This window comes from Dermochelys coriacea, chromosome 8, assembly GCF_009764565.3.
Source record: "Dermochelys coriacea isolate rDerCor1 chromosome 8, rDerCor1.pri.v4, whole genome shotgun sequence".
Lineage (NCBI taxonomy): Eukaryota > Metazoa > Chordata > Testudines > Dermochelyidae > Dermochelys > Dermochelys coriacea.
Genome location: NC_050075.1, coordinates 35,294,272 through 35,355,219, shown reverse-complemented (window position 1 = coordinate 35,355,219; position 60,948 = coordinate 35,294,272). Strand labels below are relative to the sequence as shown.

The 60,948-nt window shown below is 44.8% G+C and overlaps 3 protein-coding genes across 17 annotated transcripts in view; 1 reads left to right on the top strand and 2 right to left on the bottom strand.

Annotated features, from left to right (window-relative positions):
- Positions 1–212: 212 nt before the first annotated feature.
- SLC23A1 (solute carrier family 23 member 1) lies at positions 213–26,549 on the top strand. Its single transcript, XM_038413104.2, is given in 21 exon segments — positions 213–3,755; positions 5,754–5,843; positions 9,687–9,788; positions 10,465–10,622; positions 10,763–10,851; positions 12,019–12,086; positions 14,108–14,173; positions 14,175–14,198; positions 14,200–14,291; positions 16,049–16,169; positions 16,868–16,924; positions 16,926–17,025; positions 17,922–18,069; positions 18,831–18,846; positions 18,848–18,880; positions 18,882–18,938; positions 21,037–21,166; positions 22,498–22,641; positions 23,341–23,436; positions 24,734–24,975; positions 25,717–26,549. Coding segments are annotated over 21 exon segments (1,914 nt in total). The 5' UTR covers positions 213–3,719; the 3' UTR covers positions 25,762–26,549.
- A 1,592-nt stretch (positions 26,550–28,141) lies between these two features.
- On the bottom strand, positions 28,142–45,753 carry PAIP2 (poly(A) binding protein interacting protein 2). 4 transcript variants are annotated; one of them, XM_038413105.2, is made up of 5 exons: positions 45,596–45,746; positions 43,409–43,516; positions 38,689–38,848; positions 32,467–32,646; positions 28,142–29,222 (listed from the first exon to the last, which is right to left on the bottom strand). In XM_038413105.2, exons 2-5 carry the CDS (start codon positions 43,417–43,419, stop codon positions 29,166–29,168), a joined length of 408 nt encoding a protein of 135 aa, XP_038269033.1. In that variant the 5' UTR covers positions 43,420–43,516; positions 45,596–45,746; the 3' UTR covers positions 28,142–29,165. The 4 variants fall into 4 exon arrangements, with proteins under 4 accessions (XP_038269033.1, XP_038269034.1, XP_043346439.1 ...); XM_038413106.2 differs by having other exon boundaries at positions 43,409–43,493; positions 45,596–45,740; XM_043490504.1 differs by having other exon boundaries at positions 43,409–43,585; positions 45,596–45,739.
- Positions 45,754–58,970: 13,217 nt separating this feature from the next.
- Positions 58,971–60,948, bottom strand: part of MATR3 (matrin 3) — a 45,362-nt gene continuing 43,384 nt past the window's right edge. For all 12 annotated transcript variants that reach the window (XM_038412177.2, XM_043490500.1, XM_043490496.1 and 9 more), the window contains one exon: positions 58,971–60,029. In XM_038412177.2, coding sequence (XP_038268105.1) covers positions 59,979–60,029 — 51 coding nt within the window. In that variant the 3' untranslated portion in view covers positions 58,971–59,978. The remainder of the gene's footprint in view (positions 60,030–60,948) is intronic.

Here is a 60,948-nt window from a genome sequence, read left to right as displayed (position 1 = left end):
GCTTGGCTTTTAATGTGGCCACCAAAAATTAGAGATGGAGAAGACATTTTGGGTCATCAAGTCAATCCCTGCCAGCATAGGATTGTACTTTGGGGCTTATCTATACATGGTCTTTGTATCACTATAACTCCAAGCCTCTAGTGTGGATGCAGTTCTACTGCTGCTTATAGTTACAGCAGTACAAAATCTGGTGTAGACCAGCCCTTATAGGGTCATTCTCCAGTGTGTTGCTCAGGCCAGTTCCCCACCATTCAAGCACTGGGCCTTGCAGTGCTTCCCATGGGGTTTCTCTCATTCCAGATGGGATTCCCAGATGAGCAGCCCATCCCATCTTTGTCCCAGATCCCACATTTGCCATCCTTCTGGATGCATCAACAACTAGGTTTCCTCTTTGTGATGGCAGTTAACAGTGACTAATTCCACTCTGTGTGTGATGGGGTGTCCACACCACGCACGGCAGAGCAGGCTGCACCTTCGGGAGAGCACAGGATTGAAAGGTTGATTGATGATGGAGCCCAGCTGAGAAGGAACAGGTAGGCTGGTATAAAGCCAGGAAGTTCACAGCAGAAAGGGGCTTCAGGGGAAGTAGTCCGCAATCACCCCCTGGGAGAAGGGAGTTTGGGCTGGTAAACCTGGAGGAGTCAGAAGATGTAGGAAGGAGTCCAGGGCAATAGCAGCAGGGTCTGGGAGAAAGCAGACCATAATTGCTAGACATAGGGTCCCTGGACTGGATCCTGGAGTAGAGGGTGGGCCCGGGTTGGAAGTGGTTCAGACTGGACAGTGGAGCAGAAGACTGTCTGGGAGTGTTGTCCAATAGGACTTTGAAACCGCAGAATGGGAGAACTGTAATGACCTGGCCTGAGGGCCAAGCCATGAAGAGAGAGCCTCCTGAGTCACAAAGAGAGAGGGAGGGAGGTGGCAAGGTGTGTGAATGAGTGGCAGCAGTGGGTGTTGGACCCAGAAGGAGCTGGTCCTCAGAGAAGCCAGGAAGAGGTGCACTAGTAGTGAGTGGACCCTGTGACACCTTGCCCTTTCCCATAGTCCTGGCCCCTGTCATCAGCTGGGACGTGGAAAACATTAGTTCTCCCATCCATCAGCAAACATTCTTTAGCATCTAATGTTCAAGTTAATGCTTAATTTCATAGCAACCTTTGTAACTAATAGGCTACTAGAGAGAATCAGTGTGAATCATGGATAGACACGGGTACAGAGACTTTATTCCAACAGCAGCACAAGCCTGGGGCTGCTGACACCTTCCCACCAGCCTCCTGCCATCCTCGAGCTTTAGATGGTGAAAGGCACTGGATGGACAGCCCTGGTGACCAATGACTCTGGGTCTTCACAGCATGGACAGTGGCAGCACAAGCATCTTCCATATTCCCAGCCATTGTGCCTCACCCCTGGCCTGGAGAAAGGAGAGTTTGGTCTGCATGGCCCATTCAGTTCTTAGCCTATCTTCTGTAGTGGTTAGCCACTGGGAACTGGATCAGCACCACCAAATAGCAGAATGATGGTGCCGACTTTCAGCTGCTGAAATCCAGGAACAGATTAGAACCAGCATTATTAGGCCATGTCTTTAAGGGTGTGTCACTCTGGGAGAAGTGTGTGGCCATAGCTCCCTGAGAAATGGGCTGTGCCCCTTTTCTGTGGGCCCAGGCATGTAAGCTGAGGGCCTGGTGCTGAACATAAACTGGGGTGAATCTCTGCTAACGATTCCCACCCATCCCGAAAGAGTTTTGTCGGGAACGCTATTTCAAGAGAGAGATGCTTTTATGGGAAGGAAGAAGCTGTGGTGTTGTGAGATACGGGCCAGGTCTACACTAGAAATGTTTGCCTAGCCAATGATGTTGTGGGCGGGGCCTAATTTTTACCACATTTCTGCATGGTCCAAGCCAAGACACTGGGAACAGAACCCAGGTCCAGAGCTGACTTGCCCCAAAGTTTGGGGCTGTCCTCTGACCGATGGTGTATCTGTTTGTAAAACAGCTGTGGTGTCTGCAGACCTGAAATGCCCATGTTGAGCCTGTCAGTATAATGTCTAGTCCTGAGACAAGCATGACCCCAAATGGAGTATGCGTTTGGAACTACTCAAGGTTGTAGCTTTGCCTATGCAATGCACTGTTCTGTTTGCTCCTTGGGGGTCCCCCTGGGGAAGCCAACTCTATGTAGCTGCCTCTTGAGTCGGGGAGGGTGTCTGAGATCTATGAGACCTATGGGGAAATGTTCCACCTCTTGTTGTTGGGTGATCTGGGACTTGGGATCACTGCGTTGTGTTCCCAGCTCTGCATCGCCTTGGACAAGTCAGCAAAGAGCCTGCCACGCAATCCTTGCTTCATAAAAAAGGAGTGAAAGGCTCAGCCCTATTCGCCAGGCCTTAGTTTCCCTGTCTATAAAAGGAGGGTGTAAGTTGATGTCTGTAGCACGCTGAGGACCCTGGGAGGGAAGCACAAAGTGCTGTTATTTAAGGAGCAGTAAATGCCTCCCATACTTACTAAGGAGGACTGCAGCCTGCTGGTCCCACATCTGCCATCCCACAAAGATCCCACTGTCCAGAATATGGCACACGCACCACTAAACATTTGGAGCAATAACACAGCTCTGATCTCATCAGCATGGACCTCCTGCCAAGTTAGCAGCTGGGGTAGAGGAAAGTAATCAGTGTCTGTAATAACCTCAGCCAGTCCCCACTGGCTCAAGGTGAAAGGCAGCTGGAGCAATAGCCTAAGAATAGGTCCGTCTAAGGCCATTTGTGCCTTCTTTGTTCTCATGGCATGACACTGACATATCTCTGCACTCTCCTCTCCCACACAGATACCCTGGAGCAGCGGCTCTTTGCCCGCTGCTGTCGCTTGGCTCTGAGAAGCAGCAATGCCCATGAGCTTTGCCTGCCTACTTTAAAGACATTCCCCCACCTCCAATCACTGGCTCTAAAGGCATGAAGGTTTTGTGGGCACCAAGATCCAGACTTGAACACAGTCATTTTCTAGGGTCTAAAATATCCAGGTACCTTTTGTTATTTCTTTTTCTGCCTATCCAGATTCCATCCTCTGTAACAGGAAGTGCCATGGAACAACCTCTTATCCAGAAATGGCCAGTGCAGAGTTCAGCATGTGTCTGAGGTTTAGGGCTGTTCTGACTGGATTTGGAAAAGTCTGCTGGGCCCGAACCAAAACCCCAGATCCAAACACCCACTGCTTTGTGGAACGTTGCATCTGGGGGGGATCTACTTCCAAACCAGAACCACCTGCCCAATGAATGTACACCACACACAGATCTAAGAGCCTCTGACTGGGGGCGCTCCAGTGGGCTGACACATCAGAGAGTACAAGAGCAGGCGCAGATACATTGGCTCAGCAGGATGGTGCTTCCTATCAGACTTGATGAGCTAATTAGTGCAATCTGTAATTCAGTCCATTTATGAACTAGTCAGTTATACTGTAACTCAGCTCTCTAATGTTTTCACAAAAGAACTGTGAAAAACCGATACATTTAGGAAAGGCAGATCATTCCCCTGTGATGCCAAGCATAATTAATGGAGTTAATATATTATCTTTAAAAACACAGCTCTCATTTCTTTCACAATCAGCAGCCAATAGCTGTGGTTATAGATTGACTCCATGAACAATGTCGGGTGTATTGACTAAAGTCCTCCCCACGACCATAAAAAAGCGTCACTCTACAAAGTCCCCTTGGAAATCCCAGTGGCACTCTGCAGGAGAATGGGGAACAGTTCGGAAGATTTGTCTCAAACCAAGGTGAACATGTTGTTTGCTGTTACCGTATTTTCACTCCCTCCCCTTCCTTCTCCCCAAATGCATCCATTTCCTTTCTTACCAGTCTTTGAGGTAACTATCTGAGAATTGGGTGGCAAACTATCTGTGTTGGTTGTTAGAAGGGAGGGGAGCAGCGATCACAGGTTCTTTCTTAGACTTGTGTCTGAAGGTAAAGGCAACTTATCATTTAATCATTTTTGGAAGCCAGATTTCACAAAGGGCTTCCCTTTGGACTGACTGATTAAACATATCCATCTATCTTAGAAGCGAAGTGGAAGCAACTCGGCCCCCAGTGAGGGGTGACTCCGCTGTGCCACTCAGGAATGGAGCACTTGACATCAAACAATGACTTAATAGTCAGAATGAATGAGGTTCAAGTGATGTCCTTTTGTCGCTGCTGGTTCCCCTCCTTGGCTCTGCCTCACCCTGGGCAGCTCTCCCCTTTGACATGGCCCAGGGAACCCTGGCAGATCCACTATGCGTTCACGGACTCAGCTAAAGACTTGTGAGGTTCTAAGAATCAGGCTGGGACTGGAGGTCAGGCAGACACTTCAGTCAGGCCCCAGGAGAGAAGAGAGGCCAGAATCCGGGCCCCAGAGGGTAAAGAACACAGACAGAGAAATGGGATCCAAGAAACTGAGGAATCTTGGGGGTTTTGTTAGGTAAATTTGCAAAGAACTTGGCTTTATTTTGTACAGGCTACTGTAATACAGGGACTGATCTGTTTTCTGCTGAGCGCATGCAGCTGCCACTGAAGATACTGGGTGTGAAGTGCACTGAGCACCCCACAGCAGGCTCAGCCCTTTGCAGGATTGGGCCCATACTGTGGAGGATTTGGTGTGACTCCTTTACAATGCAATGTAGCATGTATTCAAGATCCAGCTTCCCCGGGGCGGGGGAGGGGAGAGCAGGGAGGGTGTTAAACAGTAGTGTATTCTATAGCAATGATCCAAACTCTGTCAGCATTACTAGTGAAGGGAGAGTGAGCTGAGCCCCAGGAACTCCTGGCTGCTAATCCCAGCACTGACACCAATGGACTGGGTGACCTTGAGCAAGTCACTTACTCTCTCTGCCTTGGATTTCCCATCTATAAAATGAGGGTGATAGGTCACTACTGTCTCTTGGGGGTGCTCTGAGGTTTAACTAGTGTTCTGTAAAGGTCTTTGAATGTGCTACACAAGTGGTGACAATGCTGTTAAAGCCATTCACTTATTTTAAGAAGGGATATTATGTAGCTATGTAACTGCCATTTGATTTCTCTGTACTGTACCTTTGTGTTTTAAGGCCTGGCCTACACACCGACTGATCTAGCTATTACAGTTAGGGAGTTTGATTTTTCACTGATATAGTCATACTGGTACCAGTGGATGCAATTATACCAGTATAAAGGTGTTTCATACCAGTATCGCTAATTCCCCTTCCCGTATAGGGGTTGCTCTATTGGTATAAGCACATTTATACTGGTTTAGCTGCGTCCATATTGGGGGTTTGTACCACTTTAACTATACCACTCTGATAACATGTTAAATCCATATAGTTAAAGCTGAACAACTTAGATAAAGTCTAATCTGCTCAGCTTCAAGGCCAGCAGCCGTTGTGTGAGCAGTGCTGCTGCAGCATGTCACAGAGGAGACACACACACGGCGCTCTCACTGAGCTGCTCCATTTGTTTCGTCTCACATTGCTGCTCCCTGTAATGTCAATAAAAGCCACTCAGACTGGATGGTGGTGGCTGCTCTTTGCATGGGGAACAAAGACGAATTCTTCACTCTCAGAGCTATGGTACATCTCTCTGGGTTCCCAAAACAGACAAGCTGCTTTTAGCAACAGCCACCAGCATGATGGAGACAGTGGCATCCTTCCAAACCGCGCTGCCTCTTCTGCGCTGCGATCTTTTATTTTCCTGGTGATGGTGCTTCCACCAGCAGTTTCTCTAAGCAGTGACTTCCTCTGTCTTCCATGCCCCTTGGGGAAATGCAGAATGGAAATGCAGCTTCCACTTGGCACGAGGGGACCCCCGAAATCATCACCGAGAATTCGTATGGGAAGGAGCTGGAGAGCGAGGACAAGGTGAGACCAGCGCTCTGCCTAGGATGCCAGGCAGCTGAGACTGTAGCTTGCCACTAGCTTTAGCTGAGGGATGGGTCCATTGTTAGGTGAGGGGCTCAGATGAGCTCTGAGCGAGGGGCAGCATATGGCTGCGCTGCCCTAGGGGCAGACCAAGGATCAGGCTGGGACTTGAGGAATCACAAACTGCCCCCTTTGGCTCCATGCAAGAGGTGAACTGTGCCAGCCTTTTACCTGGTGCACATTACTGCAGGCTCAGCTGGCATGCTGTGGGGCTGCCGCCGAGGCTCCATCCACTGCCTTCCTGCCAGCCCTTCTTCACCCAGCTGGGTGCAAGGATGGGCAGTGGCCCCACAGTTGCTGCCAGCTGCGATACAGGTAGCTACCACAGGAGAGAAAGGGAGCACGGTGGGCGCATTGAGCTTGTCACAGTCTGCCCCTAAAAAAGTGACATTCCTTGTCTTTAAAGCTCATTGTGGGCTCATTCCACCCTATCCCCTTGTCCCTCTGTTGCCCCACGCCCCTGCTCATGTAGCAGTTGGCCTGTCTCAGCACCTCACCACTGGCTTGGTGCAAGAGCCTTCTCCTCTGCAGCCATTGGTGTCTGCAGCAGCCCTCCTGACTCTCTGGGTATTTTCCAAGCTCCCTGGAGAGACATCCCTTCCCCTCTGAAACACAAACATAGGGGCCATTGTGGAATGTGGCAGAGTTACAGCAGGTCTTTTTTTTTTCTTTTTGTTGATCAGTGACGTTCCCAAAGTCAGGGATGTTTTGAAAAGGGATGGAGTGAAAAAAGGGAGGGGAGGAAATAACCCCCGTGAGTGGTGTTCTATTTCACTCATTGGCAAAATGGGGAGGGGGGAAAGGAGGGGAACAACAATGACCCTTTCATGTCTAAAGAAACTTCACTTTTTGAAAACTGAATCGACACACCAAGCATTCACTTGATTTTTCCTGAGAAATTTTCCTATGAAAACTGAACAAAAGAGTTCAAAGGGAAATTTTTCATTTGAAATTTTTTGGAGGGAAGGACAGGTATTTTGACCAGCTGTAATTCCAAGAGTCTAAAATCACTGGGGCTGGTAACACTAGCAGGAGGATTGGGGATAAAGCACTGGGTCTGGACAGTGAAGCCAGAGGCTTGGTGGTAGCAGAGGATCTTTTCTCTGGGTCTTGGCAACTGTTTCTGGGCCTTCAGAGGAGTACATTCATAGATTCCAAGGCCTGAGGGGACCATTCTGATCAGCTAGTCTGACCTCCTATATAACCCAGGCTGGAGAACCCAGGCAGTGAGGCTCGCATCTAGACCATCATTCCTGACTGAGCTGTAGCATCTCAGTTAGAAAGATATCCAGTCTTGACTGACGGACATCAAGTGATTCAGAATCCACCACATCCCTAGATCAAGTGTGCCAATGGTTAATTACCCTCACTGTGAAAAATTGGCACCTTGTTGCTAGATGCATTTGTCTAGTGTCAGCTTCCAACTATGAGATCTTGTTATGCCTTGTTCTGCCCTCTGCTGTCAGAAATCTCTTCTTCATGCAGGTACTTATAGACCATGATCAACTCACCTCTTATTCTTTTCTTGGACAAACTAAATAGACTGAGCTTCTTTAATCTCTCGCTATAAGGGACGCTTGGCAGATGCCACATATTCTTGTAGCTCTGTTCTGCACCCTTTCCAATTTCTCCACATCTTGTTTGACATGTGGCCAGCAGAACTGGACCCAGTATCCAGGCCATGTGCAGAGGTAATAGCACCTCCTTATTCCTACTCGATATGGCCCTGCTCACACATCCAAGCATCACGTTCACCCTTTTAGCTACAGAATCACACTAGGAGCTCCAGTTCTGTTGCCCCCAAAGTCCTCTGCAGCATCACTGCTTTCCAGGATCCTGTCCGTCCTCCTAAGCATGACCCACATTCTTTGTCCATTGCATTTGGCTGTACCAAAAGGCATGTTGGTCAAATGAGCCCAGCTTACCAAGTGATGTGTAAGTGACCTGTCCATCTTGCCACCAATTTGTGTGTCCGTTGCCCATCTTACTAGGACAATTTTCTCCTTCCAGAGCTCTGAGAAGGATAGTGAATAGGGTTGGGCTGAGAACAGATCCCTGCGGGACCTCACTAGCAACAGGGAATGCTGCAGGGGTTTGGGGATAGCTGGCAGCTCCCTTCTTGGGCAAAAAACCTCAAGCAGGAAGGCCCTTACCAATGAGCTGGTGGGATAAGAGGAGAGCAGTTCTTCCCTGTGGATTGCACCACTCTGTACCATATCCTCATGCACAGCATTCCTCGGGAGAGGAGACACCCCCAGAGAGGCCTTTGCCCCTTGCATGTGAAATTCAGACGCCAAGCATGCACTTTGCCCAGGAAACCCTAGGACTTTTGGAAACAGCAGGCAAAGGGCCAACAGCTGTAGAACTCCCGGGTAGCACATGGGGTAACACAGGGTCAGAGCCAGGCCCAGCTGACTGAGTTTTGGGGCCCTATGCACTCTGGAAATTGGGAGTGGGCCCACCACTTTCCTTAAACTAGAACTCTGCTCCAGCTGTCTGTGCACACTTATCCTGGCAGCCCCCACACATCCCAGCAGCCCTGACCTACTTCCTGCTCACCCAACATCCGCCCACTTGCCCCCAGCCCCTCACCCACTGCCCCAGGGACCTTCCTGGCCACCAGCACCCCCTTCCCCCATCTCAGCACCCTGCTCCCATCCCAAGCTAGGGCAGCTCCCCCTGATCGCAGCCACCCTCGCCCACCCACCCTCACCCAGCCCTGCGCTGCTTAGGTTTGACCTGGCAGCTCCCCTGTCATGATTGGAGAGCATGGTGCTGTGAACTGGCGCACGGGGTTACAGCACCACTGCAGCTTGGATTGGGGTTGTTTCCTGTGGGTGGAGGCTCCCTTGAGATGGGGGCCCTGTGCAAGTGCACCCAATGCATGCTGGGTAATCCCGGCCTGCTTTGAGCACTGGCCCTAGGAACGTGTGGCTAATGGAAACAGCAGCGCAGTGGAACCAGAGGCTTCAGGGACCCGGAGACACCAGCTCTGGGTCTGAGTGATGACACCCAGAACCTCAGGGGCCTGTTTGGAGCCGGCCCCAGGGGGGCTGTGCGCAAGTGGGCAGGGAACTGAATGCTTTGTCCCCCCTGTGCAGGAGCGAGCCAGAATTCCACTGGAGAATGCAGCCCCGTCTCCCTGCTAGCCCTTCGCTGTCTGAAGTGGGCACGAGAGGTGGGGCAGGGTGGTACTAAGTTCCCTTCCTTCCCTGCTGTGGGCCTGGAGTGGGGAACACACTGCACTGGTGGCAGCACTATTGCTCCAGTGTGGGCTCCCTATGAGGAGCCAGCCAGGTTCTTGCCTGTGGGCTCCAGCTGCAATGTGGCCCTTCAGCAGGCTCTCAGGAGAGAGTGGGTGAGTATGTTACTCCAAGGCAGCCGGGGCATAGTCTCAAATCTCCCTACACTGGGGCGATTGCTTCAGAGACCAAGTCATGGGGGAGCAAGGAAACCTACTCACATTTGATTTCTGTCAAGCGTCTCAGCCTAGCTGCCAGCCTCTGCTCTCTGCCCCTGCTGGTGCTCAGAGTAGCAGCCGTGTTAGTCTGTATTCGCAAAAAGAAAAGGAGTACTTATGGCACCTTAGAGACTAACAAATTTATTTGAGCATAAGCTTTTGTGAGCTACAGCTCACTTCATCGGATGCATTTCCAATGCATCCGGTGAAGTGAGCTGTAGCTCACGAAAGCTTATGCTCAAATAAATTTGTTAGTCTCTAAGGTGCCACAAGTACTCCTTTTCTTCCTGTTGGTGCTGAAATTGTCCTTTCTCCATTTCCAGCACCAAGCCACAGACACAGGGAGGGAGCAGAAAGAATTCGACATGATCTATAAAATTGAAGACGTGCCCCCATGGTACCTCTGCATCCTGCTTGGCTTTCAGGTAAGGAAGCAGAGAGCAGAGGGCTATGCCCCACTCTCTTGCTCCCAGTGCTGTTATGGTCATGACATACACACAGAGAAGTTAGGAAAGTCTGTGGTTTTTAATCTTTCTGGAAGGGTGCAACGTAACACCACTTTATGTCTTAAAATAAAATCCCTTACCAACACAAAGAAACAAAACCAGAGAGAGAAAAAGCAGGCTGCTCCCTAAAACAATTATTACTCATTGTCTGATGCAAACAATTATTACTCATTGTCTGATGCGACAGTGGCTCACATACTTCCCTACAGAGTTCTCTAGACTGCAAGCAGGACCAGGTGAGGGTGGGGTGGGCGAGGGGAGCGAGCGGAGCAGGGTGGCTGTGATCAGGGGGAGCTGCCCTAGCTTGGGATGGGAGCAGGGTGCTGAACATCTAAAGTGATCGCTCTACAATTTTAATTCAGTTTTCCCTATACCACATGCCCTTATACGTGACTCTGAGTTTCAGTCTCATTAGCAGTGGCAAGAGCAAACCCCGACATTCAGAAGTCCAGCACAAGTCGCACATAGCACATTGGGACTTAAGTGTACCACAACCTTGTGCAGAGGCGAACTTCATTCTCCCTGGAAATGGAGATGGGTTATCAGATCTTCCCGACAGCCTTAACCAAGGACTCCTTTCCCTTCCCCTCTCCAGCACTACCTGACCTGTTTCAGCGGGACGATTGCCGTCCCCTTTCTCCTGGCAGAGTCCCTGTGTGTGGGAAAGGACCAATACACAGTCAGCCAGCTCATTGGCACCATCTTCACCTGCGTCGGGATCACCACACTGATCCAGACCACACTGGGGATCCGGTAAGTTGTACTCTATGGCAATTGTTCTCCACGCTTTCTTCTGGCTGTTGCTCCCTGTTGAACCATTGCACGGGAAGCTTTGAAGGCGAGGCAGAACGGTAGGCGATTGCAAATGAGGCTTTTCCTTCTTACTCATGCAGACTCCCCCTGTTTCAAGCAAGCGCACTCGCCTTTCTGGTTCCTGCCAAGTCCATCCTGGCCCTGGAGAAATGGAAATGTCCCCCAGAAGGTAACTGAAGCTTCATTTACAACCAGGTCATGCAATAAAGACCATGAGTCACTTAACGGCCCCACCAAGTACAGCCCTTACAGCTTAGGGTATAACAGGGTTCAAGGCCAGAAGAGGCCACCAGATCTCCACTAGCCTGAAGGGGCCACCACTAGCCTGACCTCCTGCATATCAGGCCAACAACCCAATCCGGGACCTGCACACTAATCCCAACAACCAAAAGGGGACCACGCCCATAGGAGACAGCACTAGGATGAGCACGAACTGGGGGGGGCCGAGGTACACCAGTGCCCGAGGCAGTAGCAGGGAACTGATTAAGTGAGAAATACCCAGAGGATCTTGGCAAGCGACCTGCCCCCCACGCCACAGAGAAAGGTGAACCCCCCAAGGTCACTGCCAATCTGAGCTGGGAGAAAATTTCTGCCTTACCCCATATATTCCTGTGAGCAGGAACAGCCAGCCAAGCACCTGAAAGAGAGAACGCTCAGGGCCAGTACCGAGTCATGTTCCACCCTGCCAAGTGTTATGGCTGAAGCACAGCTATCAAGAGGTAGTATAGTCTAATGGGTAAGGCACTGGGGCAGGAGGCCGTGGCTCTGTTCCCAGTTCCCTGCTGGGTGACTTGGAGCCAGTCCCTTCCTCTCTCTCTCTGCCTTTGTTTTCCCTCCCACACTGGTCTATTTACGGCACGTCTACACAGCAAATGAAGGTGTGATTGCAGCACCATTAGGCATGCCAGGGTTAGCCTTAATCCAGCTGGCATGGCTAATGTTGATTGTGATGGCGCAGGCTTCGGCACAGGCTAGCCACCCCAGTACCAGCCCACCAGAGATCCTGGGTACGTACCTGGGCTGCTGGTCCATGCTGCTGCGTCTCCACTGCTATTGTTGCCCATGCTGGGTAGATTAAAGCTTGCCCAGATATGCTACCAGTGTTACAATCCTACCTTTACCTGCAGGGTAGATGTACCCTTTGCCAGTCGGCTCTTTGGGGCAGGAATTGGTCTTTGCTCCGTGGGCACACGGTGCCAGCACAACGGGGTCTCTAGATTCCAAGGGAGATGCACCAGTGTAAACAGAACTAGTGCAGCAGTGAATCATGCCCTAGGCGGCAGGGCCTGGAGCGCTGTTATCCCCGTGCATCTAACAGCCTCGTTTTGTGTCTTAGAGGAGATCTACGGCAATTGGACGTTACCTCTGAACACATCTCACGTGTGGCACCCAAGGATGAGAGAAGTAAGCTGTGCTCTGTGACTACATCGCCGGGGCGTACATGGCTCAGGGGACCTGGGGATGAGTCTCACCAGGACACGGGAAAGAAGACTCCCCCAGACAAATACCCAGCTTGCTTATGTCTCGGCCACATTAGGGCCATGCACCTTGGTGTTTATGGCCTCGTCGGTGGGGTAGCATGAGCGTGGATTGTTCAGCAGCACTGCAGCCTCTGCTCCCGGGTGAGATTCACCCCTGTGCAGGCGGCCAGTACAAAGTGCAGGTGCCACTTCTGTCCCTGGTAAGCTACTGCAATTTCCTCCTGCTTCTGCAGTCATGTCCAGCCAAGGCGCACAAGCAAAAGGGCCCTCCAGGTGACTCTGGGTGCACTGACTGGTCAATGGGAAATACCTTCAAACACATCTCAGGTCAGTGCTCAGACATGCCAGCAGCACCATAGCTGTGAATGGCGCTGGTGTCTGTCTCAGTGCAGAACAATGGAGAGGAAGCATTGCCTCTTAGTTAGGACACTGGGGTAGGATGTGAGAGACCTGTGCAGAATTCCCTGCTCTGCCCTGTACTTCCTGTGTGACACTGGGTAAGTCACTTAGTCTGTCTGCCTCCTTTCTCAGCTGTGCAATGGGGCTAGCGCTGCCCTACCATACGGGGTGTGGGACGATAAATACCTTAAAGATAGTGCGGTGCTTTAAGATCGGCTGCTGGAAAGGGCTATGTAAGAGCCAGGTATTGTTATTAACAAGGTCTATGCTGATAGATGGAGAGATATCTAAATGACACCATCCTCCCTGAGCCTGGGAAGCTCCCATGTGCAAAAAAACCCAGTTTGGAATGGGACAGAATCTTACAGGCTCCAGGGCATAAGCCAGCCTCTAACTATTGAGAGCTAGGAGGAATCTTTCCCTCGGGGCTAGTTAGCCCCTAACAGCCCACTGCAGGGCTCCCTGCAGCTTCCTATGGAGAAGCTGGTGCTGGCCCCAGCTGGAGGCAGGATCCTGGATTAGATAGATCCCCGGTCTGATCCATTGTGGCATTTCCTGTGTCCAACGAAAGGTGGTCACCAGACAGCACCTCCTGCTGGGAAGTAGGCTGAGACCCAGAAAATGCAAATCACTGCTGGGCTGCCTGGATAGAGAGTTTCAGGAGAGTGGAGAGTTTCAGGGTTTTATAACGTATAAAGTGCAGTTATTCTCCAGTGGCTTAATCTTCTAACCAAACAAGAGGACTTACTTTACAGCAGCTACAAGAGTTCTGGCTCTCACCCAGCACTCAAACAGGAGAGGCCTGGCCTGTGGCCTCCCAGACATCATCTGACTGGACTGACTGTGGCTCCCGGGCTTATTCACTAGTCAGCTTCAGTTTACCCAGACGCATTTATGTGGTTTTAGTCATTTGCTCTTCTTTGAACCAGGATGCAGCCATTTAGAATTGCTCTTGCATGATACTGGCGTGTCCCCTTATGCTGTTCAACCCAACCTTCTCTAACTGGTGAAGAGCATGGGCTGGACGGACGGACGGACGGACGGACGGACAGGCGGGCGGATGGACGGACGGATGGATGGACGGACGGACGGATGGACGGACGGATGGTTGGATGGACGGATGGATGGACGGACGGACGGGCGGACGGACCGATGGATGGATGGATGGATGGATGGATGGATATATATATAATGACGGGATGGATGCATATTCCCATTACCATCCCTGTCCAAGGTTCTTCCATGCTTTAATCCTTCCCCTTCCCCCATGATGAAGCCTTCCCCCGCACAACAGCTAAACCCTTGTAGCTGATGGCCACAGTGCTCCCTGCCCACGTGGGGCAGAATGTGCTACCTCCACAGCCCCAGCGATGGGGGGCTGGGCTCAGCACGCAAGGTCAGAGCCATGCCAATGCCACTAGGCCTCCCGGCTCTCCCCTATCTCTGGCACCTGCACAGGCAGAGGAACCTGGCAGCCTGTGACAGCTCTGAGCTGACCACATCTCCACACCTCACATGCTTTTCCCCCCCCTTTTTGCGCCATAGATCCAAGGGGCGATCATCGTGTCCAGCCTGGTGGAAGTGGTGATCGGGCTTGTGGGGCTGCCAGGAGGCGCTGCTCAGCTACATTGGACCTCCTCACCGTCACTCCACCGTCTCCCCTGATAGGACTGTCAGTCTTCCAAGCTGCGGGGGATCGCGCAGGATCTCACTGGGGCATTGCAGCACTGTACGCTCCTCGCTTATCATACAGAGACCAGCCACAGGGCTCACAGAGTGACATGCTGCTAGTACTTAGTGTCACACCCTCATGGGTATGCATATCTGGAGGAAAAATCTGGCCCCTTAAGCTCCAAGTTACCCCAAGCTCAGGGTTAAATTCCATCCTCAGACACATTTGCTGATTGCAGTGGGGTTTGCCCTATAGACCCGATCCTGCTCTAATTGAAGCCAATGGGAGTTTTGCCTACATTTGCACATTTCATATGGAAAACGTGCAGTGCTGCTCCATGTAACTTACAGCAATTGGTTTTTCATAATCAAGATCACTTGATAATGAGTATTCAAGCCAAAAAGGGGGCAAAGGTTGAGAGGGGAAGAATAGATGACATTAGTCATTGCTTTGCTGAGTTTTCAATAGGATGCAAGGTTCAAATCTGTCTGATAATTGATTCTGTCTGTGTGTCTGTCTATCCTAGAAGCATATAGGGCACCAAACACCACCATATCAGAGCTGACTGAAAATACCATGAAAGTTCAACCTGTGTTTTTGTCCCAAATTAGGATGAAATGTTGAAATATCAAATTTTTGGCAAAGCAGAATGTTCTGAAAAATTGAATTTTCGTTGGGGAGCAAAAAGTTGGAAAAATTTCTATTGGAAATGTCCAAATATTGTTCAGATCAGTTCTACATTAAGCTGTGTGTGCCTGAGCTGCACAGTACCTCATGGGAGTTATACTTCAGATGCCTCATGCCTCCATTCACCTCTATGGGCCAGGGTCCCTAGCCAGACTACATTTCCCATAATGCAACAGGGGCATGGGACTCTCAAGATGCACTGTGGCAGTTCAGCATGAAGGGAAACTGTGATGCATTATGGGAGATGCGTCCAGTCAGGGAGTCTGGCCAATAGAAGAAAAATGGGGGCACAAGGCACCCAAATTACAACTCCCATGAGGCTCTAACCACAAGCTCAGACAAACACAGGTACCATCATCTGTCCCAAAACAAAACATTTGATTCAGTTTGACAAACCAAAATGTTTTGATTCAGCTGGACCTGACCCAAAGCAAAACATTTTTTTTTGATTTTCCAAGTAGAAAATCAAAAAAATTCCATAAAATTGAAAATTTTCCCTGGAAAAATCTTGATTTTGCAGCCACTGCAGGAAAAAAACATTTTGACAGAAAATTCCTGAGCAACTCCACTCAGCACCCAATACATCCTGCTGTTGTAGCCCAGCTAGTGAACAGTGGATTAGCTTACTCCAGTCAACTAAACATATGTAAGGCAAACACCTCATCAGGATTATCTTTCACCATTTACTTGTGACACGTTCTCAGAAAACATCAGCAACTCTGAACTTAGCAGACACAAAATGATGAATGAGAAAATTGGCCACTGGCACCTGCAGGCATGTTTGCCACAACAGCATGGATTGTGTATTCTTCTCATACACCAGATTTGTTCTCCTTCCCATATCTACATAGCCTAATGACACTGGCTTGCATGGACTGGCCTGTAACTGTTTAAAAGCACTTACGTTCAAATACACTATTGTTAATATTATTTATGGTAGTGCCCAGGAGCACCAGTCATGGACCAAGATCCTGTTGCACTAGGTGCTGTACAAATGCAGAACAAAAAGATGGGCCCTTGCCCAGAAAGCGTACTATCTCTGGACAATAGTCCAATTCGGCCCTCAGGGAGTTCCCCTTCTGCATTTCCTAGGGATGTCCTAATGACTCTTTTTCTCTTTTCAATAGATCCATTTTTCTGATTGTTTTATTTGCCCAGTACCTGCGAAATGCGACCTTTCGGCTGCCTGGGTACAAATGGGGGAAAGGCTGTATTGTGTTCAGGCTACAGATCTTCAAAATGTTCCCGGTATGGACAGTCCTGTCCTCTGCTAATTATCAGTAACGGGTGAAAACTCCCACAGCTCAGCGGTCTGGGTCAGATACATACTAGGGGGTCTCAGGCCTGTGACGGAAACTTCTATGAACGATCTAGTGCTGCTGGGGCTTCGGCATCGGGCTAACAATCACTAGCACTTACAGCTGGGCTGGAAAACCAGAAAGCATGGCGGTGGCTATGGCATTTTCGCACTAACCGTGGCTGGGCCAGAACCCAGGAAAGCGAAATACTTGCAAATGTGAAAATAAACGGGGGAAAGACTGGAGTTAACTGAACTTTTCCAGACCTCAAAATACTGTCCTGGATGGGTGCGTGTGCTGGTGTCCACCACTGGCCCTCGTAGAGTATGGACTGGTACTATTCCACTATGTAGCAGGGTCCTGCTACAGCTAGGGGCTGAGAGAGCTTCTTCAACAGGGGCTGAATTGTTGGGGTTGGATGTTCTAATTTCAAGCCCTGCTGTTTCCGTGCTGGTGTCAGCAGTCCATAGCACAGGATCTCTGTGAAACCATAGAGGTCCTGGAGTTGTTAGCACAGGTTGTGGGTTTTGATTCCATGGTGGGCAATTCTTGCTGTATTTGGAGCAGTTCTCCCACCTGGCTTCCGGGGGTGTTGCTGCTCCATGTGCCTGGACAGTTATGTTACATGGGCCTCTGTTTTCATCCCAGATCATCCTGGCCATCATGGTGGTGTGGCTGTTGTGCTATATTTTAACACTGACGGAACGTTTTCCCACGTGATACTGAGGCATATGGCTACAAGGCCAGGTACAGATGCCAGGGGAAAATCATGTCAATTGCACCCTGGTTCCGGCTACCATATCCTTGTGAGTGAACGTGAGATTCTCTCGTGACTGGCTCTGTCCAATCACGAGGGATCAGGGACAGTGTGTGCAGAAGTGTATGCACGTTTCCATGCAGTGCACAAAGTCTGGTTTGCCTGCCATTAGTGCCATACCAGCCCAGCTTGCAGGACATTTTTGCACACTTCCCCAGGCAAGGCAAGGAGCTGGGGCACCTTGCCCCTGCTCAGTATCTTCCACTGATCCTCAGGATTTTCCCCCCTCGCTCTGCTCCCTGTGCTGGAGCTTGGACTGGGGGGAGTGAGATGACCCTTTCCCCTAATCAGATACTCAGCAGAAGCTGCTGTCAGGAAAAGATCACCCTCTATCACCTCCCCTGGTGCACAGCACCATGCTGAGCCATTGGGGTCCATACTGATTCACAGGGAGAGGAGGCCACTGGTAATGCCCACAGCTGAGTGGGTGGCCCAGGAACAGAGGAGAGATGCTAAGGCTGGCTGGGTGTGGCCTAAACTGGCATCCTCCTGCACAGGCACTGCCCCCATGGCTGGCAATACCACCGTAGCAGAGAAGAAGGCAGAGCAGTTCTCAAGTAGCAACCTGCAGCAGCAAAAGCTTATCTCCAGTGTGTGTGTGTTCGGGGAGGGCTCTAGGGGCTTGCAGCTTTTCCCACCCCCACTGCCCCACAGCTGGGTTTGGGCTGCCCGGGTCACCTGTGCAAAGCACAAGTCTATGGTGGGCTTTGTCAGAAGGATAATGGGCTGGGCAGCCTTTGCCAGCACACCCTGTGTCTGGCCCTCTGAGCTGGGCAGGGTGTGGTCCAGAACCCATGCTAGTGCGGCTCCTGAGCGGGCATGGCCATGTTCAGGGCTGGGGATGCCCGGGCTAGCTCTTCCCTTGCTCTGCTTTGCCCGATGCAGGTCAGTGGGGCTTGCCCACCGTGACGGCAGCAGCTGTGTTAGGGATGTTCAGCGCTACCCTGGCTGGCATTATCGAGTCCATCGGGGATTACTACGCCTGCGCCAGGCTGGCAGGGGCTCCAGCACCACCCATCCACGCTATTAATAGGTACGGTACAAGCAGCTCACCCATCTCTCTAAATCACACACGGGTTTGTGCGGGGGTTTGCACCACAGCAGGATGATTCCTACTGGGCAGCAGTGGGTGGGAGCCAGGAAACCTGAGTTCTAGGCTCACATGTGCGAGCCAAGTTTTCAAGTGCCAGCGTTTGGCCCCTCAGTAACTTGGCCTGACTTTCTAAGGGGGCTGCGCACCTGAAGCTCCCATGAGGTCAGCTGAGCTGCAGTTTCAGCACCTTGGAAATATAGGTGCCGAAACATGGCTGTTGGTGCTACCATTTGGCACCTAAATTTGACACTGTAACAGGCTTCCGTTTGGCACTCGTAACCTGGCTGAGCTCTGCCTCCCCAGGTGGTAACTGGGACAACACTCCCCACCTCCCATGTTTGTCGAGCATTTAGAACATGCCACATGCTGTGCAAGTGTCCTGTGTGTGAGTGTGAACCTTGCCCATGCTTTGTGCCAGGGACGGTTTACAACGAGGCTGGGGCATGCCCCACCCACGGTGCTACTCCCCACCGCAGGGGAATTGCTAGCCACTCGTGGCAGGCTATGTGTGCCGCACTCTTTCCCATCACATGGGAGCAGAAGCTGCTGACTGGAAAGCACTGCCCTGTCTGAAATCTTGTCCAGGGGCATTGGCCACTGTCGGAAGACAAGATACTTGGTTAGATGGATCTTTGGTCTGACCCAGTATGGCCATTCTTATGTTCTTATGAAATCTCTTGGATTGGCTTCTCTGTTTACAGAGGCATTTTTACAGATGGGGATCTCCTGTATCATAGCTGGGCTGCTGGGAAACGGGCAACGGCTCCACATCCTCGAGTCCCAACATCGGCGTCTTGGGCATCACAAAGGTACCAGCCAGTGAGCTTCTTTGGACGCCTTCCCTCTGTGCTGAGTTAGGTGGGATCGCTGCAAAGCTCTCGGCACCTGGACAGATCAGCCGGTGCCCAGCACAGCTACCTGCCTCTCACCTGGGCTGCAGAGAATATCAGCATCTTCCACTAGCATCCTGGTTATTTTGTGGGTGCAACAGAGGGTGCAGGGTTCAGGCTATAAAACCCTTCATGGATCCGTAGACACCATGGCACACATTTTTTCCTTACAAAATAGCCCCTCTACGATGCTATTCCTAAGCCATAAAGAGGGCTTAAATGGCCCGTGCAATACTCTGCTCTTGAGGCTGGTGGGGGTTCTACAGCCAGCACAGAGCTGGCATAATAGCTCTCTCCAAGCCCCTGGTGTGTGATGGACTGGGGAAGCAAGAGATCAGGAAGAGGCATACAGCACATGGAAGCTGACACAACTTAGAGCAGTACTAGGGCTGCTCTAAATTGCACCCAAAGCCCAGCATGACACTGAATGAGGAAGGTGCTGTGGTGACTTAATGCCATTTTGTGTGCCCAGTGTAGAACCGAAGGAGCAGAAACTCTGGCCTATTCTTGCTCATAGTGCACCAGCCTGGCAGCTCCGCTCAGCTGAAAGTTGGTAGCTGCCATTTGCTGGGTCTGGGGCAGGTGGTGGAGCATTCTCAGCAGCCAAACTTCCATTCTCAGATTCACACTCCATCTGGGCCTGAGTCCCAGGTCAGTACAGGGTTTATCTAGTTTCTGATGCTGGCCCTGAGGCCCTTCCTGGTCACTGTGTTTATATAAGGTGTGTCTGCAATAGCCCCTCTATGACACTGCTGTGGCAAGGAGAGGGCAGCCTCTTCTGCCCCTGAGTCCTTGGACCTGCCTGGTTTCACTTGCCTCGCAGTCAGATTTCACTTTCTGTTCCTGGCCACCTGTCAGTAATTCTAGCTATCTGTGGTGCTTCTCTGCCCCTCTTGTGTCTGAGTGCCTCCCACTCCCTGCATTTATCCTCACAACCCCGCTGCGAGGTGTGGGGGGGCAGATCCCAGAGCTCGGACTGCAGCCTAAGGCCGGAAATCAACAGTGAAATGAAATAGCCCCACGGTAGCGAGCATGAGTCAGCTGGCCTGGGCCAGCTGTGAGGTTTGAATTGCCGTATAGACGTACCCGAAGTGCCTTGCCCAGGAGCGTGGCAGGGTTAAGACTGGAGGGAATATGCTGTAGAAAGGCTCAGGCTTGCTGGTGTTTCTCACCCAATGCAGGGTAGAGCGCGCACCACTGAGATTAACTAATAGTGCTTAGCCCATAGCGAAAGCTCTGGCTCACCAGTCTCTCCCCATGAAACAGAACATCCCCCCCCTCTTTAATTTCTAAAGTCTGATGCAGCTTGGCGAACTAAGCAGGAGGTCTGGGGTCTCAGCCATTGCATGAGCTTGCACAAATCTCACTATATCTCAGTTTCCCCATCTCACGGTCACCCAGAAATCAGTACCAGAGTCTGGGTATATTGTCAGTGCCGTGTGTTTGTTTAGACTGTCTCACTCAGTCCTTGAGCAGAGGAGGTCACAGACAGCACCCAGAAAAACCACATTCAGGGCTCTCAGAGAGCAACCCCACTGCTGCAAAAATTCCCACTATGTTAGAGAGAGTAAGGCACGAGTAACTCCTGTCCTGCTTGCAACAGCTCCCCCAAAAGAAACTACATCACAAACCTAGCAACAACACAGCAGGTCTTCACAGACTGTGCCCTTGTTTGCGTGCTAAGAAAAGGAATTGTAAAACTCTGGGTATGTCTACACAGCAAAAAACCCCGCAGGTGTGATCTCAGAATCTATAGACTCAGGCTTGCAGTGCTCCCACTACAGCGCTAAAAACAGCCGTGTAGACATTCCCACTTAGTCTGGAGCTTGGGCTCTGAAACTGTGTAGATGTACCCTACACAGAGGCATCTGGTGTCTCCCACCATAACAATACTTTCCTCCTTTGGGAAGTGCTTTGAGATCTCTGGATGAACAGAGCTGTATAATAGCTACGTATTATTAAGCCTGGAATGACTCTAGCAAGTTTGCTTCACCTTGAGGCTGGTTTTCCTCTATAGGTGGGAAGCAGAAGAGTGGTGCAATATGGAGCTGGCATCATGCTTGTTTTGGGAACCATCGGCAAGTTCACGGCTCTGTTTGCCTCACTTCCTGACCCTATCCTCGGAGGGATGTTCTGTACATTATTCGGTAACGTACCTATAAAGATATGTTTATAAATGTAATCAGCAGGGTGTCAAGGCAAAATTAACATTAAATTGCCGTGCTCTTTCCTACCAATTGTTTCCTAATATATTCATTTAAATTTGATTTGCCTAAAAGTGACTTACAGAGCTTGCGCCAGGCTGAGATTTGCAACGCTGCCTAAGAGAGTTGGCTGCCCAGTGCCCATCAACATTGGCTTTGAAGCTCTCCACTTAAACTGCTTGCTTTCCTTTCAGAATCAGTTACAGGGAACAATCTCAAGATGCAAAAGAACTGAAGCTCCATAGCATCACTGGGGATAGGGGAGGTAGCAGTGGGATGCACAGCTACTGCCTGTATTCTAGGGTTCAAGTTTTCCTCCAAACCTAAGAGACTACCATTAGTGCGAGCTATACTTTTGTCTCCTGACCCTAAGTGGTGAAGCTGCCAATGCATAGCAGCCTTAGGTCTTCTCCATATTTAAAGTCAAATCAGTGTAACTTTAAATTGGTTTCAGAAGTGATTTAGTTAAACTGGTGCAGAATACAGTGTGACCACAGTTAATTCAATTTCAGGCTAGTTTATATTGATTTAGCTTAACTTGATAATGAATCAATTTAAGCTAAATTGATATAAACCAGATTTAAATCAAATTAAGAGCGTCCACACAGGTGTTTGCACTGGTCTGATTTTATCAGATTCAGATCGCTCTTTCAGGCTTGATCTACTCTTCAAAGTTAAATCAACATAGCATAGTCAGAGGTCTGAAAAAAATCACACCCCTTATTGACATAGCTGTGTCAGCCTAACCCCCGTGTAGACGCAGCTATGTCAACTGAAGCAACCCCTTCTGTCAATGTAGGCTGTGTCTACGCGATGGGTTAATGCCAGCATAGTTATTGTGATGTAACTATGCCAGTATAAAGAAAAGGAGTACTTGTGGCACCTTAGAGACTAACAAATTTATTAGAGCATAAGCTTTCGTGAGCTACAGCTCACTTCACGCTGCATCCGATGAAGTGAGCTGTAGCTCACGAAAGCTTATGCTCTAATAAATTTGTTAGTCTCTAAGGTGCCACAAGTACTCCTTTTCTTTTTGCGAATACAGACTAACACAGCTGCTACTCTGAAATATGCCAGTATAGTCTCTCTACCATTAGACATACCCTTAGTTAAACTGGTACAAATTTCAGAATAGAGATGGCTTTAGTGGTACCTAATTTTTTGCCTCTCAGTCCCAATGGCTCAGCAGGTGGCCACCTCTGCCTTGTCCAGAATGCATACAGACCCTCTGTGTCTGTAACAAGGCTGCATTTTCTCTGTTTGCACATTTGCAGGAATGATCACAGCTGTTGGCCTTTCCAACCTGCAGTTCGTTGACATGAACTCCTCCCGCAATCTTTTCATTCTGGGATTCGCAATGTTTTTTGGGCTGACATTGCCAAACTACTTGGATTCACGCCCCAATGCCATTAACACAGGTATGCTCTCTGGATGAAAGCCTCAAAACATGCTTTATATCCCCTCTTAGTACTGCAGTGAATGGAGGACTCTACTGAACTCTTGGCATCTAGTAAGATAGGAATGTGGGTCTCTTGGGCACTATGCTAATACGTGGTATAAATGATTATCAATATTGCAATTCTTAATTATGATGGAATGACATTAGGAATTTTATGTAGCTTCCATAGGAATGTGGGGGGCTTTAGGGCATTTGTCATGCTCCAAATGAGATCTAAACCCTAGTTAGCTTGCTTTTGTTTGCAGCTGTTGGTCTCTTCTCCCTTTTGATATGTGCCTATAGCTACTCTCAGCATTTCAACATAGAAGTGTGCTTTGTAAACTAGATTTTTAGGAACTCTAATAAAACAAAATGGACAAGGGGATTCAAGATAACACATACACTGAGTCAGTGGGCCTAAGATATTCATATAAGCAGAGTGACAAGGGAAGGCAGGTAGATAAAATAGATGTCTTAGAATATCAATTTAATCTAATTGGGGCCCACAAATGCCTTTGTCATAAAGTTATTGCATGGCATCACTGATGTTTATTGGTAGAAAACAGCCAGTCCTCCTTAAATACACACTCTAGTCTTATTTTTCTTTTTCAGACAGAAGATAGTAGCATCTAACCTAGTGCTCCGTGTTAATCGGTATAACATTCTGCATGTTTTGTAGGTGTTCCTGAAGTCGATCAAATATTAACAGTGCTATTAACAACGGAAATGTTTGTTGGGGGTGGCATTGCCTTCATATTGGACAACACCATTCCAGGTACAGCCATTGCAAGCTTTCACAACAAGGCTTTATAATGCATAAGGTGCTGTCAGCGGCTTGACTCACTTTGTGCATGTCCGGTTGTACATTGTTTTAGTTATGATTTCAGTCCTGGCTAGAGAAGCTGATCTATATTAATTGCTGTTGGAGAACTATCTTCTGGCAGAATCAGTGATTCAGGGTTGTAGCTGGAGGTAGAGCAGGATTTATATGCAATAAGAGACTCTCTCTTTGAATAGAGTTAGAACAGTGATACTCAGACCTCAGTGGTTCAGGAGCCAAATCAGTAATCAACGTTACACAAAAGAGTCACAGTTGTGTGAATTCATTGTTGCATTTACTAGTTTTTATATACACACACACACACACACACACACATATATATATATATAAATAAATAAATAAAATGCTCACAGCAAAATGACTCACCAAGTATTCAACAATTGGTTAAATACATAGTAAAAGCATCCTGATTGGTTAACAACATAGATCGGTTATTAATTAAATCACAGTGTTTTAATATCATAGGCAGGAGACACATTAAAGAGCCACTGGTGACTCATGAGCCTCAGTCTGAGTATCACTGGCCCAGCACATAGGGCCCTGTCTTGATTGGGTTCACCAAGTGCTAAATAATAGGAAAAGAAAAGCTTTGAGAGAGGAATCTATCGAGTAATTAATTCCATATAATGATGGGTAAAACTGGTCAGTCCTTCCTGTATATCCCATCTCATTCCATGACAACAAAGGGTCACTCAGTGAAGTTAAAGTATGAAGACATATTTTATGTAGCACATACTCAACCTGTGGAACTCACTGCTGCAGAAAAACACTGGATCAAACACAATGGCAGTTTGTTTTTAAAAAGGGTGGGATAATTTTACAAACACTAGCAAGATAGGTAGCACTACAAGCTTGATCCTGCCATGTTACCTGTATGCAGAGGTCTCACTGGATCTCAGGATCATTTTAATTGAATCTCCCATCCACTGATAGAGAGGTAATGCAATCTTATGCTTTCAGGTATAAAAGATAGGGGTGTTCCCTCCCCCCCAGTAGAGCATTGAATAACTGGCCAGGTGCATTTTTCTGTCTTTTTGGAAGCATCAGGCCCTGGCCATTTCAGAAGGCAGGATACCAGCCTAGTCAATGGTCTGAGCTGCTGTGGAACAATCCTTTCTCCCGACAACTGTTTGTGCAGAACTTGAACCACATCCAGTGAAGGTTACTTTGAATGAATAAGCTATTTAGTTATTTTGCTATCCTTACACTCAGGATCTCTCACTCTCCCCAGGGACACAGGAGGAGCGTGGCCTGGTTCAGTGGAAGGCCGGAGCACATGCAGACAGAACCACAGCTGCAAATTTGAAAAGCTATGATTTTCCATTTGGAATGAGCGTGGTAAAAAGGATTCAGTGGTTGACATATGTGCCAGTATGCCCTGTTTTCAAGGGATTTAATTCAAGAATGAAAAGGAATTGTGACACAATGGAAAATGCACAAGAGAACACAGACAACCTGTTCATATGTACTAAGGTCTGAAAGACTCCTGTAATGTGACAGGCACAAGTTGTTCAGTGCCAGTTAGGTACAATGTACCACAGTTCTAGTTTGTAGGTTACTGAAGGAAGGCCAGGGCAGAGAGCTGTGTCAAACTGAAGAGGGGAGAACAAGGGGATCAGTTCGTACGGGTTCCCGCATAGTTCTGATTCATGTCCCTGTGGAGTTCACAAAGGGCAACACACCCTAGTTTGAGTTATCTTTACACTGTGCTGTACATTTGGTCTAAGCATGTGAGACAGTTGGGGCCTGCTTACTCTCGAAATAGCACAAACTTTCAGTATTGTACATGTGGCTAGTGTGTGTCATTCTAACAAACCCAAAAGCTCAAAGCAGCTCAGCCAAAACAGAAGAGTTGTGGCTAGACTAACTTCAAACCAACTTTTGAATAGTTTCCAACTGTAACCCCAAACTGGTTTTAGATTTGTTCAAAACTTGGCTCAGATTCACTAGAATGTTTATGAATCTAGGCAAAACTAGCCCAAGTTTTACACAGCTCAACTCGTCATCCTGTGTAATAAACTGCTATCCGGACACTCTGGGCTAAATTCATTTCTGGTGTAACTCCATAAACTTCAGCAGAATTATACCAGGGATTAATTCTGGATCAGCATGGCCACCATGGCACACTTAATATGGAGACTATGGCGCTTTTTTGGGGATAATGTATTCGATACATTAATATTTCAAATCATTTGTTTCTGTTTTCATTGACAGTGGAGAGAACTGCCCCTTATTTGCTTAACTAGTCCTGCAGCATAACCCTGGAAAAGTTTATGTTGGATAGCTCTGCTACCCGACCATCTTTCCTATTGCCTGTTACACTGAGTGTAAAACTACCTTGGCCTTTGCCACACTGATATTTAATGGACAATTAATAGTTAAGATTTTTGCCAGGCGGGTGTTAGAATTCTTGATCTGTCATGCATGGAGTCCCATTAACACCTACCTGAATCCCTGATCCAATGGGCTGAGGTTCAGAACCTTTTGTTAGCACAGGCTCTGATGGATAGCATCCATGTAGCGATGACCTCCGTACTCAGCAGTTCATGACCAGAGTAAGCAGCGTTTTTCCATCTTGTGAAGAAAGTTCTGCTAGACAAATGATGCACCAACAACAGCTGAGCAACTACCTAACTTTCAATAGTTTGCATAAGTATTATTAGATCTTAAATAACTTAATTATGCCCAAAGATGAACAGACAAGCTCATTTTCTGAGCTGCCTTGGCTCTGCAGGGCTAAGAGAAGTAAACATGAGAAAATTGACTCTGAACACAGGATCATATCAGTTGAATATTGCCCTTGTGCCCAGTCACTTTCCAGAATTGCCTAGTAGGAAATTTCTGCAAGAAATCACTACCAAGTCATACCTGTGAACGCATGTCCCTAGGAAATGGAATGCACAAGCACTGCAGCTTGACTGGACTGAATATGGGTATGTTTAACGCAAAGGTGATCCCTCCCTGGACCCTGATGAATTGCCCTGTTAACACCAAAATGCAGCTTGTGACTGGATATGCAAGTGTCCCTGAGCTCCCTTGCTGATGAGTGATAGGATCTAAAAGGGGAGGGCCTCTATGTGACTGACTAGCAACGCTCCCAGAGAACACCCACTGCCATTTTGAATATCATTAATAAACTTCTCATACTACATGCTTTGTTAGCTCTTTTCTGTTGTCTAAGTCATTTTAAAGATTCTTGGTTGCATCACTACTCTACCACTAGTAGGCTCCTACATATAGTGTATGCAAGAGAAATCATTTAGCAGCCACATACATCCATAGCATCACATCTCAGAATTTAATCAAGTTGACTCACCGAAAATTTGGAGACCCTTTCAAAGACAACTAAGGCTGGAGGAGGAAGTGGTGTTGGCAATGCAGGAGCACTGTTCTGGGGTGAAATTCACCCTACTCCCCAGCTCCGGGGGGGGAACCCTAGTGGTGTGGCATTTTTTTTTTTTTTTTTTTTTTTAACTTGACACATTTCATGTTCACTGATATTAGGCTCTAAACACTATTCTGCAAAGGAAATGTAAGAAAGGAAGTGATGGATCAAGGTTTTTGTTGCATCCCTTAAGAAGTCAGCTACTGACCTGATGAGAAGTATATTAGAAAGGGGAATGATGATTTAGGAGGGGACAGGGCTAGTAAATGGAGACAGATGTCATAAGATGTTGGAGAGGCCAGTGGGTGCAGTTTGAGGTTAGGTGGTCTAGTTTGGTAGAATCTGTAAATATCTTGAAAGTGGGCATGGCCTCCAATAGTGTGGATTTATACTAGATTGTCAAATTAATCTCATTTCCCCCCCTAATCTCCAGAGATTCCTCTAGGTGGTGATTTCTCATTCTAAAATGTAGAAAATATTAAAGTTGCTGATCAGTACTAGAAATGGGTGCTTAGATTACCAAATACCAGTGTGTGAATAAATTATTCAACATGCCTACAATCAGAAGAGGAAGCAATCCAATAGATTTGAATGGAAACAATGCTTCTAAAATAAAATGCTGGCATTGTCAAGAGTACATACAAGTAGAAGGACAAAGGATTTGGGTTCATCTCAAAGAAAGTCAGTTCAGCATTAAGTGCACCATTAAAGCTAGCTGGGTGGAAATTAGGATCCATCTCTATTCTGCCAACACTTTGAAGCTACCCACTATACCCATAATGATGATTTAAGTCCCTTTCCAGTGTCTTCCAATAGCTTTTCATCAGCAGCTGCATTCAGGTGCAATTTGTCTGCGACACCCAAAGTGTGGCAGGACTCAGATTGTACCATAAAAGCTTCTGAAAGCTTCTGACAGTTTTAGCCATTGTCCCTCAAATGGTGTCATCAGCTGGGCACTGTCTACACTAGGGTTTGAATACTGCAAGCAATGATGGAGTTGAACTGCCATTAGTAGTAGTGAGAAATGTACCTAAGGGAAGATGGTCAAGAAAATGCTAGTATGCAGAAAGGAGAAGTAAACCAGATACCAACTTCAAGTCATTACTTTGGTCTAACTTGTTACAAGGAGCACCATTCATTAAAACCTAAAGCACTATTCTTGCTGGGGTAGTGTAGAATTATCCCCCTCATTTCCTCACACTATCAAATGTGAGTGTCTGAGTAGGGTGCATATTAAGAGAGACAATCACCAAATCATTTCTACTATTATTTATTTTTTTAAATATTTTTGAAAAAATATAATTTTTTTACAATATTTTCAACTTAAACACTATTCACACTGAACACGTATGGCAGCTTAACCTACCCAAATATGAAGTTTAAGAAGCCAAAACTGTTCTAGCTTTATTAAAAGAAAAAAGTTGTTGTGCTGTAGACTATTGTGTAGTGATGATTAAACAAAGCAAGGGAAAAGCACCACTCAAATCACTAATGCTAAAGTTTTCTTGGTTAAATCCAGCTATATTAAGGTTGTATGCTAAAAGTTACATAGACAGTGTGCTATGTATCCAAGTTCTTGGAAGAAATTGTGATGAAACTCATATCTCCATAAATGTAATTAGGAAGTGAAACAAACATTTGTAACATGATATACTGTAAATACAGGAAATTTCTTCCAACTGCTTATTTGTTAGTTCAGTAGCTGAGATCTAGGACTCTGTACAGGTCTGTAAAAGTCTGGTATGATAGTTCATTTACACTTCTCAAAAAGAAGAGCATGAAGTAAAGTTTTTCTTGATAAGGAAAAAAACTAACATTAGTAAAAATACTGAAACGGAAAGTTAGCTAATTTGCATAATGATCTGATAACCTTGCTTTTATTTTTAAGTTAAGGCATTATCAGGTGCAAATTAACACCAGTTGACATGTTTTAGTAACAGACCATCCTTAGTTAAATCCTGTTAAAAAGACAGAGTCTGCAAGAGGTTTTCATAAATTTGGTACTTCGTCTCAACTTGACTGGTGCTTCTTACCTCACTGTCTCCTTCACAGAAAGCCAGGGTCCAATTATGTTTTCATTAAACTTTTGACAGCTTTTTACTTAATAACAGTCTCAGCACTTTTATTAAGCATGCAAGACTAACAAAACTTTGGCAATGCATAAGTGTAACACAGTGACGAGAAGAGAGAGCTTTTACAATTAAATCTTCTAATACTGGCTTCACAGTGTGGAAATTGTGCTACATCCACCAAAAGAGGGCCCAGTCTACTCATATATTTAGTACTTCACCCCAGGAACAAACTCCTTTGCATTTGGATTCAGATTACTCTTGACCTGGGGAGAAAGAGACAACCAAATCATGGTATTACTTATATCTCACTTTTCCTGACCAAAGAAAGCATTGTTCAAAGCCATAGTTTACAAGTTTAAAGTGACAGACAATTTAACATGAGTTCTTGAATACACTAAATCCAGTGCAAAGAGGTTTAGAACCCTTCACCTGCTCATCACGGCTATTAATTCACTATTAATATCTTAAAAAAGAACAACAATAACAAACCCAAACAGCAGCAGCACCTAGAGGCTTCAATTAAATCAGAGTCCCATTGTGTTAGTACTTATTTGTATGGTGCCTACGGAGAAAGTCCCTTCCCTGAAAAGCTGTAAGTTAAAGCCTGTAGTCTCCCTAAAACACCCAAAGCACCAGAGTTTTAATTCAGTCAAATTGACTCTGGACAAGTGTCACATGGTCTTTAACCTTATACATTTGTTTGTAGACACATTCAGTTATGTAACATAAGCAAACAAAGACTTGATGTTAGATTTAAATAATTTTAAGCCATTGACTGACTGGTTTTTCCTTCAAAGAAGAGTTATGTTGAAATATAATATTAATGTGCTTATTTTATAATTAGCCACCCTATAGCATTTCCAGAGAACTCAGGAATGTAATAACTTCTATGTGGGCAATAAGCAACACCAAGAGAAACTTCATTTTACACAATTTCCATGTATTGCTTAACAAAGGAAGAGAACTGGGATAGCTGGAAACATGAATTTATTTAAACTCTTAATTGGTTTACACATTAGTTTTGTCATCAGCACCTTGGTTACCACTTTATATTTTAGGCCAGTTGTATGTTTTGCTATCTTGAGTCATTGGGCTGAAAGATACATTGGCCTAGAAGTTACATCAATTAATTTTATTTTTTCAAGGCTTATTGTGAAGTATCGATATTTAATTAGAAACTTCAAGTCCACAAAACATTTCAGCAATACAGTTTAGTGTGTGGTTGATCACTAGCATTAGTGTCAGGCTAGCAACAACTCTCTCTCTGTCGGATTTCTAGAGAAGTCCAACATTACTGAATGTACCCTGTGTACCTCTATCATGGGTCAATAGCCAACTCCAAGCAGCTGTGCACTGAATATCAGGGACACTAGGCAGCTATAGTAAATGTCAGCGTGGTATGTCTCAGCACTGCCATGTAGGTCCCTTGCTTTTGGAAATGTCAGTTATAACATTTTATATTAGTTGCTCTTGCAAGTTAACTGTTCTGAGCTAACAGGTACTTTCTGAAGTTTGCTTGGGTACTTTTAGTTCATTTCAACATCTTTGTAAATTTAAGAACAGTTTCTATTTTAGGAACCTAGACATTAAAATACTTCCAAATACTTGTCGTTAGGATATAGATATTCAAGCCTGTCTGTAAAGGCCTACACTTTAAGAATTTAGGTGCATCATCACTTAGCTAGTTATAGAGGTATAAAAGAAAATCAGAATCACTGTCTGCCAGTGTAAGGGCCTTCTCTTACTGTAAAAAGAAAAGGAGTACTTGTGGCACCTTAGAGACTAACAAATTTATTAGAGCATAAGCTTTCGTGAGCTACAGCTCACTTCATCGGATGTATTTTCAAGCTTATGCTCTAATAAATTTGTCTCTAAGGTGCCACAAGTACTCCTTTTCTTTTTGCGAATACAGACTAACACGGCTGCTACTCAAACTTCTCTTACTGTGACAGTCTGAGGCCCTGTTCTTAGGCTAAGGCCTTTGGCTAAGCAACAGAGGCAGCCAGAAGTTGGGAAGCGACCGGTCACATCCTCACATTCCACAATAGTCACATTGCAATAAGGTGCTATTAGTCTGTTAGGCATTATCAGGACAGGATTGTATTCCTATCACCTCCAGAGAAAGGGAAGTGCCTAGAAGATGTAAAAGGAAACTTAGTTTGATAGCATCCTGTCTGGCAAGAACTTACTTATCAATAGCTAGGATGTGAAATTCTCATTTCTTTATTGTTCTATCACTATAGTCCCCATTTCCCTATTGTTTGTCTGTATAATCTCTGTCTGGTTCTGTGATTGTTTCTGTCTGCTGTATAATTAATTTTTTGCTGGGTGTAAACTAATTAAGGTGGTGGGATATAATTGGTTAAATAATCATGTTACAATATGTTAGGATTGGTTAAGGTATAGCTAAGCAGAAGTCAAGTTTTACTATATAGTCTGCAGTCAATCAGGAAGTAAGGGGGAGAAATGGGAACAGGAAATGGGGGTGAGAAATTGGAATCATATTTAGCTAAGGGCAGGAATGGGAACAGGGACACAGGTAAGGCTCTGTGGTGTCAGAGCTGGGAAGGGGGACACTAAGGAAGGAAACAGGAATCATGCTTGCTGGAAGTTCACCCCAATAAACATCAAATTGTTTGCACCTTTGGACTTCGGGTATTGTTGCTCTCTGTTCATGAGAGAAGGACCAGGGAAGTAAGTGGGTGAAGGAGTAAGCCCCCTAACACTTGTAAAGGAGAGTTAGCAAGATTTACACTAGGTTTTTGCAGAAGGTTTAGTTTTCCTGGCACAGATAATCACTCCTAAGTACAAGTAAAAAGATCATCTCCACCTATTTTAAAGTTTTGGCCTGACAAATCAATAATTAATGATACTGGCTACAGTCAATACAAATTTAGGTAATCTCTTTCAAAATGTTCTACCAATATATCTCAAGCTAGATCTGGACTGTATTATTTCAGTCCTAAGGCTCTATTTCCAACATGCCAAATTCTGTGATAGTTAACATGATGTCTGGATGTATATCAGACTTTGTCTGCAACAAGAGCTGTTGAATTAAGCCATTGCTGTTGGATTACATGCTATACAGTCAGTATGTTCGACCTTTTGCCTTTCATTTAGTAATGATTTCTGCCAAGCAGCGTATACACCCACACTCCACTAGTATTTGTGGCATGAACTGCGCAAAACACCTATGCAATTCTATGGACAATCCCACAGAACTTCAGCCACCATCACATTCCATACCATTTTTGGTATAACAGTACTGTATCTAATAATTTAGTATTTCCCCCTACATGTGCATATCAGCTTAAAGAGATTTCTGGATTATGTATGGGATCTGAGCTGGAGAGCCATTATATTACTGATAATTGGCTGTTGCTGTTTGTTGTTTTTATTAGCCACTTTAATGACCTATCAAGGCACGTAGAGTCTTTTGGAAGGTGATTTTTCTTTTAAATTTCAAATACAAAAAGTTATGTAAGAACAAGCGGACAGGAAACATACCACCAGATCCTCCAGTGATGAGCTGTCACTGATAACGAGGTCATTAAACTGGTCCTGGATTTGATCCATTGTTTGTGGGAGGTCTCGAGCAGGAATAAACCACTCATGTTCTTCCTCCTCTTCCAGCATTTCCTGGAAACAACGCTCAATAAATTCTTCTTCCCATAACTCCTCTTCAATCTAAAGTTAGAAAGGGGAAAAGAGTGTTCTGGGGGGTAAGTGTCTCTATGGCAGTGGTTCTCAACCCTCGACCCAATCAGCACACAGCTGCAGTCCATGTGACAGCCTCATGGCCACACCGGTAGAATATGTATTGTGTGGACACAGCCCACAACAGAGACAGCTGCATATGCAGCCCACAATGGTAAATGGAGCAGTGGTTCTCAACCTATCATATCTGCAGTTAACTCAGCACCCAGGTGTGAGCAGCCACACTGCAAAGCCCTGCTTGAATTACCATGCGCTCACTGGTTCTGTGCCCATGTGTGTATGTAACTAGGATTTCTGGGGGACACACAAGAACACAAAAACAACCCCAGTGGGTAATACCAATGATCCATCTAACCCAGTATCCTGTCTTTCAACAGTGGCCAATGCCAGGTGCTTCAGAGGGAATGAACAGAACAGGTAATCATTGAGCAACCCATCCCATCATCAACTCTCAGCTTCTGGCAGTCAGAGGCTACAGACATCCAGAGTCTGGGGTTGCATCCCTGCCCATCTTGGCTAACAGCCATTGATGGACCCATCCTCCATGAACTCATCTAGTTCTTTTTTTGAATTGAGTTATAGTTTTTGGCCTTTACAACATCCCCTGGCAACGAGTTCCACACACTGACTGCGCACTGTGTGAAGTAATACTTCCTTTTGTTTGTTTTAATCCTGCTACCTATTAATTTCATTGGCTGATCCCTGGTTCTTGTGCTATATAAAAGAGTAAACAATACCTCCTCACTTTCTCCACCCAGTCAAGATTTTATAGACCTCGGTCATATCCCCCACAGTGGTCTCTTTTCCAAGCTGAAAAGTCCCAGTCTTTTTAATTTCTCCTCACAGGGAAGCTGTTCCATACCATTAGTTTTTTGCGAATACAGACTAACACGGCTGCTACTCTGAAACATACCATTAGTTGTTTTTCTTGCCCTTTTCTGTACCTTCTTCTATTCTAATAGATCTTTTTCTGATGGGGTGACCAGACTGGCGCATACTATTCAAGGTGTGGGCACATACCATGGATTTATAGAGTGACACTATGCTATTTTCTGTCTTATTAGCTATTCCTTTCCTAATGGTTCCTAACATCGAGCTTTTTTGACTAACACTGCATATTGAGCAGATGTTTTCAGAAAACTATCAACAATGTCTCTTTCTTTAATGGTAACAGCTAATTTAGATCCCATCATTTTGTACATATAGTTGGGATTACATTTCCCAATGTGCATTACTTTGAATTTATCAACATTTAATTCATCTGCCATTGTTACTCCTGAGGGAATTCTGCTCCAAAAAACTAAAAGTTCTGCACACAATATTTGTCAAAACAACACTATGTAATCACGCCAGTTTCAATTATTTTGCTAATTTATTTCAAAACACCTGTCAGCAAGTATGTCGGTAACAATACAGACAAAAAATTTCCCCAGGAGCAGAAAGTTAAAGAAATCCCTATGACAATCCAGTTCCTGTTTTTTTGCCCTCTCCCACCCGAGACACTCACTGCCAGACACTCACTCCCCTCTCCCCCAGAGCCCAGCTGTGCCCCCGCCCCGGCCCAGACACTCACACCCCCTTCGCCCTTGAAGCCAGCTGTGGACCCCCTCCCTGGCCCAGACACTCACACATCCTACCCCCAGAGCCCAGCTACATGCTCCCATTCCCCCCAGCCCAGACACTCAGACCCTACCCTCCTAGAGTCCAGGGATTCAGAGGGAGAAACAGCCTGATGCTAGGTCCCAGAGCTTGCTCAGCATTTCCTGTGTGTTGCTGCCTCCTTACTTCAGGGTGTGTGGGCAACTGCAACTGCTGGAAACCCTCCAGTTCCCTCTCCCTCAACACAGCCTTGTCTTCTATTTGTGAGCTGGGCTCTGCCGGGTCCAGCAGCCCCTAGTGGTGGCCAACATCTCTGCAGCCTATTTCTATGGGGAAAAATGGAAATTCTGCAAGCCCAACATTAATTTCTGCAAAATTGTGCAGTGGTGCAGAACTTACCCAAGAGTACACTGTGTTGCCCAGTCACCCAGTTTTGTAAGATCCCTTTGTAACTCCTAGCAGTCTGCTTTGGACTTATCTTGAGTAATTTTGTGCCATCTGCAAATCTTGCCACCTATTTACCCCTTTTTCCAGATCATTTATGAATATGTTGAACAGCACTGGTCCCAGTACAGATCCCTGGGGGACACCTTTATATACATCTCACCATTCTGAAAACGGACCATTTATTTTTACCATTTCCGGTCTTTTAACCAGTTACTGATCCAGGATAGGACCTTTCCTCTTATCCCTTGACTGCTTAAAATATCGCATGGTTCTCTGTACTGCAGTAAGCTAAGCCACTCTGATTCTTTCCCAGTGAATTGTGGGAGAACATGTCTACTTGTCTGTCCTTCTGAGTATGCAAGAGGAATTGTGGGAAGACAATGGAGGGCTATCAGCACTCAAATAGTTTAGCCTGTGTCCTCACTGCACGATAAGAAGGTTACCAGCCTGATTGAAAGAAGAATCCAGGCTATAACCAACCCACAACTCCAACCAGGCCAGCTAGCCTGTGTTGAAAACACCATTGAAATTCACTTGAGCGAGGGGGTGTGTGTGTGTGTGTGTGTGTGTGTGTGTGTGTGTGTGTGTGTGTGTGTGTGTGTGTGTGTGTGTGTGTGTGTGTGTGTGTGTTGTGTGTGTGTGTGTGTGTGTGTGTGTGTGTGTGTGTAGAAAGGGGTTAGGGGAAGCACCTAAGTAAGAGCGTGAGTGAATACTGTAAAGACGACATAATTAAGGCTAAGATGATGTCACGGAAGCTGTGCCCTACGGTGAAATCCGTGAGAGTGGGAGCCCTGCAGCTGACCAGCCACAGTTGACAATGGGGGACCCCACAGCAGCCCAGCCCAGCCTCCGCAGGCAGCAGGGGACCCCCCTGCAGCTGCCCATCAGCTGCAAGGGGAGGGACACCCCCCGCAACTGACTGGCTGCCGCCATCAGCAGCAACACCTGAGCTGCCCAGCTTCGCTACTGGAAGGGACCTCCTGCAGCTCTCCTGCCACTGCAGGGGGACGCCACCACAGTCACTGGGGTCCCTGCAGCTCCCAGCCGCTAGGGGGTGGGTGGATGCAGGACCCTCCTCCCTCCCCATTTTGTCAGGGACGTTTTTAATAAAAGTCATGGTTTCTGTGATTATTTGTTTATTGCCCATGACCTGTCTCTGACTTTTACTAAAAATATCCATGACAAAATCATAGCCTTAGACATAATCCTTAACAAAAGTATTGCTGACAAACTTTGGAGAGAGTTCTATCTGACAGCAGCATCACTGTGCTGCAGGACCCAGACAGAATAAAAAGCAGCAAAATGAAGATGGGCACCCCATGTCTGCCAGGCATAGCCAAGGAACAAAGGTGACCCAGGGAACAGATTAAGATTAGAAAATGTGTTCAGAGGAAGCTTCAACAAGTCTTTCTCCACTCTTACCGTTTACTCCAACAGATTTGGCTCATGCACTCAAAAGTTAGGAAATGCCAGAATTAAGGTTCCTTGGGCAACCTTAATGCATATTCACAAGGGGGCTGAATTATGACTCAACCTTCAGTTACATGAACGCATTTTCACACAGCCCTCTGCCTCATTCAGTGCTCATGGAAAGAGGCAACTGCTCATTATTTCTTTTTTATCCCCATCGTCCACTGCGTGGACCTTCCCTATTTACAGAATTAGTTCAGACCCTGCAATGAACAATGCAATATTCATTTCATCAGTCGTTTCGAGGATGCTTTTCAGCAGGGCTGAACTACACTGACAAGTTAGGTTGACCCAGCTATGTTGCTCAGGGGTGTGAAAAATCCCTGGTGTGGACAGCACTATGTCAACAGAAGAATTCTTCCGTCGACCTAGCTACTGCCTCTCGGGGACATGGATTAACTACAGCCTCAGAACCCCTCCAGTCACCATAGAGGCTGTCTACACTGAAGCGCTGCAGCTGTGCAGCTCTACCATTTTAAGTGTAGACACTGCCTTAGTCCCTCCCACAATAAGTTTATCTGCACATCTTCCCTGTAAGATAACAGCTCCATTTTACAGGTAGAAAAACTCAGAAAAGAAGAAAAGGAGTACTTGTGGCACCTTAGAGACTAACAAATTTGCATGCACTAATAAATTTGTTAGTCTCTAAGGTGCCACAAGTACTCCTTTTCTTTTTGCGAATACAGACTAACACGGCTGCTACTCTGAAACTTGTCAGAAAAGAAGGTTTGCCTAAGGCAACACAGAGTCAGTGGCAGAGCCAGGAGTAGAACACATGATCTCCGTACTCCATCCTGTGCTAATTCTCCAGGTCACACTGCGGTATCACAAGAAGTACTTGGCACCCACAGCTCCCATGGACTTCAGTTGCAAGTATTCAATACTTCAAGAGCAAGGCCCCAGGTATCTCAAGGTGGGCACCTCAACACAATTAACAGTCACTTGCCAAAATTTTGGTTTAAGCAAGTCACTCAGCATCACACTGAATGTCTGTAGCAAAGGCAAGAACAGAACAGAACTCTGGCATTCGCCTGCCTCAACTACATGACTGTTCTCCCTCCTATAGTCCCCTGCCTGGTTTTCTATACACTTTTCAACTTCTAGAGAAAAGATGGCAGGGATCCCACAAATGGCTTCATTCACTACACAATCCTGGTTCATTCTGAGCATTAACCATCCTACACACTGAATAAAGCACAAGGGGTCCCAAGAAAAAAAATTGTCTAATTACATATCATTATAATGCATATGCACAAAGGGCAGAATTTACACTGCACAAGCAACCTAAATTCTAGTGTTTCCTGACTTTGTAACCTAAATAGCATTTTTTTGATAGTTTCTGTATTGTATTTCCTAGGTTTTTCCTAAAGGAAAACGGTGAAATCAATTTCTGTTATATGCAATTGCAACAACTGCCCCATCAGTAGGGTTTAAATCCTGAACCCTCAGCACTGCAGTACAGACTGCTAACATTTAAACTATAGGACTAGCTACCCCCTCATGGGTAGGGGAGGGTGGCAGTGCTATGGAGGCCATATATTGAGTGAGAAAGGGAGTGGTTGGGGGAAGCCTCTCTCTCCCCATCCCAGGAGACGAGCAACTGAGCCCATGAGCCAAATCTGGAGGGGCACAGAGGTTTGTTTTGGAGGATTCTGGCATAGCTGCCAGAGCTCCCTCAAAGCAGCTTCAGATTCCCATTGCTGGTTTTGAGTAAGGATGTTCATATTTAATTATTTTGGCAGCACAATATTGCTAACAGTGCAAGTGAGAAGAAAATGGAGATTTTCATAAGTTTGTAACACAACTAACGAATGAAATTTCATGGTGCAGAGAAAGAAGTACTTTTCTAAATCCAAAGACTTCAAAGAATTTCAGAGGCCTGCTGTAAACAGGTGTAAATCCTTCAAGAAAGAGGTCAAAAATCTTTTATAAAGGAAAGCATTAGGCACTTAAATATAGGGGTCACTACCAACTCCACCTCGAATACTATCTTGCCTCAAGATTCCCATGACCAAGTAGGGTTCTGCAGGTGGATTTATAAAGGCCAATGGTGTACTTGTAGGCATGTTTTTCCCCGGTTATATCTTAAAAGCACAGTAACCTGGCCTCATGAGATTAACCCCCCTCCACAAAGGGTCTCATGGGAAGTCTTCGAACCCACAGTTCTTCCCTATAAGTTACACTGTGGAAGACAGCTTTACACACAGCATATTTTCATGTAATTCTGTGCTATTAAATAAAACTGTACTTCTACAGTGTTTTTCATCCAGTCATCAAAAGATGGGCAGTTACTTATTTTACTGGTGAAGAAATCGAATCACTGATCAAAACTTTCCTACAGTAACATCAGCAATCCAGTGGCAGAATCAAGACTAGAGCCCAGGTCTACAGACTCCTAGTCTCTACTCCAGTCACTAGACCATGCTGTCTTCCCTGTGAGCTGGAAACACAAGTGGAATACACCACAAAAGATCTGAAAACCGTAAAGCAACTTACCTGTCTGTTAAACTCCTCTTCGTTTTCCATCCACATATACTCAGCGAATGGATTGTCATCTTCATGAGAGTGACCATTAATAATCACATCTTCGTTGATGATGCTTGGGCTAGTACTGCTGCGACTTGGATCTTTCATGGTTGAGCCTTTGAGTTGAAGCCTAAAAGTAATTGCAGTAATCCAGTAACCATTAGTAAACACCGGACCTGTATTTACAGACTCCAGTCACCAACAGAAAAATCAAGCGTAGTTGTGGAGCTTATAAATGACCACCACCCCACAGAGAGTTACAACTTCTGCTAGCTAAGCAAAAGTCACATAATGGCAAAACGGAGAGAACCCTAACAGAAGTTCAATTTACATTTTAAACTCTGCTCTGTGTACATTCAAGAAGTTTTCCTTGTAATTACCTCAATAAGCCCCATCAAAACACTAAGAGGCCTGCTGGTCTACACCTAAAGCTTAGGTCAACCTAGCTACGTCACTCAGGGGTGAGAAGAGTTCAGAGATGAATTCAGGTACGTTAAGCCAACCTAAGCCCCGGTGTAGATACCCTACGTCAATGGAAGAATTAGTCCTTTGACTTAGCTACCACCTCTCATGGGGATGGATTTACTAGTGACAGAAAAACTCTTTGTCACTGTCGTAAGCATTTACACTAGAGTGGAGTAGCTGCAGCACTTGCCAACACACACACACGCACACACCCCCACCCACCACCTTTGAAAGCAAAGGTTTTTTTGTAGATATGAGCAAAATGATTGGGAAAGTGTTCAAAAGTGAGTTTTCAACATATCTGTACCTTTATAACCCCTTTTCTGAATTAAACTCCCCAGGAAGACATTATCCCTACTACTACAGATGAGGTAACTAACGTTTCAGGGGACTGAATTCTTTTGAGGAGACTGGGGCAAGGTGGAGGTGGTCTAAAAAGTAAGACTTTTAACAGGAAATCATTTCAACCTCAACTACAGAACACCACGCATGCATGGATAGACTTTCAGATGGCCATTACACTGCTCAGACACCCTGGGAAAGTTCAGAGAGACTGCTGTCTCTGTATTTTAATTTGGTTCTCCCATACACAGCCACTTTGGGCTTGTTTACACTTGAAATGCTATAGCAGCACAACTGCACCACTGTAGCGCTTCAGCATAGAAACTACCTACACTGATGGGAAGGGTTCTACTGTCAGAACAGGTAATCTCCAGGAGAGGTGGTATTGTAGCCATCTACGCTGGAGGTTACGTTGCCTTAACTATGCTGCTCAGGGGTGTGTGGATTTTTTCACCCCCTTCAAGTGATGTAGTTAAGCAATCTTAATTTTCCTAGTGTAGACCAGGCCTTTGATGGGACAATTCTATAGTTACCCCATTAACAAAAACCCACTGCCTGAGGAATTTCATGTAAGAGATCATATTCAGGATAAACTGGAAGACAAGACAAGCCTGTCATAGATCCCAAATCACTCAGTATATTTGCATAAATTCTAGAGTCAATTTCTCCTTTTGAGGTCAGGATTCTGCATTAGCCCTGCAGTACACTAGGAAGTCATGATAGCATGCAGAGTTTTTGAGTTCAGGACTCTGGGAGGTATACAATATGTGAAAAAATTCAAATCTTTGTTATAAAACTGCATTTGTAATTTAAACCTAGACTTATGACAAATCCCACAATTTTAGTCTTTGCCAGTTTACAAGGTGTAGGTTCAAAAGTATTCAGTATCATAACCCTTTTACAAGACTGGCAGGCCATGAAGATCAAACAGAAACATATCACTTCTGAATCTATTTGAGTTGTAAACAGAAGAGTAGTTATTCAGACCTTCATTTTCAGTTTATTTTGTTTAAGATTTCCCTGGAATTTCAGTGTTTATTACAAAAATTAAAAATGGGTGAAAAGTGGCACAAAAACTAATTATTATTCTGGCTAAATATTGGGATTAACATTCAGGGATGAGAGGACAGAAAAAAGCAAAGTGAAAAGTAAGAGTACTGAAAATAAAAGCAGTTTAATGCTGTGGTTTATTCTGAACTGTACATTAAGAGTACATACACATCTTTCACTACAGTGCGTTGCTCTGACAGCCAAGCATTTACACTTAGACTCAATTAATAACACATCTACCTAATGTAATGTAAAATCAGTAAAAACTGAATAGCTTTTGTAAGACACAAACAAAACTTACAAATTTTAAAAAAAATGGTAAAAACTGAAAATGAAGAAGCTGATAGCCCAAACTAAAAGGCCAATGTTTTGGTCTATGCTGCATTTAAACCTAGACATTCTTTTACTAGTCTTAGGAAATTTGACTATTTTGACCCCAAGACACCATGCTTACTTTTTGAATCTAATCACCTCATGCATGTCATGGTGTTTTTCTCGCCATTTACTATAATTAAGGGAGCTGTGTTCACATACAGAGTTCCTTCTTGGCAGCCCAATTTCTCCTCCTACTGGATGTTGTAGTGAGATCATTGATACTACGACATCACAATCATTTGTGTGAGATATTAGTTCAAAACAAGATTATGACTTTGCAGATCTCTTTATTGAGATAATGTAAAAGTGGATCAAGCAGAAGGTGAACAAAATCACCTTTATCAAATCAGCTGAGGATAAAGAGAGATAAGGTCAAAGTAAGTTTTTGAGTAAGTAATTTGCTTATCGAAAGATGAGAGTCTTAAAAACCACCAACGTACACCTTGGTACGCTTACTACATTAACCATATTAACTATTAGGGGTTAGAAATGCTGATCCATATTCTATCTTTGGATAGATATGCCACAGATTGCTTCAGAGAAATTGATTCTTGGATTATGAGAGTTCTAGGCCAAAGCTTCACCTTGTCTAAATATTAACAAGACATTGAACAAAGATCTTCTTTATGCCTTTCTGAAATCAACCTAGTATTGTATAGTGTTGATGAGGAAGATTAGCAGCTCCCACTCCAGTTTGTTCCATTATGGACTTTATAATCCAAAACAAAGGAAAACAAAGTCAGTTTAACTCAACAGAAAATGCAACAAAATGAGATCAGAAATGAGATTACTGCCTGGTTAGCAATTCGCAGTATAAAGAACTTAGCGGATTCTTTTTCTGGAGTTTTACTGAAACACTTTTGTAGTCATATATTAAACTGAAGAGCATTAAAACCAACATGACAATTCATATGCTTGTTTACATTTGTACTTTTTAAAAATGACTTCATTTACAGTATTTTGCTCTTCACTCTTCGCAGTTTACATTTAGAAGTTTACAAAATTAAAAAGCTTTCTACAATTTATGTCATCTTTCCCTTCTATGGCAAGTTCTTCCCCACCCCCTTAGTTTGGAATCAACTTTGATATTAACATTACATGTGACTTTTTGCACACCAGCGTAATTACCCAGATTTTTTCCAGGAATTAGCATATAGATATAATCTATCCTGTTTTATTAAAATCCATTCAAAGTATGAAGAAAGATCTATCTAGTCATTTATAGTCCCTCAATATAGCTAAGCACCTCCCAAATATGTATGGTTTTATCCTCCAGAGCCTTATGAGGAAGAGAAAAGTGTTTTTACAAGTAGGAACTGAGGCACAAAATGATTTGCCCAAGGTCACACGGAAACTGAATTCAGATTTCTTAAATCCCATGCTAGTGGCCTAACCCAGAAAGATAATTCTGTGTACTTCAATTTTCTGCAGCTCTTACTGAATAAAACAAAATCATTTTTAATGCAACATGCAGTATATCTTCACTTCTCCAAAGCATGATCAGTTAATCTTCATAACTGATCACATTCATTAGGCAGACAAATTAAAATAGTCTTGATAGTTTCTGTAGCTCTAGAAGTATGATGTGGTTGCACATGTAATTTGACTGGCTCAGTAAAGCAGTGGATAAAGGAGGGCAGGCTGACAATCTAGACTTTCAAAAAGCCTGTGGAAAAAAAAAATCTCACTAGAGGCTACTAAAGGAACCAAGGAGTCACGAAGTTAGAGGCAGAACACTGTCACGGATCAAAAACAGCTGACACACAAAACAGTAGGAATAGTGGTCAATTTTTATTGTGGCTATAAGTGAACAGCAGGTTGCCTCAATGTTCCTTATCAGATTGAGTGTTTAATATATTGATGCCTATGTAACAGGGTGGAGAGTACAGAAAAGTTATGCCATAATGAAACAGCTTCATCTGGAATAGTGTGCGTAGTCACTCAATCTCAAAACAGATATTCCATAATTAGAGATAGGTCAGAGAAGAGCAATACGAATGATTAGGGGCATGGAAGAACTCTCATGGAGAGATTTAAAAGACTCAGACTCTTTAGTTTAGAAAGGAGGCATGATTAGCATATATAAAAGTAAATTGTCTAGAGAAGGTAGATCAGCAGCTTCTGTTCTCTGTCTCATAACATCAGAGTAAAGGGCCATTCGCTGAAATTAAAAGGTGGCAGGCAAATTCAGGACTGATTAAAAGAAAATATTTTCACACAATGCATATTTAGTTTGAAGATTAAGGACAAGAATTTAGCAAGATTCAAAGAGACTAGATATGTATATGGATCATCAGACTATCCAGAGCTATAGTAGTTAATGCTAATGAAAAGTTTTGAAAGAGAAAAAGGCTCATGTTTCAGGTCTTAAAACAGATCTCTATTATGGATTAAGAGAAGACCCTTCATAGGGGGAGATTAACCCATATCTATTTACTGAGGGGATTCTTGCACCTACCTCCAAATCATCTGGTGCTGAACACCGGACTGGACGGTCCACAGATGTAATTCAGTACAGTAAATCCAATGTTGCTCTACAAAAACTGACAGAGTTCCTTCCAAATTTCTAAAGTATTAAGCAGTACTGTAGAAACTGACCAACAGCATCCTCTTAACATTTATTGGTAGCAGCTGACTGAACATTAAGCAAGGTTATGTTACTATGCCAAAAGAATAAAAAACCTCATTGCAGTGTTATAATATTTGTTTACACTACTGCAATTTTATTTCTCTGGCTCAGGCTTCACTAAGTTCTTGGTCACATTATCTAAACAGATTTAACAAGAGCCAATTACTAAACAAACAAGATTAAGAAACCAATTAACGATATGGGGAAGCCATGCAGGATGCAAACATATAACGCTGTATAGAAGAATATTTCAAAAATACTTCAATTTTCCTTAATGGACGTGCTAGTGAATAAACTGAGAAACAAAGCTTTGTTAGCGTGATTTGACAAATAGCATAGAAAATCACTATTAATACTAAACTGAAATCAAGACGCAATAAGAACAGACTTGAAAGCCAAGGCAGCCTGTTCTGTTTCAATTCTGAAGTCAGAACTGGTTAACCAAGTCAGTTTCATTCAGGTAAAAAAAATGCCTATATTTTAACAGCAAGCCTGCTAAAACTCCTAAAGCCTTTTGTAGCCAACTGTAGAAAGGCATTAATACTAAGATCCACCCACTTACAAATTTCAAGGTATACTGAAGAAAAACTTGCACTGTGTGATTTTGGGCAAGCCAAATATAGCATATCTATAAAATGGATATAGTATGTTCCTCACAGGAGTGAAGACTGTTTTAATTAATGTTTCTGAGAAGGCTTTAAAGTGCTGAGATGGAAGGCACCACAAATTTAATTAAGTCCTAAAATAAACATTTTGAACCCCTCATATAGAAAGCCCTATAGAAGTGCCAATTATTTGTGCTGGGATCTGTTACACCATTATCTCAATTAGAAGTTTAAGCTGTTTCCATGGCATCACTCAACTGGACAAAAGGAGGACTAGTGGCACCTTAGAGACTAACAAATGTATTGGAGCATAAGCTTTCCTGAGCTACAGCTCACTTCATCGGCATGCATCCGATGAAGTGAGCTGTAGCTCACGAACGCTTATGCTCTAATAAATTTGTTAGTCTCTAAGGTGCCACAAGTCCTCCTTTTCTTTTTATGAATACAGACTAACATGGCTGCTACTCTGAAACCTGTCAACTGGACAGGCAGCAGCTGGACTGGAACTATTTATTATCGGAGCTGGGCTCCAGTACAGTTCCTGCCCAGGGCATCCCCCCGAACCTGGGCAGCACTCGGACCTAGAGGGGCTGCTCTGCTACAGAGCACTCCGCACGGCCTGGCGCCTTACGGCAGCGAGAACGGGACCAGGCACCGAGCGGCACGAGGCTGAATCCCTGGTCCCGCTCCATGCAGAGGGGCAGAGTGCCACTGCCCTTCCCCGGCCCGGATCCGACCTGCTCCCCTCCCCTAATGGCTCGCCAAGCACATGCCTCTGCCTCCCAAAGGCTGCCCCAGCACTAGGGATGGCCACACCAGCTGGGGCTGTGCCCCGAGCCCGCTCCTCATGAGCCCCCCCCGATTCCGCGCTGCTGCCCCGGAGAGCCCACCCCCGCCAGGGCCGCGCTTCCATGCGGCGGCCCCTGCAGGGATGCATGGCGAGTGGCCAAAGAGGCAGGTCCCGCAAGCGGAGTAGCCGCGGCGTGCTCAAGTCCCACCCCCCTCCCGGTGACGAGTCCCCCCGCGCGCCGCAGGGAGCAGCTGAACCCCCCAGGCGCGCGCCCGACACTCACCACTACGTCGCGCGCGTGTACCCGACGCCCCGCCTACTCCCCGCCGCGCGCGCTTTGTTCGCCAACAACAAGGCCACCTCGCCGATCTCGTCTGTGTGTGTGAGGGGGGAGTGCTATCCCATCATGCCACGCGCGCCGCCAGAGACACCCCTTTCTTCCCCCCACAGTACCCGGATGGAGAGCCCGAGACAATAGACAGGCGCCATTAGACGACCCAGGCCTTCGGCTCCGGATCCTTCAGGGGAGCCTCCCTCCCCCACACAGAGCCGGGGGGGGGGAACGGTCCCCGCCACCTTCCCCCAGCCGGGCTGGCTCGAACCCCCGCTCCCCGGGCCCACCTGCTGTTGGGAGCGGGATGGCAGAGGGTGCGCGTTGGGGCTCCGAGCTGGTCTCTTCCGCCTCGTGCCCCCCCACTCTTTATTCGGGTTCTTCTCCCTCCACCCCTTTCCCCTTCCAAACACAACAGCCAGGCCGGATGTGAAATCACTTCCGCTACCTATGTGACCTCACAAGCCGCGCCCCCTCCGCTCCGGAACCAGACGGTGCACTACACATCCCGGCACACCATGCCCGACTTGGGGCAGGGCATCGAAGGGAAACCGGCGGAGAGGTGGCGCGCTGCATGCCGGGATTCGCAGTCTTTTCCGCGTCGACGACGTCCGCTTGAAGCTCAGGGGCAGAACGCTGACTGGCTCGGGCGTGCCGCGCTGCATACTGGGACTTGTAGTCTGGGGCGGGGGTTATGCCTCCATCTTGAACATCGAGGGTGGACTGATCAAAAAGAAGCATTACATGCTGGTACCTGTAGTCGGAGGGGGCGAGTGCGGAGTGAGCCAAGCCTCCATCTTCTGGCTCTGCAGGAGAGGCCAGGATGGAGGGAAGCATGGGACGGACTCAGTGTATGGTGTGGGGCCAGGACTCCTGGGTTTTCTTTGCTTTGCAGCCATAGGTGCTGAGCTGGTGTTGGGGCAGCTGCCCCACTAGTGTAGGAGCTGTGGGGTGATTACTGGGCTCCTGTCCCCTTCATAGCAGATCTTCCACGGCCCTGCCACATGTGTTGGCAGCCATGCACCACCAGAGCTCGATACCATCTGGATTGGGGTAGCCTCGTGCTGGGAACAAACAGCCCAGCCAGCAAGGAACAGGCCAAAACAACAGGGGAGGTGGGTAGTAGTCATGGAAAAATTAGTACACTGATGCTGCCGTACCCAGCAAAATAGACAGAGACCTGACATTTCCGTGGGTACTTGGTTACCACGTATTCAATAGCCAAACTACATTCACCTGCAAACAAACAGCATCCTGTCCAATGTTTGTGAATGTTAATGTGTGACAGACGTGTCAAATATGTGTGTGCAGAGTTTCACTCAATAAAATTACTAGAAACAGCATAGGTGTTAGAATAATGCTCACTCTGTAATTCCCTGATAAATAAAAGCTCTGAGGACAATAGTCCTGTTAATGTCTCTTTAAACAAAGCTCATTGTTGTAATGATTGGTTTGTGGCTGAGATTTACATGGTAAGGATTTATAAAAAGGATTTATAAACTTATGAAAAACTCTTACATAAATAGTTTTAAAAAATCCAAGTCCTTCGAGAACAATCCTGCAACACAGGATGGGTTGTTACTGTCTAAAGGCACCACACTTCAGTCGTGCTGGGATACTGTGCAGGAGACAAAGGACTAGGGAGCCTTCACCATATTCAAGCAACAAGCAAAGGAGAATACTAGGAGGTGGGCTTGTGTGAACCTGCTGTGTCCAGGTATGTCTGGGAAAGGTGACAAGTAAAACCTCCACAAGCCAGCTTTGTATGTGCCAGCAGCAACATGTGCTGACAAGTCAGAATGCCTTTACTCCTGCTCCCCACACTATGGGGCCTCAGCCTGCCCTGGGGAATCCTGGCCTAGCTGGCAGGAGCCCCGCAGCAGTGGATATCCTGGGCAATATCTCCGCACCCATCGCTGCAACAGCCAGTCCAAAATTTGGCACTCAGCCTCCTGTCTGTCTAGCACGCTGGGTGTGGTAGCACTGGAGTATTACCACACTCTTTTGTCTTGCTGCTCACTGTAAATAACTTTCAGCTCATGTGACTGTCTGAGAGAGGAGATGTTACTTAGGCCTTGACTACACTGTGGGGGAGTGGGGAAAAGAGATCGGCCTAAGTTACTATATGAATAATGTAGCTGAAGTGGACTTACTTACATCTAGGGGTCCATACTATGCTGTGTCGACAGGAGACACTCTCCCGTCAACTCCCCTCGCGCTTCTCATTCAGATGGAGTACAGGAGTAGATGGGAGAGTGATCTGCTGTTGATTTAGTGGGTCTCCACTAGACCCATTAAATCAACCACTGATGCATCGATCACCACACATCACTCCCCCCCTAAGTGTAGACAAGCCCTGAGAGGAAGAAAAATCCCATGTGCTCTAGGACCACATAGGAAATGTGCTATGACATCAGCCACACTGAGAAACCAATAGCACTTGAAGCTCTTTCAGGGCAACTCCACCGAGTGTCCTGCTAGCAATGCTCAAGAGGACAAAACCACAACACCCTGTACCCGGGGTGCGAACACCCCATGTGCTGTGTACCACACCATGATGGGACTTCTGCACCTCCACATGAGTGTGTGAAGGAGCAGGGCCAGTGGAGGATCATCATCAAGGATCTACAACCTATCCTGAAGGACGACCCATCACTCTCACAGATCTTGGGAGACAGACCAGTCCTTGCTTACAGACAGCCCCCCAATCTGAAGCAAATACTCACCAGCAACCACACACCACACAACAGAACCAATAACCCAGGAACCTATCCTTGCAACAAAGCCCGTTGCCAACTCTGTCCACATATCTATTCAGGGGATACCATCATAGGGCCTAATCACATCAGCCACACTATCAGAGGCTCGTTCACTTGCGCATCTACCAATGTGATATATGCCATCATGTGCCAGCAATGTAATAAATTTGTTAGTCTCTAAGGTGCCACAAGTACTCCTTTTCTTTTTTCACAATATCCAATTACTTCATCTGTGTATGCGGAAGAGGAGTCAGTTTAGTGTTGATGACAAGGACCATATCAACAGCTGGGGGGAATGAAGTTTCACAGCACAGGTTCTTCCTCCATGCTGCCCAAGTTGTGATTGGGCAGCCCCGTTTCTGAGTTCAGTCACCACAGCACCTTCCTTAGCCTCATCGTAGCTGATGCAGCCAACAAAAGGAACAACTGTGGATGAACACAGCCGTCCATCTGGAACTAGACCAAGTTCATCAACTCGTTTCTAAGGCCTTGTTTACACTACAAAGTTTTGCCAGCAAAAGGCAGCTTTTGCCAACAAACCAAGAGAGGTGTACACACTACAAAACTACTTTTAGCAGCAAAACTCTGATGTTTTGCCGACAAAATAAAACCACCTCAACAAGAAACAAAAAGCTTTTTGCAGCGAACTTAAAGTGACAAAGCATCAATGTAGAGACTGCTGTTTGTTTTGTCGACATAACTGACTTCCACCACTATCCCACAATGCCTTGATCTTGCTCACTGTTTTGATCTCTGCTGCCCTGCAAGCATGCCTGCCTACCTCCGCTTTCAAAGCTTCGGGAAGTATCTGACAGCTGAGCCTGCTGCTCTATTTGGGGAACAAAGAGAAAATCATTAACGTGGAATGCTCCTGTTCTGCCCTGCACTAGGAACACAGCAGCAGGCAGACTACTGCTGGGGGGAAGGGGCGGGCAGGACGACAGCTGTTCTGCTTTGACATTCCTCAGCACAGAGAGGTCACAGAGCTGTTCAGGATGCTGCTCCTGGCTGTGGGAGAATTCGGAGGGAATCACATAACCACAGGCAAGCAGAGAGGCAGCTTGGGGAGAGACTGCTGTGCTGAGCACAGCCAGGGGCGTCCCCCTCCCCCACCTCAGGATGGGTCAGTCAGCCTGCTATCTCTCTCCCCCCACCACACTTCAGTTGAAAATCTACTAGGATGCCCCTGGAAGGAGAAGCTTGAGACACCTGCCCCATGAGGCATTGCAAACCCTTCCCAAAACACCCTGTGGCCAGTTGCACAGTGGGATAGCTACCACGGTGTACTGCTTTCTGTGTCAATGCAAGAGCTGTTAGCGTGGATACACTCTGACAACACAAGGAGCTAATGTGGACATACAACAGTGGTTTTAAAGTGCTTTAATTCAAGCAGCATAACTTTTATCGACAAAACTTTATAGTGTAGACAAGGCCTCGTTGAGGTAGTTTTATTTTGTTGACAAAAAACAGCAGTTTTGCCACCAAATATAGCTTTGTAGTGTATACACCTCCCGTTGTCAGCAAAAGGCAGCTTTTGCCAACAAAACTTTGTAGCTCTATAAACCCATTCCCCCCAAGCCTTTCGAACCCTCATTCAGAGATTTGATTTTGTCACCCTCAGTGTCTGGCCTACAACAGCGATGTTATAGACAAACAAACCAGGCACTGTATGAGACAAAGGGACATACTTCCTGCTCTGACTGTGAGCTGGGCATTATCGAAGACACATTCAGGGATGTGGTCCTTCATAACCGAATCAGGAGCTGTATGTGACCTAGAAGAATATAGCTTTTGCCCCACCACTGAGCTAGGTGCTATAGGCTGATGGTGAGATGGGCACTATATGAAACTGAGGACACTCCTTTTCCCAGTGATGAGGAAGTCTAAGGGCAAAGTTCTGTCCCCAACTGCAAGCCAGGAACTGTATGTGACAAAAAGAGAGATGTTTCCTGCCCCAGGGAGCTAATCTAAAGAGTTGACACAAGTCACAAAATGCACTGAGTGTGCCAGAGGGTAGTTCTGGGTTAGTCTGCAGCTGTGTGAATAAGGGAGTTGAAAAGCTTTAAGTTGTCTGAGAGTAATCAAGAATACAAAATGTTACTTTTATCCTCACTTTTCCTGGGAGCAGGAACAGCTGCCTCCTGCCCCGTTTATGTTTGCTAGTAATGCAGATACCTGTGCATTACACTTCGTTCTCTGCACTAGCTAATGTTGCTGCCAATGATTTCCCTACCGCCCCACCGCACACACACACACAAGTTTTGTGAACTAGTTACATGCCAATTTAGTGACTTTGGAAATTTGAATTGAAATTGAAACATTAATACACACTTTAAAAGCATATACAGTATATGATAAAATACAGGTATCTGAAAAAGTATAATAGATTTGAAAAATATGAACTTAGACTAGCTTCCTTATACAGCTGTTGTTTTTTATGACAATATCAGTGCATTCATTTCGGTGATGTTGGCCAACCTAATAATTTCAAATGATGATTTGTAAGCAAAGTCTAAAGGAGCTCTCCCTGACAGCTAGTGATGAGCTGGGGAAGGGGGGAAAAAGCCTCAGGACTAGATTGTATTTACATTCACACCTAATCTACCAAGGTATCCAGCAAACAGAGCTGCATTGCCCAATTGATAGATTTTGGCTGGGGTTGGGTTATAACTCACTTGAATGCGGGGTGGGGAAAGAGATGAAATAATGTTTTTATTCTAGGAGTAAAGGGCAGTAGAACTGTACTTAGCCTGTGCTGATTGAGGACATCAAGAGAGAGGGTGGGGACCTGTCCCTTTCCACTGTTTAAAGACAGAGCTGATTAGGCTCCATAGATAGTCTTTTGTTCTGTTAAGTCACCACTGCAACTGAAATCACTGATAATCAGGTCTAAGTAGTTTTAGTCCTGCTGTGGGGACAGTGTTTCTGTGGAAGACACAGCCCAGACTGCACTAGCTGCGAGGTTCCCCCAGTGAGAGCTCAGCTGAAATCACTGAGAGCTGGGTGGAACCTCAAGAGACCAACTCGCAGAGGTCAGAGCGGCAGGAGAAGGTGACTGCGCACGGCCACTGACAACAGAATGATGGTGGAACAACGCACAGCAGTGGCCAGAGCGAACAGTGAGCAGTTGGAGGAACAAGCAAGGTGCCTTCTTGCCCCCCCAACCTGGGAGGTGTACTCATGTGAAAGCACCTCTGAATCTCCACTGACCAAGGACAACACAGCTGAGTGGGGTAGGGTGGAGGGAAAAGTGAGGGGCATGTTAAACAAACATGTTTGTTGGACTATATTTTAGTGACTTTGCTCCAGAATGCTAGATTTGTGACTGGGAATGGAAACTTGTATAAATATGTTTCCTAGTAGGCCAAGATTTTTAAAATGCATTATTTGCCAAGGTTGTTATCTCACATCATTGCTATTTCAAAGTAGCAGCCGTGTTAGTCTGTATTCGCAAAAAGAAAAGGAGTACCGGTGGCACCTTAGAGACTAACAAATTTATTAGAGCATAAGCTTTCGTGAGCTACAGCTCACTTCATCGGATGCATTTGGTGGAAAAAACAGAGGAGAGATTTATATACACACACACAGAGAACATGAAACAATGGGTTTATCATACACAGTGTAAGGAGAGTGATCACTTAAGATAAGCCATCACCAGCAGCAGGGGGTGGAAAGGAGGAAAACCTTTCATGGTGACAAGCAAGGTAGGCTAATTCCAGCAGTTAACAAGAATATCAGAGGAACAGTGGGGGGTGGGGTGGGAGGGAGAAATACCATGGGGAAATAGTTTTACTTTGTGTAATGACTCATCCATTCCCAGTCTCTATTCAAGCCTAAGTTAATTGTATCCAGTTTGCAAATTAATTCCAATTCAGCAGTCTCTCGTTGGAGTCTGTTTTTGAAGCTTTTTTGTTGAAGTATAGCCACTCTAAGATCTGTGATCGAGTGACCAGAGAGATTGAAGTGTTCTCCAACTGGTTTTTGAATGTTATAATTCTTGACGTCTGATTTATGTCCATTCATTCTTTTACGTAGAGACTGTCCAGTTTGGCCAATGTACATGGCAGAGGGGCATTGCTGGCACATGATGGCATATATCACATTGGTAGATGCGCAGGTGAACGAGCCTCTGATAGTGTGGCTGATGTGATTAGGCCCTATGATGGTATCCCCTAAATAGATATGTGGACAGAGTTGGCAACGGGCTTTGTTACAAGGATAGGTTCCTGGGTTAGTGGTTCTGTTGTGTGGTGTGTGGTTGCTGGTGAGTATTTGCTTCAGATTGGGGGGCTGTCTGTAAGCAAGGACTGGTCTGTCTCCCAAGATCTGTGAGAGTGATGGCTCGTCCTTCAGGATAGGTTGTAGATCCTTGATGATGCGTTGGAGATGCATTCAAAAACCAGTTGGAGAACTGATATTCTTGTTAACTGCTGGAATTAGCCTACCTTGCTTGTCACCATGAAAGGTTTTCCTCCTTTCCACCCCCTGCTGCTGGTGATGGCTTATCTTAAGTGATCACTCTCCTTACAGTGTGTATGATAAACCCATTGTTTCATGTTCTCTGTGTGTGTGTGTATATAAATCTCTCCTCTGTTTTTTCCACCAAATGCATCCGATGAAGTGAGCTGTAGCTCACGAAAGCTTATGCTCTAATAAATTTGTTAGTCTCGAAGGTGCCACCGGTACTCCTTATCATTGCTATTGTGAGAGTTTCTGTACTAAAGATTTTTATTATAATTTTTACATAAGAATGGTCATACTGGGTCAGATCAATGATCTATACAGCCCAGTATTGAGTCTTCCAACAGGGGTCAAGGCCAGGTGCTTCAGAGGGAACAAACAGAACAGGTAATCATCAAGTGATCCATCCCTTGTTGCCCATTCCCAGCTTCTGGAAAACAGGCTAGGGACACTCAGAGCATGGTGTTGCATCCCTCCCCATCCTGGCTAATAGCCCCTGATGGACCTATTCTCCAGGAATTTATTTAGCTCTTTTTTAAATCCTATTATGATTTTGGTCTTCACAGCATCCCCTGGCTAAGAGTTCCATGGGTTGACTTTATGTTGTGTGAAGAAGTACTTCCTTTTGTTTTTTTTAAAACCTGCTGCCTATTAATTTCATTTGGTGACTGCTAGTTCTTGTGGTATGTGAAGGATTAAATAACATTTCCTTATTCACTTTCTTCACAGCAGTCAAGATTTTATAGACCTCTATCATATCCTCCCTTAGTCGTCTCTTTTCTAAGCCAAAAATTCCCAGTCATTTTAATCTCTGCTCCTGTTTCGTATCATTTTAGTTGCCTGTCTCTGTACCTTTTCCAATTCCATTATCTCTTTTGTTGGGATAGGGCGACCAGATCTGCACACAGTATTCAAGGTGTGCACGTACCATGGATTTATATAGAGGCAATATGATATTTTCTGTCTTATTAGCTATCCCTTTCTTAATGATTCCCAACATTCTTTGCTTTTTTGACTGCTGCTGCACAGTGAATGGATGTTTCAGAGAACTATCCACAATGACTCCAAGATCCCTTTCTTGAGTTTTAACAGCTAATTCAGACTCCATCATTTTGTATGTATAGTTGAGAGTGTTTTCCAATGTGCATTACTTAGCATTTATCAACACTGAATTTCATCTGCCATTTTGTTGCCCAGTCACCCAGTTTTGTAAGATCCCTTTGTAACTCTTCACAGTCTGCCTCGGACTTATCTTGAATAGTTTTGTATCATCTGCAAATTTTGCTACCTGTTTATCCATTTTTCCAGATCATTTATGAATATGTTGAACAGTAATGGTTCCAATACCGACCCCTCAGGGATACCACTATTTATCTCTCTCCATTCCGAAAAGTGAATTTATTCCTACCCTTTATTTACCATCTTTTAACCAGTTACTGATCCATGAGAAGACTTCCCTCTTATCCCATGATGGCTAATTTTTCCAAAAATCAATTTAAATTAAATATATTTTATTTATAAATATTATTTATATATATATTAGAAATCTAGACCTTTATCCTTATGTTAAATTTGCATTATCCTAACAAAACATTTACTTTATTCATATCTCTTTTATATGTTGCAGGTCAAAGCAAAAAGAAAAAATACAACAATTTTTCCACTCAAAAACTAACCAAGGTGAAGAACACATCAAGAACCAAGAATATATCAACATGTCATCTGAAGGTTCAAGTGGTATATCTACATCCAACCAGCCCGAAGCACAAATACAGCTACCTATTGAAGAAACAGCGTCTCCAAAACCTAAAGGCAGTTCCCGATGTTTGTCGGTCAAAGTGTTCCCATTTATTGAAGTTACAAAAGATGGCTACTGGTGCACCTCTTGCAAAAAAGCTTATGAAGAAGGAAAGCTTCCCAATGCTCTAATTGGTAAAAGTGGAAGAGCTTGGTTTGTCAAACCGATCAGCAAAGCCAATGCTGACGAACTATGTGAAAAGGCTGCAAAAACACCAAGCCTCTGGAGTGCATCAACCTGCAGAAAGCCTTAAGCCCACTTTCAAAGCCAATTTTAGAAGAACTTAATGAGGCTGTTAAGAATGCTGGAGACACAACACAGTTCATGCAAACAAACATGGTTGTGGCATCCTACTTTCTATTTAAGCAAGAGATACCACACACTACAAACTGGAGGCCAATGTTAAGTGCATTGTCACTTGTTCATCTTGAAGTTGAACACAGGTTCCGAACAAGACCAGCAAATGCTCACTATCTTTCTGCAAAAAAATCAACTGACTGGCTAGAAGCATGTGGTGCAACAGTGAAAGACTCAACAGTTGAAAAAGTGAAGAACTCTCATCACATTCAAAAAATTTGCATACATGGCTGATGAATGCACTGATGCAAACGGGCAACAAGTCATTGTGTACGTTATCTTGATATCAGGGGTAGGCCAGGAGATACATTTCTAGATGTTCAAGTTATAGAAGACACATCGGCTGCATCTGTGACAACCCACATCTTAGAGGAGTTAAATGCTCATCAATTGGACCCCAAACAGATGGCTGCTTGTGCATCTGATGGAGTTGCAAACTTCTCTGGACGACATGGTGGAGTACAAGCTTTGCTCAGAGAAAAGTGTAACCCTCATCTCTCCTATACACACTGCAGAGGCCATTTACTCCAACTAGCACTAGTACAAGCTGCAGAATCTTAAAGACATTTAAAAAAAGCTATACATTTAATGTCATTTTTTTCCAGCAAGAGTCCAAAAAGACTGAACATCTTGGAAAATATAGAAGATAGACTGGGACTGAAGTTCAAATCAGTCCAACCTGGGAAAACCCGCTGGCTTTCTCATGAGCAATTCTTGGCTATTGTCTTAAAATCACTCCAGCCATTATTACTGGCTTTGGAAAGCATCTACCAAGATGGGATGGATTTAAGTAGTGAGGCTGGTGGATTATTTTTGCTACTGCGTTCAGAGAAGACTATTGCCATTCTCTCTCTTGTAAGTCTATTGTTGAAACCACTTGGGTCATTAAACAATGCCATCCAGGCACCTGCTACAACAGTAGTAGATCTCTGTCCAGCAACAGAAGCTACATTTGGATCAGAGAGCTATCCAATGGAAAAGTACTGGAAGAAGCAAAGACTTCAGTCCAGAAGTTGACTAATGAAGGCATTTAAATCCAATCCTTAAGTATTTGTTAAGGCAACTGAAAAAGTACACACTTGATTCTTAATCTACAACAGCAACTTCTAGATTCTGCTCAACCTTTATGTAGCTTTTACAGATGCCTGTCCTATAAAACACCAACAATTGAGTGGAGTGAGGCACTACCAGCAATAGGACTGCCATGTGCTCAGGACAGAATAGAGAATTTGAACAGAGTGGAATATCATATGACGAATGAATGAATATTTGACTTCAACTTCTTTTTTTTCCCCATCACTAGTGGCTCAACCCAATCTTTGTGCTCTGTTTCCTGGGATGAAAGAAGTAGGAATTCATCTCTTGTTACTCCCAGTCACAACAGCTACAGCTGAGCATTCTTTATCATTGAATAGAATTGTGTTCTGAAAAGAAGTTGCCTTCTGCCTGAGCATGTGAATGAACTAATGAGCATATCAATTAAAGGAATGGAAATACCGGACATACGAGAAGCCACCAAAGACGAATGCATTGCATTCAAGAAGTTCATTAACACAGTTGTGCAAAATTATAACAAGAAACCAAGAAGGATGTAGATGTAGTGCTTCATAGAAGGCTTGAGTAGCCAACTTTAATTTGTGTGATGATTTTAAAACACGAGTTAAATCTCATAAAATGGTCATGAAACATTTCAGTTTTTACTATGGTGCCATACAGCCCACCTTCACCCTCACAGTCTCACCCCTCATCGGCCCTGACACCCGCCCCTGCAAATTCGAGCACCCCCCCTAATTTCAATTCTGGGGAAACCACTGGTTGCTGCTGTTTGAATGGCAGGAGTTCCACGTGGCTGACACCTTTTGTAGGGAAGGGGAAGTTGCTTCAAATGGAAGCAGAGGCTGCCAGTATCTCCACTTAGCCCCCTTGTCCCACCTTTTTGCATTGTTGAAGGCTAAGGCCATGCTGGGTAACTAACCCCAGTTATACCTCAATTGTTCCAGTTTCCCAGAGAAGTTTAGTTTTAGAATTAGGTGTGTTCTGGAGGGGAGAGTAAGCATCTCCTCTGGCAATGGACATAGATCAAGGTTTCATACTATTTTATTAGCACAGTCTTTACTAGCATGAGCTGTTTATGACTCCTCTGCAGAACCTGGCAAGCGTGAGGTCACCTTATTAGTAGAGAAGGCTTCTAGGGGCATGATGAGCAATAGCTCATTCCTGACTAAAAGCTCACTGTACTGCTGCCACAGGTTTCCATCCCCTCACCCTTGATTAAGGTGTATATGCAACACCCAGGTGAGACATTTGGGGCTGTAGTACAGCTAATACAATTACAGTCCTCAGTTCTACACCTTATCCTCAAACCCAGTTTTATTCTACCCTCACCCTCCCAAGGCCTCGCTGGATTTTAATGAATCCATCACTACTCCGAGCTTCCCGATTGACAGAAGATCTGAAAAAATGCCTGTCTGGTTATCTTAGCATTTCCTGGCTTACCTAGCAGATCTCAGGTTTAGCTATGCCTTTGGTCACCTCTAGTCTAGAGTGATGCTATGTGCTCTAATTAGAGTTACTCTTGAAGTCTATTCAGAATCTGCAGATAGTAGCAGGCACCTAATTTATGCATCACAGTCTGATCTGAAAAATCACTCCCACAATGCTCTATTGGCTCCAAATTTGCCTTTGGGAGCAAATCAAGGTGATAGTTACGTAAAAATCCCCAAGACGCCTGGCATATGTCTGTACATTGCAATATGAGAACGTTCTTGATATATGTCCCCAGGATTGGATTATTTCGAGGGAAGGGGGTTATCAGATGGACAATTTGCTTCCTTTTTTTATACTATTATATTGATTATTAAGAAACTGTAGAATGCATGCATCCACTTCAACTCAGTGTAGGTAAAAGATGCTGCCCTTATCAATGATCGGAATAGGTTTGAGTTATCAGTAGTTAGTAACAGTTATTTTCAAAAATTCTTACTATATCAGTGTATAAGGTACGTAAGGCAGCTATAAAGGACATAGGGCTGAATTTTCAAATATCTTTAGGCACCTAATGATTCAGAGAGCACCTCATTGGATTTTCAAAAACACCTAGACAGATTAGGTGCTTCTCTGAATCTTTAGGTGCCTAAATACCCTTGAAATCTGGGTCACAGTGTACAGCATTTCTAGAATAGCTGATCTCTGGACTATCACCCTAAGACAACACTATGGTCTTTAATTCTCTAAAGATTCCTTTATGCTCAACACCTGTAGACCATTCAATATATTACTTGTTTAATCCCTACTGTAATAATACACCTTCTATATTTACCACTTCATTGAGAGAACAGTGGATATTAAATCACTAAACTGTCTAGTATTTAGGAGGGCTGCTGCTAATTTAAGATGCCTAAATGGCTAAACTGAAGGGGTTTTGTTTTGTTTTTTTAAAACAGCTTTGGGAGCATTTAAATGGATCAGTCAACTATATATGCTGTTAGGAACCAGGTCTCTCCTTCCCCAAAGCCAACTTTCTCCACACCCCCCCCAAAATCTATTAAGAAACAGATTAAACTTGTTTTTGGCAGTCAGTGTGTAGGAAAAGTCAAATCCATCACATCCTCCAAATTGTCAATTAATGCACTCCTGAAACCATCTCCCATTCATCTGTTTGCACTAATGGCAGGATAGCTTCTATATTAACTAAATCAATGCAACTATTATAGGATTTATATAGCAAGTCTTATTCAGGGACTTACTCTTCTCTTTTTAAGGGGTACGGCCTACTGGCAGAATTGGTGTTCAAAGTGTATTGTATATAGTTGTATTTTACTCTATGTTTATCCATTTAACAATCAGCAATTAACTATTTAAGTAAAAAGACTGAGTACAAAGCAAAGAATGTCAACAGCTTGCTTACTGAAAAGGAAATATGGAAAAATGAATTATTGCAAATTAAAATTTAATTTTGTTCCATTTCAGCCATTCTTAATTATCTTCATTCACGAAAATTTAAAAGAGTTTGAATCTTAGCATTAATGCAAATGTATTACTTTCAAGAGGAATAATAAATTCACTCATAGAAGTGCCTAGAACCATTTCACTAAGTGGCATTTTAATTCACTGTGCTGCAGTGTGCGTGCATTAGGAAGGGGAGTAGCATAATGAGCTACTAAATCACACAAACTGTTAAATAAGCAGAATTAAAAACATTCACTAAAGGTTATGAGTTAATCAGATACCATGAACACACTGATCTCAACTACAGTAAACACGTTGCTTAACATGCCAAACAAAAACAAATTACTGTTGCCTAGGTTTGTTTATTGGTAAATCACTTTAGTAACTTGAACCCACAATAAGCAGTATATAATCAGAAAGACTACAGATAAACACAGATTATACATGCAAATTCCTGATCACGTCACATGTGCAGGTACATTAATAGCACAGTTCTAGGAATTTGATCAAACCAGTTTTAAAATGCAGGTATGAAAAATTACATATGAAGAATATAAAGATACTTTTTAAACATTTCAGGACTCAAATGCTGCTTTTGCTTATATCAGAGATGTATGACAGCTACAGGATTCAAGTAGCAAGCAGTAAGAGGTCAAGAAAATAATACTGGTCAGAGAAGAATAGGACTTTACATTTCACTAAAAAGTACGCTGAATAATAGAACAGGGGAAAAAACCTATCGAGAACTTAGAAAAGAATCACAAAATTTTAAAGCTGACTACTTACTAATTTTCTTATTATCTAGGTAACAGCAATGACATTAAAAGAAACTGCATCCAACATTTTAAAAATGCAACCTTTACATTTAAAGACTTTCCACAGTGAAATGCAATGACAGTCTCACACTCCAAATTAAATATATGCTAGGCTCAGACTGAAATCTGGAATGTTCTAGATGAAAGCAATAAAAATACAATACCACGTTTTATTTTTTATTGAAGAATGGAATCAAAATTGAAGGATAACTTTTTGAAGCCTGAAAACAGTAGGTTTATATAAAGTTTGCTTTTTGTACATGAGCTTTCATAGTGGTGCAATAGTTTCTATAGTAGCTTGAAATATCAATTGAAAGAAAACTTTCTTCTGTTGCCATTCCCATATTTTCCATGAACAAAAATTTTCTATTAGCTTCATTTATGTTATAACATTTAACACATGAACAGAGCTATACGCCTACTGTATTTCACTAAAACAAAAGAGTATAGTATTTTCCATCTACTATTTGTACTGCATTTAAAAAAGGTTAACATTAAAAACAAAACCACTTTCCTTGAATCAAGTTTTTTGCACTTAAGCCTCTTTCTTTTGCCTATGATCTTCTGCCATTTTATCCAGAATTTTCTGTAACAACAAAAAAGAATGAATTACAACAAAGCCAACCTGATTAGGGATTAATTAGATGAACTAAATAAGACCATAATTCTAAGTATAAAACTATTTTAAAAGGTTGTCAGATTTGTGAACTTAAATGTATGACACATTACTACGTCATACAATTCACTAACTACTCGACTGCCAAATAAGCCTGGCATTGGGCAAAATATGCCTGGTGCTCTTCTAGTGTACCAGATACATAACTGAAGTGAAAACTGCTAGAGCTCCTTTAAAAATACTGCATTTTCCAGCCACCTGAAGCGCTGAACAAATCAACGAGTAAAATTTACTTTCTACCTATGTCATACATCAAAATCAGAGTCTTCATGAACATTTACCCAGTCCATGCACAAATATCTACTGTACTTGAGTGTCAGTCTAATCTGCGACAGCAGAGAACTGGAGTCAGAAAAAATGGTTTCCATCCCCTGTTCTGACACTGATTCACATATGGCCCTGGCAGTCACTTATCCTGCGTCTCAATTTACCCATCTGTAAAATGGGGAGAATACATATTTACCTACCTCACAGGGGTTGCTGTGAGAATTAGTGCTTTGTGGAGCACTTTGAACAAGCAAAGGACTATATCACTGTCAAGTTTTATCATCTTTATCCACCTTTGCCATTATGAAGATAATGAAACTAGATGTATGATCCAAGATAGAGAAGGGGCATTATACTTATGCAAGTGTTGCTTTCTTTTCAATACTTTGTCATTTAGAAATAATCAAGCTCAAATGAAGCTAAAGGTTACTGGCTGTGAGTGGCAGAGAAAGCAAATTAAAATGATAAATTTTGCCTATAAAATTAGAGAGAAAATTCTGATAAGACTATTCACCAAGTCACTGGATTTGTTTTTCTCTTACACAAGTATCAATACTTCAGT

Coding starts and splice junctions, on each gene's coding strand:
- PAIP2 (XM_038413105.2), bottom strand. Junction 32,647..38,688: donor AAGAGGAGTTTAACAGACAG/GTAAGTTGCTTT, acceptor TTCTAACTTTAG/ATTGAAGAGGAGTTATGGGA. Junction 29,223..32,466: donor CATCACTGGAGGATCTGGTG/GTATGTTTCCTG, acceptor CTTTCTCCCCAG/GTCAAGAGTAATCTGAATCC.